Genomic DNA, 72,089 nt, shown 5'->3' on the forward strand with positions numbered 1-72,089 from the left:
TTGGTCTCAGAGCATAACGGTCTTGCAGACTTTAAGGGGATTAGTACCATAGTATAGGTTTGAATTGAGTGGGGGTAGGAATAGGTAGATTAGGATATTGACAGGGGTTTGAGATTGTTTCGTAATTTGGAGTCAGAAATCCCTTGAAGGACTTCTGTGATTTTTTGAATCAGTTGACGGTTTCAGATAACCACGGTAAATCTATTGATGGTGATGTTTCCGAGTTGTGAAACTAAGGTTTGGAAATTAAATTTGAAAGTTTAGATGATTGTGGATAAAGGGATGTTGGATGTTTCAATGAGGATATGGATATTAATTTGGTTTTACGTTTTTTCATTTTGTAAAATATATAAAGATGTGGAGATTTTAAATTGCCTTTGTTGTATATTTATATTCAGGGATGGATCTTAGAGGCAACGGTGTGGATGGAGGAGGAGGAAGCGAAATAGGAGCTTCCAGCGGGGACAAGATTGACACCTCTCGACTGTTACAAGGAATAGCTTATCAGGTTAGGGAAGAAATGAGACAAGATTTCGAGGGAACAAGTTATCCACTAGTGCACCAAGGTTGCACCATTGACCATTTTTCTCGTTTGAAACCCTCGTCTTTTAAGGGTGGCATCGATCTGATCAAGGCTGAGATGTGGATGCAAAAAATTGAGATAATAGTGGTTGTGCTGAATTGTATCGAGGAGCAGAAGGTCATCTTCTCCACTTTCAAACTGGCTTAAGAAGTTGAACGATGGTGGCATGCAATGAATCTATTAGAGGAACAGCGAGCGGTACCTATAGCAATGACCTGGGGTCGCTTAAAGCAGGACTTCTACGGCCGATATTTTCCCGCCACCACTAGAAATGCAAAGGTAGAAGAATTTTTCAGCTTGACTCAGGGGTGCCTCACTGTTTAGCAGTACACTGCTAAATTTCTGGAGTTATCCCGTTTTGCACCTTCAGTGGTTCCAAATGAATATCAGAAGGCGAGGTGGTTTGAGAGGGTCTTGAATAAGAGGATCCATGAGCATATGCGATGTTTGCAGATTCAAGATTTCACGGAGTTGGTGGAGAAAGCTACAGTGGCAGAGTCGAGTTTCTAAAGGGGGACAGAGGCATCAGAACGAAGGAAGAGGCCGACGTCTCCATGATCCCAAACAAATTTCAGACAAGGGTCATGGAGGGGAGACAAAGATGCAGTAGGCCAGCGGTCAGAAAGGGGTGATCGAGGACGGTAGGGCAATTCGTCACGCGCCTATTGCCCTAGATATAATCAGCGGCATGGGGGAGAATGTCGGGGTAGGAGTGTTATATGCTACAGGCGCAGCAAACAGGGTCACATATCTCGGAAATATCGAGAACTGCCGAATAATGCACCAACTCCGAACCAAAATTAGAACCAAAGGAACAATCCGGTGCCTCACAGCAACGGAGGCCCGACGCGCTTCTATATGGTTGGTACACCTAAAGAGGGCAACACTAAAGGCACAGGTAATATGTTTATGTTGGTATGTGTGTTAATGTTGTTTGATTTTGCATGATTTGATGTTGCATATGTTGGAATTGTTTTAAATTCGTGAATATGTGTAGTTAGCTTTTTGGTCTGTAAATGGGTGAATAACGAATTTTGAAGACAAAATTCTTTTAAGAGGGAGAGAATGTAACGACCCGGGAAATTTTAACTATTTAAAATAATAAATAAGATAGAAGGGATGGAAGAATAAGTTTGTAAAGGGGGGGGGGGGCAGCAAGCATTCGTCGACAAACAAACTGGCTTCGTCAACGAGTATTCTATTTTGGCTCGACGACGAGGGTATGTGTCTCGTCGACGAGGAAATACCGAGAGGGGGAATTTTGACAACTGAAATTCATCGATGAGTTCACTGTTTCTTCGCCAAATTGTGTACTAAGACTCGTCGACGATTCCACGTGTCTCGTCGACGAATCCCTATGTATAAATAGTGAGATCTTTCATTTTCAGTTCGAATTTTCTGCATTGTCTCTCTCTCACACTAGAAATTCAGCCCTACTACCTTCTCTCTTCGATTTCAGGTTGGATTTAACTTGGTTCGACGATCGGAAGCTACCACGAGACTTCTGGAAAGATTCTTTGTAATATAGGCAGAGTGGATCTTTGATTTGAGAAGTTTGGGAAACATCCCAAAACCAGGGTAAGTAAAATAATTTAAGGTATTAACATTATTTTGAGGTATTTGGAGCTTAGGAAGTATTATAAGGGTGTTTTATTAAGATTTGTGGAATTTGGAATTTTTGGATTATAAGGTCTCATTTTGTTGATTTTGGGTCAAATAATGAGGAGCAAGTAAAGGGAAATATTTTATAATAGTTTTTTTTAATAATTTTTAATGACTAGTTTTGAGTATAAATTTCTGTATATATACGGGTATAATTTTCTAAACCTCGTTGGTATTGAAAATGTTGTTTTTAGATAAATAAATTATTTTGGGAAAAATCATGTGGTTGCAATCATTTTTGATAATTAAATGATTGTGAATAATGTGGAGTGAAGAATTATTGAGGATATGAATACCGTTTGATTGTGAATTCTAGTCGATTGAATACTGATGTTGTGTATATTTTGGTAGAATTATGGATATGTCGAATGATTGATTATTGTTGATTTGGGTTGCGGTTCATGTAAATTACGATATAGCATTAGCAGCGGTATGAGGAGGTCGTCATATCGTACCTGATATAACTGTCATATAACGTTGGCATTGGTGTAAGGAGGTCGTTATATGGACGTTTATGTTGGGAGGTAAACATTAGCAGTGGTATGAAGAGGTTGTTTACCTATATACCATGAACGAAGTGTTGTTTTGTATTCTGTGTGGACATTTATGATGTGGTTTGATTAGTCCTGTGTGGACCAATCCTAGGTGGACATTTATGTTGTGGTTTGATTAGTCCTGTGTGGACCAGTCGTGTGTGGGCATTTATGTTGTGGTATGATGTGTGTGATAGGGTCCTGTGTGGATGAATTACATGGTATGTGAATGTAGACCCTGTGTGGGTAAAATTGAACACTGTATGAATATCCCATGTGGATTGATTGTGATATGGATGTGTGTGTTACTTTAACTAATTAAGTATTTATGGTAGAGTAGATTACTCCACCCGAGGGCTTGCTGAAAAAGAGGTGTACTCTGGTAATTATATGTGGATACCAGAGTAGAGGGAAGCCACTTGTATGGGCGGGTGATCTTCCCAATTCTCAGTGACTTTACCTGGATACATAACTCGAGGGCTTACTGAGAAAAGTGAGTGCCCTTGTGTTAGCACTAGAGCAGAGGGAACCTACTTGTATGGGCAGGTAGACTTCAATATTCTTGGGAATTTATTTGTAAAATATTGATGATTGTGGGTATGTGATTGTATAGCAAAGACATTGATTTGGCGTGATTATGGACGCGATATCTTGGGCTACTTGTGGATTGTGAATGCATTTTGGATGGATATTTTAATTGTATATTAAACACTTCAGTCACACACTATTATAAACTATTTCTTCCTTATTGAGAGGTGTCTCACCCCGTCAATGTTCTAAACTTTTCAGGTTATCTAGGAGATCGAGGTTAGATAGCTCCAGGGCGGAGTAGTTATGTGTGTGGGGCTTAAATGGTTATGTATTAGTTTTTATGTTTTATTATATTTCATCCAGGTTTTGTAATATAGAGAATGTAGTAGTATGATATGAGTTTGATGGTGTATAAAAAGAGAAGTCTGATATATTATGTTTGAGGTTGCTTTATTATTTTCTGCTATGTAAATGGTATGAGAGACGCGTGTCGGTCTCATAACACTCCGAGCAATACGTGGCGGGACCGGGGCGTTACAAAAATATTCTTCTAATATCATATCTATCCCCACTGTCCACAGGTTGGGTTGATCATATATTTAAATATGTTTATTATTTGATAAGTTAAGCAGGTCATTACAGACCTTCCCTATTCTCGGTGACTTTACCTGGATACATAACCCGAGGGCTTACTGAGAAAGGTGAGTGCCCTAGTGCTAGCACTAGAGCAGAAAGAATCTACTTGTATGGGCGGGTAGATTTCCCTATTCTCGGGAATTATCAGTAAAATATTTATGTTCGTGGGTACATGTTTGGATGACAAAGACGTTGACCATAGTATGATTATAGGCGTGATACTTTGCTATTGGTGGATTGAGAACGTGTTTGCATCGATATTTTAATTATATATTAAAAACACTTCAGCCACACACTATTATACATTATTTCTTCCTTACTGAGAGGTGTCTCACCCCGTCAATGATTTAAACTTTTCAGGTTATGTAAGTGATCGAGCTTAGATAGCTCCTAGGCGGGGTAGTTTTGTGAGTGGTACCCGAACGATTATGTTTTAGTTTTTATGTTTTATATATTTTATTCAGGTTTCTGTAATATGAAGGATGTGGTTGTAATTATTATGGAACTGCATGTGTAAATATAGAACTCTGGTATATTCTATTGAGGTTATTTTATTATTTTCGCTGCGTGAATGGTATTAAAGATGCGTGTTGGTCTCATAACACTTCAGCCCCCACGTGGCAGGTCTAGGGCGTTACAGTTGGTATCAAAGCATAACAGTCTTGCGGACTTTAGGAGGATTAATACCAGAGTATAATTTGAGTTGAATAAGGGTAAGAATCGGTAGATTATGGGGTTTGACAGAAGTTTGAATTTGTTTCTTAGCGTGGAGGCTGAGATCCCTTGACGGACTTCTGTGATTTTATGCATCAGTCGACGGTTTCAGAAAACCACGGTAAACATCGACGGTGATGTTTCCAAGCATAGGAACTGAAATTCAGAATTTAGATTTGAAGGTTAATATGATTGCAAATAATTGGATGTTAGATACTAATGGCGGATATGGATATTGAAATAATTGCTTGTTATACGATTATGTCAGATATATTAAGGTATGGAGTTCTAAATTGCCTCTATTGTATATTTATATGCAGGGATGGATCCTAGAGGCAAAGCGTGGATGAAGGAGGAGGAAGCGAAATGGGAGCTTCTAGTGGGGACAGATTGACACCTCTCAACTGTTACGAGGAATAGCTTGTCAAGTTAAGGAAGAAATGAGACGGGATTTCAAGGGAACAAGTTATCCACCAATGCACCATGGTTGCACCATTGATCAATTTATTTGTCTGAAACCCTTATCTTTTGAGGGTGGCACCGATCCGATTAAGGCTAAGATGTGGATGCAAGAAATGGAGAAAATACTTGCTGTGTTGAACTATACTGAGGAGCAGAGGGTTCTCTTTGCCACCTTCAAACTGGCCGGAGAAGTTGAACAGTGGTGGCATGCAATGAAACTGTTGGAGGAACAGCGAGTGGTACCTATAGCAATGACCTGGGGTCGCTTCAAGCAGGTCTTCTATGACTGATATTTTCCCGCCACTACCAGAAATGCGAAGGCAGAGGAATTTTTCAGCTTGATTCAGGGACGCCTCACTATTTAGTAGTATGTTGCTAAATTTCTTGAGCTATCTCATTTTGCACCTTCTACGGTTCCAGATGAATATCAGAAGGCGAGGTGATTTGAAAAGGGCTTGAATTATAGGATTCACGAGCATATGGCGTGTCTGCAGATTCAGGATTTCATGGAATTGGTGGAGAAAGCTACTATGGTAGAGTCGAGTCTGCAGAGGGGTACAGAGGCATCAGAACGAAGGAAAAGGTTTGCATCTCCACGTTCCCAAACAAATGTCAGACAAGGGTCATGGAGGGGAGACAGAGATACAGCAGGCCAGGGGATAGAAAGAAGTGATCGGGGACAACAAAGCGATTCGTTACACCCCTACTGCCCTAGATGTAATTAGCGGCATTGGAGAGAATGTCGGAGTAGGGGTGTTGTATGCTATAGATGCGGAAAACATGGTTACATAGCTTGGGAATGTCGAGAACCGTCAAATAATGCACCAGCTCTAAATCAGAACCAAAGGAACAACCCGGTGCCTTGGCACGTGTCTATATGTTGGGTATGCCTGAGGAGGGCAACACTAAAGGCCCAAGTATATGTTTATGTTAAGATGTATGTTAATTTTGTTTACCTATGCATGATTCAGTGCTATACATGTTTAGATTAGTTGAAATTTATGAATGTGTGCAGTTAACTTTTGATTGTGAAAATAGTGATTAACGAATATCAAGGATGAAATTATTTTAAGGAGGGGAGAATGTAAGGACCTGAAAAATTTAATTAATACAAATAATAAAAGAAGAGAAAAGGGAAGAAAGAGAAATATTTTAAACAATGTCAGCAAAGAATTGTTGACAAACCAACTGGTTTCATCTACAAGCATTCTGTTTTGGCTCGTCGATGAGGGCACATGTCTGGTCGACAAAGAATTACTGAGAAGGGTTTTCATATTACTGAAATTCATCGACGATTTTTCGATTTCGTCGCCGAGCGATGTACTCGGACTCATCGACGAGTCCACGTGTCTTGTCGACGAATCCCTGCCTATAAATAGGGAATTCTTTCATTTCAGCACGAAATATTTTGCATGTATCCTCTCTCTCACTAGAATTTCAGCCCTACTATGAGACTCCTGCAAAGATTCTCTGCAATATAGGCGAAGCGAATTTTTGATTTAAGAAGTTTGGGAAACATCTCAAAAATAGGGTAAGTGAAATAACTTAAATTATTATTATTATTTTGAGGTAGTTGGAGCCTAGGAAGTATTATAAGGGTGTTTTATTGAGATTTGAGGAATTTGAAATTTTTGGAATACAGGGTCTCGTTTTGTTGATTTTAGGCTGAATTTTGAGGAGCAGGTAAGGGGAAATACTTTATAATAGATTTTTAATAATTTTAAATTGCTTAGATTTGGGCACAAAATTTTATATATATATATATAGGTATAAATATCTGAATGATACAGGAAATGAAAATGTTGATTTGATTATATATTATATTGGGAAAAATCATGTGGCTTGAAACCATTTTTTCTAATTAAATGGTTATGGGTATTATGGAATGATAAATCATGATGGCTACGAATATTGTTGAGTTGTGAACACTGTTTGGTTGAAAATACTGGATGATTGTGTATACTGTGATAATTATGTGGATGTGATTGATTGGTCGGCTTTGTTATTGATTTGTGTTGTGGTTCATGTAAATTACGATATAACTTTGGCAGTGGTATGAGGAAGTCATTATATGGGCGTCTATATTGAGAGGTAAACATTGGCAGTGATATGAGGAGGTTGTTTACCTATTCACCATGAACGGGGTGTTGTGTTGTAACCTGTGTGGTTTGATTAGTCCTGTGTGGACCAGTTGTAAAGCCCCGACCCTTAATATGGCCCTAGAGTGCTACTATACATACATATCCTGTGCAAATCCTAATAACATACATAACCACCCACCCTAAACAGGGACATACGGGCATTCAATAATGATTTGTACTCACATATCTTGCGGAAAACATAAATCATTTATATAGATTCTAATAGACATACCAGAGTATCTAAATATTCCTTACATATATTCAACCGTACGTAAAACATAAACTATATTACATTCCCAAAAAAAAAAGCCAACCAGGCTAACAACCCAATACTCATACAAAAACTTATGCTAACTAATAGAACCCTAAGCTCCACAGCCTCTCTAGACAACTAGGACCGATTTCGTGTAGCTCCTGAAAACAAGGTTGTAAGATTGGGGTGAGACACTTCATAGTAAGGAGGAAGATATTACATCAGTGTGTGACTGTACAGTTATATTCTTATTTGAAAACAATTACATATATATATATATATATATATATATATATTCCTAATAATAGGTAACTCAGCATCATTACAAGTGAGAGTTCCCAGGGTTAGGGTAGGGTACAGGCCCATACACTGTACAATCCCTCCGCTCAGTACTCAGACCTGTGACTCTGCTCAGTAAAGCCTTTAAATCATGTATATGCATATTTAGAACACCGTCTAGTTCGAAACTATCATAACTATGCCAATAACTCCCCGTGGCAAGGGTTGTGCGCTAAGAAAACACTGATCGATCCCTATACGTACAAGCATCGTTAGGCATCCTATCATATTGCAGTCTAACTTGGCCATCACCACCTTAATATCCCTTTTGACCAGTGGCCCTTCTTACCAAGCCTACTACTAGGTACCCACACTGAACAATAACTACGTGTGGTTGCCTTTACCTCTGTTTTGGCAACGATACCGAGCCTACATAATATAAGCTTTTTAAGGCTTCATATACTATTGAGACAAGTTACGATCCCAATATCATATATACAATTTACATTAAAACATAATAACCTGTGCAATTCTAGTATTTTCACAATCTCATTCATGCATACTTTCATTCATGTTGTGGTAAAAACGGCTCATAACCTCTTGGTTTTACCCTTTTCTTATACTTGGCATGATATCTAACCGGCACCTATTTTCTACAATTTCTGATAACCACTTGGAACCTTAGTCCCCATAGTTCATATACATGCATCTCAAATCAATATAAAATCAATTCATATCATACGTCACACTTATTTGCTTATATATATATACATTTTATATAAACTGGTTCGTAAAATATCATTTCTACTGTTATTAAGAGTTTCAAGCATCTCCTACTTTAGTTTTAGTGCAAATAACGTAGTTTAAGAAATTTGGAGATCATATGCCAAAAAACCTCATTTTTGCCAAAACCATAAAATTGTGAAAATCGTAAGAATCGGCATTTATACTAGGTAAAACTTTACAAATAAGCAGTCAATAAGTACATATAAATATAAGCTACATATCCTGTGGTTTCTTTTTCTTAAAAAAAAAAAAATTGATGTAAACAAATCCCCTTACCTTAATCCTAAAAATCGAAACTCGAACGGATCGATCCAAAACAACAACCCAGGATCCCTAAAACCTAAAACCGAAGAACATTACTTCACTATAATCTCGACTACTACATAACTACCAAATCGAAAATGAAATCAGATCTTTACCTTGATTTTAGGGAAAAACCCGAAAATCCTCAAATCGAAAATCTGATCCGCTATAACTGTAGAGATTCTCCTCCTAACCAATGTAGTGATGTCGGATTGTTGATTCCAATAATCGACGACACGAAATCTTAGAGAGAGAGAGAGGGTTGGTGAGAGAGAGAGAGAGAGAGAGAGAAAGGGATAACTTAGCAAGGAAGAAAAGGATATTCTATTTTTAACTAGGTTGACCCGGCCAGCCTCGTCAATGAGTCGAAGTTCTCATTGACGAGCTGAAGAAGGTCGCTTGTGGCCGAGGAGGTGACCTCGTTGACGAGCATGAGATTTCAGAATCTCTAAAAAACCCTTGGTAATTCCTCGTCAATGAGCCCTGACACCTCGTCGCCGAGCCACAGAAGAAACCTCATCAACGAGAAATGGAGCCTCGTCAATGAGCTCTATTGTTTTATCCTTTTTAATTTCCCTTCTCTTTTCTTTATTTATTTTTTGGATTTGGGTCCCTACACCAGTCCTGTGTGGACATATTTGCTGTGTGATTGCTTATCTTGTGTGGACAGGTATGTTGTAATTGACAGTTCTGTGTAGACGTGTATGATGTGTGTGTTAGAGTCCTGTGTGGACATATACTTATTGTGTGGTTGTATACCCTATGTGGGTATGATTGAATACTGTATGATTATCTTGTGTGGATTGATTTGGATATGCTTATATGTGTGGAGTTCTATAAAAGAATGTTGTTGGCTGCATGTGACTTCAATTAATTAAGTATTTATGGTAAAGTAGATTACTCCACCCGAGAGCTTGTTAAAAAAGGCGAGTACTTTGATAATTATCTGTGAATACCAGAGAATAGGGAAGCCACTTGTATGGGTGGATGACCTTCCCTAGTCTCGGTGACTTTACCTAGATACATAACTTGAGGGCTTACTGAGAAAGGTGAGTGCCTTGATGCTAGCACTAGAGCAGAGGAAATCTACTTGTATGGGCTGGCAAACTTCCCTATTCTCGGGAATTATCAATAAAATATTTATATTCATGGGTACATGATTGGATGACAAAGACGTTGACCATAGTATGATTATGGGTGTGATACTTTGTTACTGGTGGATTGTGAATGTGTTTGCATGGATATTTTAATTATATATTAAAAATACTTCAGTCACACACTATTACAACTTATTTCTTCCTTATTGATTCCTTACTGAGAGGTGTCTCACCTCGTTGATGATTTAAATTTTTCATATTATCCAAGTGATCGAACTTAGATAGCTCCTGGGCAGGGTAGTTTTGTGAGTGGTACCCGAACGGTTATGTTTTATTTTTTATATTTTATATAGTTTATTCAAGTTTTTGTAATATGAAGGATGTGGTTGTAATTATTATGGAACTGCATGTATAAATATAGAACTTTGGTATATTCTGTTGAGGTTATTTTATTATTTTCGCTGCGTGAATGGTATTAAAGACGTGTTGGTCTCATACTTCGGGCCCCACGCTGCGGGTCTGGGGCGTTACATTTAGGGTGGTGCCCAGGAACCCCCAAAACAACGATCCACTCTGATAAATTTGCAGAGAATCACCTCACGAACCTCGTGGTAGCTTTTGATTGTCAAAATGGGCTTAAACGAAGCGAGAATCAAAGAGAGAAGGAAAAGAGCTTCGTAGGGTTCCGAGAGAGAGAGAGAGAGAGAGAGAGAGAGAGAGAGAGAGAGATTTGTTTGTTTAATGAAATGAAGTTCGCAGTCCCCCTTTAAAATCAACACTGCAGACAAAATCGTCGATGGTTTTCTGCACCCCTCACAAAACCATCGACGGTTTGGATTTTTAACATGCCTTTTTTACCGTTTTACTTGTAACCGGCCCTTTGTAAATACAAAACTGTCGATAGTCTCCCACCAAACGATTGACGGTTTGGTGTACACCAAACCAAAAATCCTCTTTTCTTTTATTTCCTCTGAATAAAATTGTCATACTTATGCCACACGATTTGAGTGATAATCATAACATAATTAACTGGCTGAGAAACATTTAATTTGCTGAAAACAAGGGTATGATCATATTTAGTGTTTAATTTAACTCAAACTATATGTTTTACTAAAAAAAGAGATGATCAACCCATTCACTTTATTTTTCCCCAAATGCATATGAAATAGATAAATCATCATTTTTATATGCCTAATTCATTCAGAAAATCATATATAACGTTTCTATATACAAATACCGCAATTTAATCAGTTCATATTTCAAAATAATTGACATAATCTATTTCCCTTACCTGTTCCTAAAAAACTACTTACAATTTTGGAAAACGCAACCCTAGCTTCCTAACTGGCTAAGGACGAGGATCGACATGCCGAGAGGAGAGAGAGAGGACCAGAGAGTACTGCGTGTGGAGAGATCTCGGGGCTAGAGAGAGAGTGAGTGTGAAACCCTAATTTTAAAGAGAGAGAGAGAGAGAGAGAGAGAGAGACAGAGAAAGAGAGTAGTATGAAAAATTATAAAATTTTTAAGCTTACTTCTCACTTAAGTAAGCTCAGTTCGGGGGAAACCGTCGATAGTTTTCCTGAAACTGTCGACGGTTTGGCCTTTAACCAAACCAAAATCTTCGTATCTCTTCCTCAGCACCTCTCGGTAGTATGAAACCATCGACGGTTTGGTCATGTGCCAAACCTTTTTCCTTCTTTTTTTTTTCTTTCTCGTTTTCCTTTCTTTCCTTTTTCTTTTCTTGGTTGAGGTTCCTACATAAACAATAATAATAATGTGAGTCCACGGGACAGGTGATTATAATCCTATCTTAAGGATAAGACTCATACTCCCCTGTATATTTGCATGCATACATAGTTGCATTTAGTTTAAGGATGATGTTCATTTAAGAGCATTCGTCATGTATACATCCTTTCACAAGATTTCAGTATGCAGCAAATATTAATCCTTTAGCATGTATGCATGACATATTGCATTTTATGTACTAACCTATTCAATTATTTAGCATCCTAGGAAGTAAATATGAAGACTGTGCATGTTTTCAGTTTAGCACAAAAATTCAACATGCATCAATTAACTATATAACATGCATTATGAAGATATTTATAAGGTTCACCTAGTATGCATTTTATCATAATCGTCTTAGCGCATGGTTTATGGATTTGGGAAAATCAAACGAAATTTCGGCAGCATGCCGTCTATACATAGCGCATTTTCCAAATCTGCATATCACAAAAACATGCACCAGACATCTTAGGAGTTCCTACAACATGCAATTCACAAAGTTCTACAACAACCTTGCAGATGATGTTCCATATAAGAAGCATGCAATCCTAAAATCAACTACCAGCATGCAATTCACATCACTGCATCAACCATGCAGGTGGCATTCCAATTCAAGCATGCAATCCTAGAACCACTATTAGCATGCAATTCATGACACTGCATCAGCTATGCAGTTAGAGTTCCATACAAATAGCATGCAATTCAGTAGCTCAATCAATAGTTTGTACAAAACGTAAACCATCCATAAAAAAAGATTTAAACATTTAACATATTATGGACAATAAGCGTTCAGTTCAGAATACCATACAGTCCATCTTAATTAAATTATTAAACTATCCATCAAATAATTTAGCATTTATCAATCAATGAATAGTAGCATTCAACACAATTGTAGATCATTTCAAAAATATAGTCCATCCATCTAATATGATTCAAACTTTAAACAAAGAATGGATGGTGGCATTCAATGCAGGACATAAAGGCATAAATATAACCATAATAAAATGGTGTTTTAGCATAAGCACATTGCCATAAAAGGTTTATCAGATGAATTTTAATTATTGGTGCTTCCCCTTAATTTTGCAGCCTATGCACCATTATCTTCTTCATCTTTTTATGCCATACAATTTAGCCAAATACTCTAGATTTTCAATTGATTTCATCTTGGCTTTGAAATAAGCTTAATAAGCCTATTTTGCAGCATATGAATGGCATAACTCAGTTTTTCAAGCCACTAGAATTTTAATTTTCAATAAGACACATTTGGCTTTCTTAGGTTAGATCTAAAAATTTATTGTGGGGGGTAAGATTATGGATGTATTTAAAAATGATTAAACATTTGAGCTCTATTATGAGTTTAGGGTTATATGAGTTTTAGTACTATGATGAATTCCCAATGGCTCAAACTAGTATAATGGAAAAAAGATACTATATTTAAAATATTCAACTTTAAACATATATAGCATTAAGAATCTTTTAACAAATAAAGATTCATTTGTCCATTTGAAGGGGGATTTGCAAATATAAGCATGCTGTCACGACGTCCCGGAGCGCGGGTGCCCCGGGGTGGCGAAATAAAAAATTATTTTAAATTTTCAAGAAAAAGTAGGAATATCGGAGTATCGGAGTCGCCACTAACCTTTAGTGTGGTTAGAACACATAATTACTACCCCGTTAAGGGTAGAATGGGTTTACATTACTAGAGTTGGTGTCGGGAGTTCGGTTACGCGAGGGGAAGTTACGAGCACCCCCTACGCGTCTGTTCTTACGAACGGTAACTAATTAATTTGAAATTATCCCTAAGTTAATTTAAAAAGTTTTTAAATCACTCCTTTTATGAATTTAGAAATACACATGAAAAATAAATAAATAAATAAATAAATAAATAAATATAATATATACATATATATTCCCTCAGAGCTTAAGGTACGTGAAGCCCGAAAGCTCATACTCTAACATTAAAATCATAGGGACAAAATCGAAAATAATTTTCAAAATACACTCACAAATTTTGGAAATTTTTAGGGTTTTTCTAAGTATTAAAATACTAGTGGGGAGGTTTTAATATATATTAATAATATAATAAGTTAAGAAATTAAATTATCACAAGGCATATAATAATAATAATAATAATAATAATAATAATAATAATAATAATAAGAAGAAGAAGAAGCATATCTGTTAAAATATTACAAATGTCAAAATAGGTAATAAAATACCATATATATATATATATACACATTAAAACATTCAAGATACTATACAAGGTAATACCATCTATAAAAAATGTCTTAATAAGTGAAACTAAATAATAATTATACCATAATATTTCATACAATATCATACTAAATATAGTAGCAAAACGTATACCAAAACTCTAAACTTGCCATAATGATTGATACCTTTATATGTAAACATGATAAAATATTAGAATACTAATACTAATTATCCTAAAATATTAATATGAGTATACATAACATATATAATAAAGAAAATCCTAAATAATTAAAACTAGACATACATGATGAAAACCCTAAATAGCCCTAAACATATGGATATTAAAGACGCCCTTAAGTAAATAATTAAGATATTCTAACTACGTATGCAATTATAATATTAACAATTCAACGAATAAAACGAAATTAAACTTTAAATATCTAAACAAATTCCAACTATAAAAATTCCACAATAAAGACAATTAACTTATCTAAATAATACAACCAAAACTTACCATAAATACTAAATATTAAACTAACTATAAAAATCATAAAAACCTACATATCTGCATATACAAGGAAGAAAAAAGAAAAAAAAAATTAGATATTAGAACGAATAAAAACCAGCAAAGAAATAGAAAAAGAAAAGAAACAAAAAATAAAAAATAAAAACAAAAAATGGCACGTGAATGTGTGTGCATGTGTATGGGAGCAGGGAGGCTTACCGAAGCTGCTGGGTTCGGTTGGTGGTTGTTCCATGACGGGAGAACAGTGAGAGTGGCGGTTGCAGGTGAGGTGCTCGGGTGCGGACTTGCTGGTGCGTGGCTGGAACAAAGGTTGGACAGCTGCTGTCGGTGTTCGTGGTGGCTGGAGGCGGAGTAGAGCAGGAACTCTGGCTGGAAGTTCAACTGTTGCAGCAGATGGCTCTCGGCTGGTGCTGTTGGTTGCTGGTGTGGGGCGTCTCGATTTCCTGTGGCTGTGCAGAGAAGCAGAGGAGGGCCTGGAGCAGAGATGGTTGCAGCAGGGCTGGGGCTGAGGTTACTGTGCTGGCCGTGGAGCTTGGCTAGAGCTGCGGTGGCCGTGGAGGACTGTGCTGCCGTGGAGGGCCGCTGCTGGTGTGGGGTTGATGGGAAGGAGAAGAGGGAGCAGAGGGTGGTGCACGGGAGGCACCTCTAGCTGTCGCAAAATCAGATTTTTTTTTTTAGGGTTGCCTCTCCCCCGGCTGTGTGTGCCCCCCTCAATGCTGCATATCAAGTCTTTTCAAAGGCTTTTCTAAAACCCTAGGTACTAATAATAATAATAATAATAATAATAATAATAATAATAATAATAATAATAATATAATGATAATAATATGAAAGTACTACTAATAATAGTAATAGTAAACAGAAATAGTAAAAATAGTAACAATAATTATAGTATAATAAAAATAGTAAAATAATAATAATAATAATAATAAAAATAAAAATACTAAAAATAATAATGATAACAAAATAATAATAATAATAACAAAAATAATAATAATAATGGTAATAACAATAATAGTAATAATAGCAAAATAATAATAATAATAATAATAATAATAATAATAATAAAGATAAAAATACTAATAATAATAATAATAATAATAATAATAAAATAATATTAATAATAATGATAATAAAAATGATAAATAATAATAATTGTGGTAAAAATAATAATGATAACAATAAAAATAATAATAATAATAATAATAATAATAATAATAATAATAATAATAAAATAATAGTAATAATAATAAATTACTTATATCAATATAGGAAAATAATTAATAATGATAATAATAGTGAAAATAAAAATAATATAAATAATATAAATAACAACAATAAAAATCATAGTAATAATAATAATAATAATGAAATAATAGTGATAATAAAATAATAATAATAAAAGTAAGGAAATAATAATAATAATAATAATATAATGAGAAAGGACCCCTTGTTTTATTTGGCCAGGGCAAAAATAGGGTGTCTACAGCTGCCCCTCTTTGTAGGCTTCGTTGCTTCAATGTAACGGTAGGAACTCTCCTACGTTTTTTGTAGCAACAAGCCTACAAAGATAAAAGACACCTATTTTAGTCAGACCATTCAACTCCAAATGGCTTTTCAGGTTAATCAAGACTTGTTTATTTCTGCCAACCAGGGATAATCACTCAAGTGTAAGATTCTGAGTATTCAGGTGTAGAATCCTAAGTCTTTGAAAAATGGTTACTATATTGGAGAATGATCAATTGGGTGTATGATCCCGATTATAGTTTATGGAGGGTGACTCACACCGGGTGTAGGAACCCGAGCTATAGTTCACGGAGGGTAACTCGCACCGGGTGTAGGAACCTGTGCTATAGTATGAGGATGATGTGCATCGGGTGTAGGAACCCGAGCGCCGAAATATGAAGATGATGTGCATCAAGTGTAGGATCTCAAGGGCTGCCCAGATGTAGGATTCTGAGATTTTGATGGTTGTAGGATTCTGAGAGTCTGTTGATTGTTCGAGTGTAGGATCTCGAGGACTTCTCAGATGTAGGATTCTGAGAGTCTGTTGATTGCTTGAGTATAGGATCTTGAGGACTTCTCAGATGTAGGATTCCGAGAGTCTCCTGATTGCTCAAGTGTAGGATCTCGAGGACTTTCTCAGATGTAGGATTCTGAGAGTTTTCTGATTGCTCGAGTGTAGGATCTCGAGGACTTCTTAGATGTAGGATTCTGAGAGTTTGCCAATTGCTCGAGTGTAGGATCTCCAGGACTTCTCAGGTATAGGATTCCGAGAGCATAATGATTGCTCAAGTGTGGGATCTCGAGGCCTTCTTAGATGTAGGATTCTAAGAGTCTGTTGATTGCACGAGTGTAGGATCTCGAGGACTTCTCAGATGTAGGATTCTAAGAGTCTGTTGATTGCTCGAGTGTAGGATCTCGCGGACTTCTCAGATGTAGGATTCTGAGAGTTTTCTGATTGCTCGAGTGTAGGATCTCGAGGACTTCTCAGATGTGGGATTTTGAGAGTTTTCTGATTGCTCGAGTGTAGGATCTCGAGGACTTCTTAGTTATAGGATTCTAAGAGTTTGCTAATTGCTCGAGTGTAGGATCTCGAGGACTTCTCAGATGTAGGATTCCGAGAGTTTTCTGATTGCTCGAGTGTAGGATCTCGAGAACTTCTCAGATGTAGGATTCCGAGAGTTTTCTGATTGCTCAAGTGTAGGATCTCAAGGACTTCTCAGATGTAGGATTCTAAGAGTCTGATGACTATTCGATGGGAATTTTGGACCGATGGTTAATGATGACTCGGGTGTAGAATCCCGGTTCGCAAGATGAATTTTCAAATTGATGATGAATACTTGGGTATAGGATACCGAGAGCCAGATGAATTGTCAATTTGATGATGAATGCTCAGGTATAGGATCCCGAGAGCAAGACGAAGTTTTGAATTGATGATGAATGCTTAGGTATAGGATAGCGAAAGCCAGATGAAATTTTGAATTGATGATGAATGCTCAAGTATAGGATACCGAGAGCCAGATGAAATTTTGAATTGATGATGAATGCTCGGGTATAGGATCCCGAAAGCCAGATGAATTTTTGAATTGATGATAAATACTCGGTTATAGGATCCCGAGAGCCAGATGAGTTGTTGAATTGACGATGAATGCTCGGGTATAGGATACCGAGAGCCAGATGAAATTTTGAATTGATGATGAATGCTCGGGTATAGGATCCCAAGAGTCATGTGACCTAATTTGGTCCTGAAGGCAGATGCCCCAACTTCAAAATGAATGCTAAAATTTGGCCTAGGGTCGATTGCCCCAGTTTGGAAGCAAAAGACTTGAATGAGACCTGGGCCAGTTGCCCCAGTCTCAGGGTAGATGGATCGATTGGTACCTGGGCCAGTTGCCCCAACCCCTTTTTCTTCTTCTTCCTTTTCTTTTTTTTTTAGATGAAACATGGATTGCTTAGACAAGGATGACAAGACAGGTGTGAATGAATGATGCTATGTGGGGATGCATGCATGCAAGGTGTTTGATATGACACCAGAACATGGGGATATGCAGGCATGTTGCATGATATAATATGTATGCACTTTTCTGTGTAATGCATGAAATGCATGATGATGCATGAACTTTCTTTTTCCAATGTGCCTATAATCAACCGATCAATCTCTAATCTTGACTATGTTGCCTCTAACCTGGTTCCCTCGAAACTTGCCCCAGCTGAATGGATTCATAACTGATCTTGGCCCAATTTTCTTAATGGAGGTGGTCAACTTGACTCAAATGAAACTCCATCACAGAATCTACCCGGTTGAATGGATTTATAACTGCTCTTGGCCCTGTTTTCCTATTCATCCAATCTGATAAGAAGGTGCTTGAATAAGTCCCACTGAAACTCAAATCGAAACTTACCCCAGATGAGTTTATCTGCCACTGATCTTGGCCTGGTTGTTAGATTCTTCTTGAATAAGCAGATCTCTAAAGCCTGACATGACATTTGCCCCAGTTAAATTGACTAATTCTATGTGCATCGTATTTCCTCAACGGGGACCTCCTCTATAAGAAGCACACTAGTGGTTCTGAAACTCTTTGACTATCCATCCCCCCCTCTTTTTTTTTTTCAAACTTGGAAAAGTAAGAAGGGTTGTTTTTTTTTTTTTTTTTTGGGAAATGAGGAATGATTATGCAATTATGACATCAACTTGTGAAACCAAAAGGTCACCCACCCAAAAATAGATGTTTTACCATGTTCCAATGCTATTACAAGAAAAATTCATACCAGTATTCAAAAGTCATATGATATTGATGTTAATTTACCAAGCTGAATGGCTGATCTTTTCTTCGATTGTCCCAGCTTTATCGATGGCCACCTCTCTTCTTTTGTTTCATTTTGCTGTGAAACCATTAGAAATTTCTCATATTTAAATGTTGCCTTTAGTTTAGTCAAGTTCAACCCATGTTTTGATCTCAAGATGGTCTTTAAGACTTAGGACGAAACGTATGCTGAGGGATACAAGTTTTCAGAATAAAAGGGAAACTAAGGCTCAAAAATCTCATCCCATAATGATGTTTTATGCCCCCAGTTTGAATTGAGGCACTTACAAGATATTGACCGAACTTGTCATTTGGACAAGTTGCTTACGTACCCTTTTAGGATCAGGTCATTACGTAGTTTAGACTCGTCATTGAGTCTGACAAATCATTAGAGACAACAATGTATACCAATCTGGTCAGGACTTCATTTGGACCATAATGTAGGCCGGGGGTTTATAGGTTAAAGAAGAAAAAGGTTAAATGAGGCTCAAAATTGTCAATTTTATCAAGGGTAATTTGGTCAAAGATCACATATGTATTATGTCCCTTATTTCTTTCTTTCTTTTTTTTTTTTCTTTTTTTTTTCTTTTTTTTTTCTCTTTCCTACATATTCTTCTTTTACTACACTTTTGCTCTTTCTTTTATGAAGGACTTTTTTAGCATTTTATTTGGACATCCTTTGGGACTGATTTCTTTTAAACTGCCCCAATGTGGGTTGTGATCCTTTGACGGGTTAATCAATAAATGAATTTTTCAGGCTCAAAAGGGCTTGCAAGAGATTTCTTCTTTGAATTTCTTTTGGGTAGCAGAAAAATGGTCTGCCATCATTTTGATAGCCCATTGTTGTCTCATATGACTTGCCAAACGTTAGGAGACCCAACCCAGGTTAAATTTTTAGTGAACTGGCTTTTAAGAAAAGACTAGTTTAACATTCAGGCTCAACTTGGTTAACAATTGGTAAATCAATATTTGGTTCTTTTGGGGATAACTGGTCAGCCAAAGATGGTCATCTGTCATTTGATCAAAACATGAATAGCGAAAGATTGACTTGAAATTCTTGGCACAACACATATATTTTGCTGAATTCCTTCGAGATTCTTTATTTCTTCACAACATCCGAGTTCATAGGGTGAGGAAAATTGTTTTATCTTCTTCTAATTCCACCTCTCGTGTTTGGTTTTCAAAATTAATATCACTTTCTGGCTTATGAATACTAGTATTTTCCTTATCTTTACACGAAACATCAGAAAACAAATTTTTGGTTAACTAAACTCATGACACAAGTGATATGAGAAAATGCATAATTCAATTTATTGATGAAAGGGAAATTTTCCGAGACAATAGTGTCGACAAACTGCCAGAAGATAAGGAATTAAAAATGACATCATCACATGAAACAAACTAGATAATCAACAACTTGCCCCTTGTGTACTTTTGCATCGTTTAGGCTCCTTACGAGAATTCTAGGATCCATAACTTGACATATTCTTTTGCCTGACCTCGGCTCCCAAACCTTCGTACAACATATTAACCATTTCTTCCCCCGTGATTGGGCAAGGGATCACTCTGAATTCTTGGCTACTTATCATCGAAGACCAACCAACCGGCATCCCTTAACGACTATACCTTGTGTTTAAATGTCCAACAGCGGTCAACGATGTGACCTGGAGAATTGGAGTGATACGCGCACTTAGCATCCGGGTCATACCACTGTGGTAGGGGGTGTCGTACGACTACTCCAGGGATGGTTGAAATGAGCTTTCTTTCGAGCAATTGGGGGAACAATTCCGAATAGGACATGGGAATTGGTTCCACCCTATTAGGACCATATCTCTGTGTCTGAACATTTTTCTGTGCGAGCGTAGGCCCATAGGGAACAAATTGAGACCCTGTACTTGTATGCGCTATTTGGTTAACAAAATTTCTTCTAAACCCTTGGTTATGACCTCTTTGGTATTGTCACCCTTGAATCATATGAGTTTCATCATCCTTCTTCCTATTTGTCCATTTCTTGTCCGAACCGGTTTCTTCGCCACTACTTCTGGCTTTTCTGACTTTGATGGTTGTTTCAATTCTCTCTCCAGTAGAAACAATATCCATGAAGTCATGGGGGGTTGCCCCTAAAAGATGCCCAAAGTAGGGATCTTTCAATGTATTCACGAATAGGGAGATAGCCTCCCTATCTTCCACCGGAGGGCTCACTTGGATGGAAATGTCCCTCCATCTATATGCATATTCTCTGAATGTTTTATTAGGTTTCATTTGCATGCTTTGCAGGGTCATACGATCAGGTACCATTTCTATCACATGGCGGTACTGAGCTATAAATGAATTTGCTAGATCTTTCCAAGTACGGATTCGAGCTCGATCCTGCTGAATGTACCATCTGATAGCCGCTCCAGTCAAGCTATCTTGAAAGCAATGCATCATCAACCTCTCGTTATCAATGTGTGCAGCCATTTTCTGGCAACAAAGGCGTAAATGGGTCCGAGGATAGTGGGTCCCATCGAATTTTTTGAAATCCGGCAACTTGAATTTTGGCGGCAGAGTGACCTTTGGTACTAGGCAAAGGTCATTAGGGTCAACGAAGTCAAATGTATTATACCCTTCAATTGCTTTCAAACGCTCCTCCAATACATCACAACGACGTTCAGACTCAGATGTGTTTATCCCTATATCAGAAGTTACTAACGGGGAAGTTCCTGCTACTGGAAACCCTTGTGCTGACACATTAGGGATGAATGGAGGTATATTTGGCATTGGACCCCCCATGACTCCATATGGTGGAATTGATGTTTGTCCATGATTTGGGGTGAACCCTAGAGGATGAGTAGGGTCCATATCTGTTTCAGAATCATTTTGTACCGCTTTTCCTTTGTTCATCAACAATTCCAGAATTTTGCTCATTTTTTCAATTAATTCTTCTTGTCCTTGTTCTATGCCCAGGACCCTGTTTTCTAGCTGTTTGCTCATTTCTCTTGCCTTTCTTTGGGTATTGTACTGATGTGTAGTGGTCTCAATATTGCTTTCAATTATTCAGGCAGCTTCTTTCCTTAAGAGAGTTGTGGACCAAAACTTTCTTTTTAGAACCGAATGCATAATTATGTAATGCATGAATGTGTGAGTATTTAATGCATGACCATGGGATGCAATAAGTGTTTATGCATGAATGTAACTTAGTGCACAAATATATACAAATAGGGATATGAACATGTATGCAACCTATCGTGTATGGCTATATGTGAAATTACGCATGAATGCATGAACGCATGAATGCAAAGTAACCTAAATAACTACTTTGCCAGAATTCTAGAAAAATTCCACTAACGAAACATTTCAAGATTAAAACGACCATTGATGGGCCATGATTTCAATTCAATTTCTCTCTCAACCATTCATTTCCTTGATGATAGTCCATGTACCTCAGATTCTATGAAGGATTAAATTATGTTTTGAGGTTGGGGTTGACCCTAGGCTAGTCAACCCGTGGGATTTGTTCAATGCGGACTTGTGAACTTTAGTGTGCACTTGAGCCTTGAGCATTTAAAAATATGGGCTTCAATGTATTTCATGACGAGATCAGGCCCTAGTTTTAAAAGGACTTGGGCTTGGATTGCTTAGAAAATGTTGGTCTGGATTTTTAGGTAATAGGGCCAAAGCCCATTTTTGAAATCTGGGTTTGACCCTTTTTGAAAATCAGGCCTAGGCCGAGTCTTTGCTTAGGAAAAGGTCGGGCCTATGTTGGTTTTTCCTCAAAAAAAAAAAATTGGGCCCAAGTTATTTGAAAAGGGTTGGGCCGACCCATATTTTAAAATGCTTGGGCCAAGTGCTTCATTTTTTGAAAGGATGGGCCTTGATCTCATTATTGGACTTTTTCTGAATACTGGCTAAGTAGTATGTATGTCTAAAATGGATGACAAATGCCTGATATAATGCAAAGTATCTTACAACATATATACAATATGCTATACATGGAGAAGGATGTGGTTCCTGTCCTGACCCAGGGTAGGTACTTACATACAGGGTTCTTCATGGTTCTATCCTAATTAGGGAAGATTATAGACAAGTATGTGTGGGTAGGCTCTAACCCTACAGACAATAGGTTCCCAACTTGAACCCTATTTTCACCCAATGGGCTTGGACAGAGTTCAAACTGAGTGGAGTGGTTCGCGCACCCCCAAGGACCTTGTCCCATGAGGGCTAACAGCACTGTGCTCCTTTCTAATCCTAAAGGGTGAAGCCCGGGTAAAGGGCTAGTGAAAGTGTGTGATTCCATATTTAGCCTAATCCCGTTATCCCCACATTTATTCACATGCTATTAAAAATATGGAAACAAGATATCTACAATTCACAATATCTGCAATTAATATCTTTATTTAAAAATTTTGGAAATAAAATATTTTTAGTTAATATGCTTACTAAAAAAAAATATGGAAACAAAATATTTACGATTAGTATACAAAATATCTATAATTAATATGCTTATTCAAAATATCTACAATTAATATGATTATTCAGAATATTTGGAAACAAAATATCTACAATTAATATTACAAAAAATTAGGAAACAAAATATTTTTAATTAGTTAAGGTTGTTTGTAAATTATGGAAATAAAATATTTATAATTAATCAAGGTTATTTACAAATTACGATATTCACAAAATGAGTAATTAAAAGATTTATTAAGTTTGAACTTGGGATAATTTCTAATTAATTAATGGCTCGACTCTCTAGGTCCCCAGCGGAGTTGCCAAGATGTCACGACGTCCCGGAGCGCGGGTGCCCCAGGGTGGCGAAATAAAAAATTATTTTAAATTTTCAAGAAAAAGTAGAAATATCAGAGTATCGGAGTCGCCACTAACCTTTAGGGTGGTTAGAACACATGATTACTACCCCGTTAGGGGTAGAATGGGTCTACATTACCAGAGTTGGGGTCGAGAGTTCGGTTACGCGAGGGGAAGTTACGAGCACCCCCTACGTGCCCGTTCTTACGAACGGTACCTAATTAATTTGAAATTATCCCTAAGTTAATTTAAAAAGTTTTTAAATCACTCCTTTTATGAATTTAGAAATACACATGAAAAATAAATAAATAAATAAATAAATAAATATAATATATACATATATATTCCCTCAGAGCTTAAGGTACGTGAAGCCCGAAAGCTCATACCCTAACATTAAAATCATAGGGACAAAATCGAAAATAATTTTCAAAATACACTCCCAAATTTTGGAAATTTTCTAGGGTTTTTCTAAGTATTAAAATACTAGTGGGGAGGTTTTAATGTATATTAATAATATAATAAGTTAAGAAATTAAATTATCACAAGGCATATAATAATAATAATAATAATAATAATAATAATAATAATAATAATAATAATAATAATAATAAGCATATCTGTTAAAATATTACAAATGTCAAAATAGGCAATAAAATACCATATATATATATACACATTAAAACATTCAAGATACTATACAAGGTAATACCATCTATAAAAAATGTCTTAATAAGTGAAACTAAATAATAATTATACCATAATATTTCATACAATATCATACTAAATATAGTAGCAAAACGTATACCAAAACTCTAAACTTGCCATAATGATTGATACCTTTATATGTAAACATGATAAAATATTAGAATACTAATACTAACTATCCTAAAATATTAATATGAGTATACATAACATATATAATAAAGAAAATCCTAAATAATTAAAACTAGACATACATGATGAAAACCCTAAATAGCCCTAAACATATGGATATTAAAGACGCCCTTAAGTAAATAATTAAGATATTCTAACTACGTATGCAATAATAATATTAACAATTCAACGAATAAAACGAAATTAAACTTTAAATATCTAAATAAATTCCAACTATAAAAATTCCACAATAAAGACAATTAACTTATCTAAATAATACAACCAAAACTTACCATAAATACTAAATATTAAACTAACTATAAAAATCATAAAAACCTACATACCTGCATATACAAGGAAGAAAAAAGAAAAAAAAAATTAGATATTAGAATGAATAAAAACCAGCAAAGAAATAGAAAAAGAAAAGAAACAAAAAATAAAAAATAAAAACAAAAAATGGCACGTGAATGTGTGTGCGTGTGTATGGGAGCAGGGAGGCTTACCGAAGCTGCTGGGTTCGGTTGGTGGCTATTCCACGACAGGAGAACAGTGAGAGTGGCGGTTGCAGGTGAGGTGCTCGGGTGCGGACTTGCTGGTGCGTGGCTGGAACAAAGGTTGGATAGCTGCTGTCGGTGTTCGTGGTGGCTGGAGGCGGAGTAGAGCAGGAACTCTGGCTAGAAGTTCAACTGTTGCAGCAGATGGCTCTCGACTGGTGCTGTTGGTTGCTGGTGTGGGGCGTCTCGATTTCCTGTGGCTGTGCAGCAGAGGAGGGCCTGGAGCAAAGATGGTTGCAGCAGGGCTGGGGCTGAGGTTACTGTGCTGGCCGTGGAGCTTGGCTGGAGCTGTGGTGGCCGTAGAGGACTGTGCTGCCATGGAGGGCCGCTGCTGGTGTGGGGTTGATGGGAAGGAGAAGAGGGAGCAAAGGGTGGTGCGCGGGAGGCACCTCTAGCTGTAGCAAGATCAGATTTTTTTTTTTAGGGTTGCCTCTCCCCCAGCTGTGTGCCCCCCCTCAATGCTGCGTATCAAGTCTTTTTAAAGGCTTTTCTAAAACCCTAGGTACTAATAATAATAATAATAATAATAATAATAATAATAATAGTAATATAATGATAATAATATGAAAATACTACTAATAATAGTAATAGTAAATAGAAATAGTAAAAATAGTAACAATAATTATAGTAAGGTAATACAAATAATAAAAATAGTAAAATAATAATAATAATAATAATAATAATAATAATACTAAAAATAATAATGATAACAAAATAATAATAATAATATAAAAAATAAAAAAATAATAATAATAATAATGGTAATAACAATAATAGTAATAATAGCAAAATAATAATAATAATAATAATAAAGATAAAAATACTAATAATAATATTAATAATAATGATAATAAATATGATAAATAATAATAATAATATTAATAATAATTGCGGTAAAAATAATAATGATAACAATAAAAATAATAATAATAATAATAATAATAATAAATTACTTATATCAATATAGGAAAACAATTAATAATGATAATAATAGTGAAAATAAAAATAATAATAATAATATAAATAACAACAATAAAAATCATAGTAATAATAATAATAATAATGAAATAATAGTGATAATAAAATAATAATAATAAAAATAAGGAAATAATAATAATAATAATAATACAATGAGAAAGGACCCCTTGTTTTATTTGGTTAGGGCAAAAATAGGGTGTCTACACATGCAATAGCCAATATGTTCATATTGTAACCAATCAAAATAATATATTCATATTTAAGCGAACAGATTGGGTATTATCAATTTGGATTTTCATATTGGTTTCCTCTTCCTAAAGTTCTTAGTATAACAATAGTGTACACTAAAGTTTGGAATTTTAAGCACAAGACACAATTTAAGCATTTGAAGCATTATAACCCCCTTTTAAAACTTATTCCTAACATCCTATGAGTATTAATGAATTTTCCTTTTTAAACATCTCATAAGATAACATGCTATAACATATTGATTCAATAAAGGATTTAACACAATATATAACACAAGAATCATGGCATGAAATGTCTAATAGAAGGAGGAATACATATACCGTTTCAATTTACTCCTTCTTAGATGTTTGAGCGCAAAGTAACGTTCTCCTCTCTCTTAGTGTTTATATACCTCTTCTAGTTCCCAAAATCCTTAGCACTTTAAAAAATCATAGCCTTTGTAACAACATTAGTGACAAAGGCACAAAATAAAATGTGCATGGCACTCAAATGATATGCATTAGGAAACATATATTGCACATTCAAATCATTTTCATGAATTTTGGGAAAGTATGCATTTAAGAACATTTTCATTGGGATAAAAATTTTCTTTAACGATCACTTTCCAAATCCTCCGATCATCTGATTTTACAAAAATACTAATTTTCATTATCGACAAGGTAAAATCTGTACAATGATAACCAGTGGAGGATTTGTCCTCAAAACAGGGATGCATTGAAAGTGAGTCGTAGCAATCTTTATGCAAATGCAGTGAAGCTTATTGCAATCGGGCACTAATACCAATTGTCAGTTATGGTACGATCCCAAGAGGAGGGTGAATTGGGTTTTAAAACTTCTTGACTAAATTAAATTTATGTCGATTCAGCACATATCATATCCCATTCAAAATATACGCATGTATGTAAAACAATTAAACAATGAATAAAGATATACATAAGTGGAGCATATATAATTTAACTTAAATTTGTGCATGCAAAATAGTTATAATGATAAAAGAACAAGCATACACATACTAAATTTAAAGTGCATAAATTAAATGTGTGTGTGTGTGTGTGTGTGTGAGAGAGAGAGAGAGAGAGAGAGAGAGAGAGAGAGAGAGAGACACACACACACACACAAATTTGTTATCGAGGTTCAGCCAATACTGCTTACGTCCCCGCCTTGGGCATACCCCCCAAGGATTCCACTAACCTGCTCATTTAACTGGGTGGAGCAGAAGCAATTTACATTCTCCTTACGAGGTGGAGACTCTTCAGCTCAAATTACGGGACTAAACCACAACCAATACTCCTTGTGGGGCGAAGTCTCCCCAACTCAATTATAGGGCTGGGCCACAACCAGTTCTCCTTACGAGGCAGAGACGCCTCGATTCACTTTCTGGGCGGAACCAAGTTATATACACTTTTCAGGATGGTGCACTTCCTAGCTCACCTAAGCGGGTTTGAGCCAAACCGGGACTCCTTTACGGGGCCGAGTCTCCCCATCTCAATTTACAGGCTGAGCCAAACTGGTACATAAAACTATTTTTTGTACATAAAGAATGCTTCTGACAATAAGCAGAGATGTACAATATTAAAGCTCAATGCACTCTCGCATGATATGAGTTAAAGCTCAGTAGAGTTTAGGTGTTTTTCGCAAAATGATTTTACAATCTTTGAAAATGATGTATATGATTAATACTCAAAGATTTAAACCCTATAAAATATTTCTCCAAAAATATTTTCAATCAGAAGTAGGAGAACCTAAGACTTTCTCTCTTAAGAATATTTTTACAAAAACGAATATATAATGATTTTTTATGTTAAGTGAAATATATGATAAAAGCTTCAAAGATCTAATATAAAATAAATATTTTTTCCAAAAAAGATTTGCAATAAGAGTGTTTGGAGAAGTTAGGATTTATGCTCAAAAACGTTTTTACAATAAACACAACATGAGCTTTTGAATCTTAATATAGATGTGCAAAGATTCACAAGTTACAAAAAGTTTTCCCAAAAATATTTACCAAGAAAATAATCAGGAGAAACCTTTAAACTTACTCTCAAAAATGTTTTTCAAAAAAATAAGGAGCGAGTAAGAGTAAATGCATTTGAATAAAATAAATGCTCAAATAAAATGCTCTCTTCCAAAGGATTTTTCAAATGAATAGAAAGGAAAGAGAGTAGGAGAGTGTATAAAAAAATTGTCCCAACAAAAGATTTTTGCAATAAAAAGAGTTTGGGGGAACTTTGATTCAAAGATAGTCCAAATAAATTTGAGAGAAATTTTGGTTAATCAAAGTTGCTAATTAAGCTTATATAGGGGGTATATATAGATTTTTTTGGAAAACCTGACCATTGAGGGACACGCTCATCATTTTATAAATATTTAATTAAAAAATTAATGACGTTTAGCGTAGGAAATCTTGCCTGACCTGTAGCGACCTCAATTTCTTAATATAAAATGTCACATAATAAATAAAATGGTCAACCCGAACCCGTGGGTAATGGGAACACCTGTCAATCATAGCGGAAACCTAAGCAGCAGCAAACATAAAATTGAAATCATCCATTCATCAAGCATAATACCAGAGTTTACTACAACATCATAACACTGTATTTTTATACATCCTCATAAACATCAAAATAACTCCAGGGTCAAACACAAAATAATTCTGACCCTAGTACAAAAATCTTATCCTCCTAATGGCGTAGTATCCCTAACTTAACGGTGGCCACGACCCGCCGGTCACTCAGGGTCTCCTGAAAAATTAATTAATGTTAGGGGTGAGACACATCTCATTAAGGGAAAATAAACTAAATACAACTGTGTGACAACATGAACATTTAATGCAATTATACATATACAGTACATTTCATATTTTCGTAAACGTTCATCATATCATACTAAATAATCACATGTTTTCATATTTTCTAGTAAGTCGTATCATACATAAAACATCTGTTATACTGATAATACTGAAAACATACTCAGGATGAATAGCTAGTTAATGTCATGTATTACTCCCTATGACGGGTTGTGCAGCCTGAAGGCGAGACCCGACTATGGCTGGCCGACCATTATTGAATTAAATATATCTGTCAGTACGATGAGCCCACCACACCTTGGTCCGGACTACCAGGTGAACGTCCACACTCTATTGAAAGTCACATCGACTATCCATCTCCCACCCCTCGTGGGGTGGTTAGCACTAATCTGAACATAGATATCTGATCTATATAGCTACGGTACCGAGCTCCTAAACTGAACTAAACTAACATCCAGGTTCTGATAACATATAGTACATGATTATATAACATCTTTCATAATTATGGCCTCGTGCCGAACATATCATAATTACAGCCTCACGCTGATCGTATCATAATTACAGCCTCGCGCCGATCATATCATAATTATGGCCTCGCGCCAATCATATCATAATTACGGCTTCGCGCCGATATCATACATAAATATGTCATTCTGAAAATAATCATTTTATCATGCATTTATAAGAATCATAATGTACTGAATACCTTCATAACCTCTCAGATCATACTGCATTTACATCATTATCATATCAAAATATTTTTCCACGTAAAATAATATTCATGCCACACATTTGTTGTATTAAAACTATTCATTACATTTGAAAATCATGATTTCTGGCATCTCATACGTATATACTCGTTCCAACATAATAACGGTATTTTTTTCCCAAAAGTGCATTAATTCCATAATATGCTAATATCATACATATTTTTAGGAAATCAATTTACCCATAAAAATAGTAATTTGCGTGAAAAGTAACTGCTTTAGTTTATTCCCTTACTTGACTACTGATAAAACTCCCTGTAAACTCTAATCTCACACCAGTAGGGTTTCCTGATCAATATCCTGAAACTGAAAACTTTTAGTATTAAACTTCAATATTTCTACGTATACATCATTTCCTATAACTGTCGTAAGATCAAATTTGGCTTAAAAAGTCTTACCTTAACTTAGGGATGATTTCCAACTTGCTTTCACCAACGATCCGCTCCAGCAGATTTGGAGAGAACTTCTCCAGGAGCATCATGGTGACTTCGGATTGTCGATCCGGCATAAATCTGGCCTAAAATCGAGGAGAGAGAGAGAGAAAGAGAGGGCCGAAGGGGAGAGAGAGATAAAAAAGTTTACTTAGTTATGAAGTTAAAAATCCAGATTTTTCTATTTATAGAACTGGATTCGTCGACGAGCCACGTCATTCGTCGACGAATCCTTCAATAATTTCGTCGACAAAATTTAGTTCTCTTCGACGAAATTTAGTCGGCTCAAAACTCTCTCAGTATTTCTTCATCGAAGAAATTCAGTCTTTGTCGATGAATTTTCTTAAGCCCTCGTCGATAAATCCCCTGTATTCATCGACGAAACCCTGATGATTCCTTTTTGGTTTTTCCTTCCAAAATGCAATGTCATCGACAAAGTCGACTTCCTTCCTCTATTACCGTTTCCATTTCCCCTCCTCTTATTATTTAAACCCCATTATTATTCGGATTGTTACATGACCTGAGAGGTTTGGTTGATCGGGGGCTTTGCCGATCGGTTGACCTCACACAAAAATTTAAATTTTCAAAGAGGGTCGGTCGGCTGTGGAACATGTCGGTCAGCTAGCCTGGGTGATTTTCCGAACCTTCGTAAGTTTGATCGGCTGAGGCTTAAGCCGGTCCGCTGGTTCTTGAGGACCGGTCGGCTGAGGCTTTCTAAGGCACAAAAAGGTTGATCGACTAGGGCTTCTTGGTTATAAAATTACTAGTCGGCCGAGGTGGTCGGTTGACTAAGGCTTTTACCCTTTTGTATGATTTTAATTTTTATGAAAGAGATTTTTCATGAAAGTTTTGGGTGCCCTAAGGTCAGTCTATGGTCATTCTGAGTTTAGCATCATATCATACATGGTATGCATTATTATAGACCAAATATATGAAAACTAAATGCATTACAAAGAAAACAAATGTCTTCTTTTTCTTTTGCTCTTTTGTCCTCCATGGAATACGCCAAATGATGTATTCTTTAAATCCCTTCTAGCTTCCATCTTCAGTCTCTTTATGTGTATGTTAAATTATAAACCTGCTCACATACTAAATACACACATAAGATATATGTGTTTTGTTAGCATCAAAATAAGGATCAGACTCAAAAAGTCAACACATATCTCTCCATGAATGATGTGATGCATTCTCATACCAAACATGTAGATATTGACTATCATTTTGTATGGGATCAAATTCACGCAAAAGCTCTTCAAGTCTCTTTTCTCTCAAGCAAGGATCAACTTGTTGATATTTTTACAAAGCCCTTATCAATTTCAAGGTTCTCCACACTTAGATTGAGCCTCATTGTACTTCCAGACATGCTTGACCCGTAGGGGCGTATTAGCAATACCAGTACCTCACCTAATCAACCCTCAAAGGATAGCTCATTAGCAACTATTGCAGTTGTGCCAAGCCAAAAACCTTCAGAATAATTTTCTGTTACACACACGATCTATTTTTGTTTGCAAAGCTAAAATCTGTTACAATGCATATTCCTTCTTGATGTATATAAATATCAAGTTTGTATTGAATACATAGAACATATGAGAATAATACAATTCCTCTCAGTGTCAGTTTGGTACCTCTGTTTTTATTAGTCTTAAATCATTAAAGGATAAATATTGATGAGAATTCAAAGTTGAATATTGATGTACACCTATGATAGTTTATTATGAAAAAAAGAATACAATGCGTCAATAATATTTTTTAAAATGTTGATAATATTTTTATTTTCATAATTTATTACACTATTTAAATGAAATTCAATTCAACTAAGAAATGTATTTATCATATATTGGAGCATATAAATATTTGCATATATATATATATATGTATGTATTTATAAAGGTCTTACCTTTCAAAGCAAAAATAAATGATTTGTTGAAAACATGTCAACGTTTTAAATTAAAAGAAAACATTTAAAGAGCATATTTTATTGGTCTGTGTAATGTGATGTACTTTTATTTTAAAATATTAAAACTTGAATTAGCCTTTTGAGAAAGCTATCAATCTCAATCATTCAGCCTTGCACGGAATATGTTAGGAGTAATTAATTAGTATATTTAATTATATAAAAAATAATATTATTATAAATTAAATAATAAAATAAAATATTTTGTAAATACATAATAAGAAAGAGATAAAAAATAACTATTCTCAATGTCACCAAGGAGCAATTATTTCTTTTATTTTTAAGTTTCTCATTGCATTTTATCTTATTCTAAAGAGTAGTTATTCGGTGAACCAAACAAAGCCTAACATGTAATGTTTATCCATTGAAATAAAATATTTGATAGCTTATGCATAAGAAAAAAAAAATTATAACATTATGGAACTTTTTAATCCCTAAAAATAAATAGATAATAATTACTTTTTTTGCCTCAATTCTATAAACCAAAGGAGAGGTAAGAGTTTGTTTGGATCAAAGATTTTTCTTGGAGAAAGAAAAAGAAAGGGAAGTAAGGAAAAAACTTATTTTCTATTATATTTTTCTTTTATATTAAATATTATTAAAAATAAAATTTATTTTAATATGATTAATAATTTTTTTAAAAATCAAATATTAATTATATGTAAAATCAAAATTCAGGTTATGAGTTAGTACTTATTTTCATTACCAATTTTTTTTACTTTTTTTCTATTTTTTTATCAGGTGATATTATATAAAATATTTCCAATATAATTTTTATTGCAATTTTATTGTCTTATATTCTTTTTTAAAAAATAAATATTCTATGAATTAAACACAATTCAAAAAAAGTTTTAAAGTAAAAATTTAAGATCTAGATTCTTTTAGATTCCATGAATAATTTTGTTATTTCGATCAATTTTATCAAATTTGATTTAAACATTGACTTGATGAAAGAATATAAGATGCAATTATCTAATAAGTGATTCAATAAATATTTAATTTAAAATTTTAAAATATAAAAATTTTAAATTTATAAAAAAAATTTCACTTTTACACACATTAATGTTTAGTTTTTATTAATTTTTAGTTATATTAAAATAAAATTTAATTTTTGGATAGTATTTAATAGAAAAAAGTATAAGAGAAAATAAATTTATTTTATTTTATTTTTTCTTATCCAAACGGATCCTAGGAGTAAACAAAAATGACATCAATATAATAATATTCTTAATCATATGAAAACTATAGGTAGAAGGAAGGGTACTTTTGTCATTTCACAATCATAAAGGCTCGCTTTCAAATTGGAAGGTCAAATACAAAACAAATACGCGGACAAGCGTATCGCGTGAGATTAGGAAAAGTCATACAAGCACACTATTCCGCCTGAAATTTTCTAATGTCATTCTAAATTTTAATTTCGTTGGAAAAATCCTCACGAATCCATCATCCCTACTTCCAGAAATTTTTTTTTTTCTTTCATTTTCTATTCCTACAAACAGATTTCTGGAGAAAGAGAGAGAAAAGAGGAGAGAGAGAGAGAGAGATTAAGTGCTTATATTTTTTAATTAATTATTGGAATGAATACTAATCAATAGTAGACGGGGCATCGTTGTAGATCTCTCTGAAAGCGGCGATCTCTTACTCTTCTTCCCTTTCTTCTTCGATGCGTTTCTTTCTCTCTGGAGGACTCCGTACCTGCATTTGACCACAGGTATTTCGCTTTTCATTCTCATAAAAAATCTTTTAACTTTGTGGTGTTTTTTCTTCTGTGGTTAGGCCTGTGATGAAGACCTAAAATCTTGGATGCGTGTTGCGTTGGCATTCTGTTTTTGTTTTCTGTTCTGTCATTTGTCAATTGATTTGGTTTCGGCGATATTTGGTTCTATTCGTCTTTGATTTTATGTGTATATTGGACATATATGGAATGCATCGGCCAATTCTGAGATGCGTTGGGGAGTGTTGGCAGGTTTGATCTGGATTTATGATATGAAACGATTTCTAATTGGAAACTGTGTTTGGAATATTTCACTATTTCTGCACTTGCAACTGGTATCCTGGATACTGAAATGTGTTGGCAGATGTGTGGAATGAGAAAACAGTACATGATGCCCTAAATTCTGTTTATTCAGTGATAATGATAATAAATTAAATATGGTATTCTGTTTCCTCTTAAAGTTTTAAGTGTGAGAAATTTTCATATTTCCAAATATATTCCTCTCCCTCCCTGTTTACATGTGTAGGTGCATGCATGCATGCGTGTGCATTGTCTTGGTGTGTATGCTGGCTTGTGCATTCTCATGAATGGTTGAATGTATGGTGTAAAGAGTTCGTGGAAATTTTATGAGAAGATTTCTGATCCAGGACAGAGAATTTCTTTTCCCTACTATGCACTGCGTTAGGCAGACCCAAGAAGTATTGTCAAATATCTCTGCATATGCTAGTGTCCTTGCATGCACTCACGAATCATGATGTACAAAGGTTTTATAAATTTTATGGGAAGACATCTGATGATGAAGGGGAAATTTTTCTTCCCGTTCAAGTGTTAGAAATGAATAATTTTTTGTGGTTGAACACATACTCAAATCCAACATCCTTAATCATATCAAAATTCAAAGTTTTCCAATAAATTTATTTGTCCAACCCAGGGTACTTTTGTCATTTCATATTTATAAAAGGTCGCAATACTTTCAAAATTCTGAACACTTACCTACAAGTTATGTGCAGTAGTTTGATGGGCTCTTCTACTTAGAGATATATTTCATAACCATTTTATATCTTTATAATATGTAGTTGTAATGTTTTTATTTTCTGTTTAATTGTTTGGTATCACATATTTCAGCAAATATCAGTTCATCTTGCTGGTCTCATTTCATCTTGCTTATTCATTTCCAAGTTAAAATTGAGCTCGTCACTCCTTCCTTGGGTCAATTCTTAATAACTGATATTTCTGTAATCGGGCAGTTGATCAATTGGTTTTTGAGGTTGGTGTTGCTTGTAATTTTGACTATTATTTCTGCTAGGTTTGCAGAAACAAATAGGAGCAAAGGGCTGTTCTACTTGTTATGCCTAGCCCAGTTTTCTTGTAGAAACAGCTTTGATTTTGGTATCAGGTGAGAAAGATTTCCAATTTATTTCATTTTCACAGTTTTATGTTGTTTGTGACTTGTAACTTCAGGAGGATGTTTCATAGATGAATTCAGACCAAAGGCTCGACTTTTGAGCACTAAGATAACAGCTTTTAACAGCTAGACCAGTAGCATTATCTTCAAAATTGCGCTTCATTTTCTTTTTTGCTATGCTTCTGGTTCATGCACTGGAAAGTGGCATCATAATTTAGAACCAGCTGTTTATAATGAATGAAGTTTTAAAGCTTGATGTTTGATGGCCCAACAAAGGATATTTCATTTATCTTATTTAGTTGAGTGAAATTTAGGTTTTTAGGCTTTTATATTATATTATTTTATTTATATCACTCTGGTAAAATAATTATTTTCTTCTGGACAAGTTTCAGTTTCTTTTGCATATTTGCAGTGGAAATTGCTGGTTAGTAACTGGTATTTTTTTTCTCAATATTGATTATTGCAGTGGTTGGAGAATCTGGAGAGTTAGAATGCTGCTCTGAAAGAATGTTGCGATGCCTTTGTTCTAAATGAAGACAGCTCGTGCATGGCAGCTAGGCATAAGAGATATGCTCATCATGTCTGGATCACGCCACCGACCACCTTTAAAGAGGCCAATATGGATTATTGTATTGGTTTCTTTAGTGAGCATTTTTCTGATTTGTGCTTATCTGTCCCAAAGCCATGCCGCCTGCTATTTATATTCTTCTGGTGATTGTAATATGTTCGAGAAGACACCAATTGTTCCTTCTAGGGAATTGACTGATGATGAGATTGCAGCAAAGGTTGTTATTACGGAAATTCTGAAGACACCTCCTCTTCAATCAAAGAACCCTAAAATTGCTTTTATGTTTTTGACTCCGGGCACATTACCTTTTGAAAGGCTGTGGGATAAGTTTCTTCGTGTAAGACATATTCCTTGATCATCAATGCATTGGAACTTTACTTTTGCACTTTTTCTGCATTTCTTCTTAATATCATTTGATTATGTTTCTGCCTGTTCTGCTTGGTTTCCTGCACAATGTTGATTCAAAACGAAATAGTTTATACAGGGTTGGATGGAATTTCCTACAGAGGAGAAGTATGACTTGTGTGTTATATTAGGTTTTTTGATTCTCATACCAATTTCTTACACCCTTCTATTTGCAATTGCAGCCCTAATTATTTTGATATTATGCTGATCTTTGTTGAATAATTTTATGAAATATTTGCATTTAGATGTGAGATTATCATTAATTATGGGTAAAATTCGATCTCCTATGTGCCTTCCTGAATTTGAAATAACATGTGAATTTCCATTTTGGACAAAGCCATTGTACATGATGACAAAGTGAAACTTGTAAAGTTTTTCCTAAGAATTTATTTAGTCAATACTTGATAGTTGATATTGTAGAAGGAATATGATATTATATCACTTAACCTTATTGTATGAATATAGCCTATATTTTCTTCTGTTTATTCTTTTTCTTCTTTCAAGTGTGGAAACTGAGGAGTACCTGAAAATGAGAGACTTGAGACCTTTTGGGTAAAATTTGATTACTTAGGATCTATTAAATTTCTTTTCTTTTTTTTTTCTCTTTCTTCTTCTTTCAATTGTGGAAACTGAAGAGTGCCTCAAAATGAAAGACCTGATACCTTTTGGCTAACATTTGGTTACTCAGGATAGAGACTGTAACAGCGATAGAGACTGAAACAATGAGTGGCGCTGGATACAACATCAAATAGGTTGATGTCTTTGGAGGATAGATGATATTTACATAATGAAAAAAAAAGTGCTAGGGAAGAGTTTTCTGTCCTGCTGAACGTTATCTTAACGGAGTGGATCTTATTCTGCAATTGCTTTTTTCAGGTTGCCAGGACTTCTTGTATAGGATGATCACTCCGAAGTTCTGAGAGGAAAAATTATGGTTGTTTGTTATGAGTAGTCTTTAGGTGTTTCGGATTTATTGGTGTATGAAGTATTTTTAGGGGTTTCGTTGGCAGCACTATGGCTTCTATCTTCATTTTTTAAGCTTTATAGTCCTCTTGACATTTTCTAGTGAAATTGGATCTTAATGTGCTAGACTTCCTTCTTGCTACTTTGTGTACTATGCTACAATCCCCAGATGGAAAAGTCAAGATAAGTTTTAAGCTGTGTTCTTGAGTGGATTTGCGGTAATTCAATGTGAGGACTATCTTTTAGTAATTTCATTAATAGCACTACAATTTCCCTCTTTTATATCATTAAAGGTGGGGTTCTAGATCTTCTGGAAGACATGTAGGTTGCGTTTGCTATGGAATGGAATAGCATCTTTGTTTGGGCATTTGTTTGGTGGTCTACTTTGGAAAAGATTGGTTTTTTGGGTTCTTGGTGTCTTGAGAAGTTAAAATAGGGAAGTTGGGATATCCATGATGCCTCAAGCCTGGACTACACTTTAGTCATCAACGCAAGAGGACTACGTGGTGAGTTATGATGGGCGAAATGTGGTAAAATTTAAAGATAAAATGATCAAAGAGGGTGACTGAACAATTGGGGGTAAGGTAGATGCAAACACTCTGTGGAATAGGATGGCTAGCTCCATTAAAAAGATAGGAAAAGAGATTTTAGGTGAATTTAGGGGAAGATTCTCTGGCATTTAAGAAAGTTGGTGGTGAGATCAAGATACCCAAAAAACCGTAAAGACAAAAAGAATTTGGTATAAAATATAGAAAAATTGTTGAAAGATGGAAAACCTTGAAAAGTATAAAAAGGCAAGAAAAATGTAAAAAAGGTTATTAGTGAAGTTAAAATTTCAGCTTATGATAATTTATATGCTGGACGAGATACAAAAGAAGGGGAAAGAGACATATAAACTTGCTATAGCTAGAGAAAGCTAGTGCAAAAATTTAGGTAATGTGTGTAAAGGACAAGAATGATAATATCTTGGTTAAAGAAGAATACATAAAATAGAAGTGGCAAAGATACTTTGATAAGATGTTTAATGAAAACCAAATTGAAAGCTTAAACTTAGAAGTGAAAAATGAGGACAAGACTAGAAATTTTAGATCTTTTCGTAAAATAAGAGTCCCTGAAGTTAAGATGGCTTTAGAAAAGATGAAAAGTGGGAAATCTAGAGGACCGGATAGCATCCCAATTGAAGTTTGGAAATGTTTAGCGGATGATAGAAGTATATGATTCAACACTATTATAAAAACCAAGAAAACGTCAAAGGAATGGAGGAAAAACACATTATTACCTATATACAAAAACGAAGGTGACATTAAAAATTGTAATTACTATCATGGATTTATACTTATGAGTCATGCGATGAAATTGTAGAAAAAGGGTAAATGAACAAAGAATAAGATTAGAAACAAGAGTCTTAGAGAAACAAATTTGGATTTAGGCCTGGGAGATCGACAACAAGAGTTATTTATCATTTAAGAAGATCGATGGAAATGTTTAAGAAAAAGAAAAGCGACTTGCATATGTTTTTTATTGACCTAGAGAAGGCCTATGATAAAGTACCTAGGGAAGTTCAATGGTGAGTTTTAGAACAGAAGGGAGTATGTAGTAGATATATTGATTTCATTAAGGATTTGTATGATAGAGTAACAACTAGCATTAGAACTACAAGAGGAGAGTTTAGAGAATTTCCAATCACAATATATGTATATCAAGGTTTTACTTTGCCCTTATCTTTTTGTTTTGATGATTGATAAACTCACTAGGAATATTCAAAATGAGATCACATGGTGTATGTTGTTTGCAAATGATATTGTTTTGATTGAAAAGTAGGAGTAGAGTAGAATCTAAGTTAGAACTATGCAAAACAACTTTAGAGTCTAGAGGTTTTAGGATAAGTAGAAATAAGAATGAATATATGAAATGTAATTTCAGTCATATAAGAAGAATTGTTGGAGATAAGATTAAACTTGATAATCAAGAAATTAGTAGCACTAGTGGGATTCGATACATAGGATTGATTATGCAAGCGGAAGGAGAATTGAAGAGAATGTAATACATAGAGTTAAAGTAGGTTGGGTAAAATGAAGGAGTGTTTCAGGCGTGTTATGTGGTCGTAGAATACCCTCAATTAAAAAGGAAAGTTTTATATGATGGTTATAAGACCAGCTATGCTCTATGGATTGGAATGTTGGGCAACTAAGAAAAAACATATCCAAAAGGTAAAAGTTGCCAAAATGCGCATGCTAAGGTGGATGAATGGTATAACATTAAGGGATAAATTAAGGAATGAATATATTCACAATAATTAGGTGTAGCACCAGTAGAAGATAAGATAAGGGAGGAGCAGCTTAGATGGTTTGGGTGTTTGAAAGGCAGGCCAAGCAGTGCACTAGTGAGGAAAGTGAGCTAGTTATTGTTCTTGGTATTAGCAGGGGTAGGGATAGACCTAAAATAACATGGAATGAGATAGTGATGAAGGATTCTATAGCTCATAATCTAGCTGAGTAAAATGCCCTCAATCATGTGAATTGGTAGGAAAGGATTCATTTAGCTGACCCCATCTAGTGGGACTTAAAGCTTCTTGTTGCTCTTGTTCTTTATTCACTTCATAAATTTTATTCCCGTTCCTCATCAAATAGGGAGTTTGTAGAGATGGTAATCATGATAAAGGGTGAATGGCAATTTAAAAGTTGCATTTTTTGGGCAGGCAGACTGCAGACAACATGGTAATTAATCTAGAGTTCATAGGTTTGGTAGCAAGTTGGAGAATCAAAGTAAATGCTTGGTACCTGTATTTAAAGCTATGCAGGAAGCATTCTCTGAATTGAAGGATATTTTTTTCCCTTGTGTATGTGTGTGTGAGAGAGAGAGAGATTCTAAGTGGGGGAGAAAATATGGAGGGAGAGTTGCAAATATATTGATGTAATAGTTTAATCCACGAGGAAACTTAGTCTTCGGTCTGGGGAGGTGTGGAGGAAAAAATGAAACAGCATATGAAAATATAGCTGCCAAGTTTGAAAACTTTTAGTCCCATTCTATTAACTTGCAATTCACGATAATGATATCAAATACCTAAAACTTAAAGGTTTGGTTGCTTGATACTATAACCAGTGCAACCTGAATTGAAATTGGGTTGCTATACTTCGACCAAAGTCCAGGAACACAATTAGTCAAGTTTTGGATAGAGTTTGATTGGCTTTAGTCATCCCACAACCCTAGTAGAGGGTCAATTATTCCACAAAAAGGTGTCAATTACAGTTGTTTGTATATTCATGCCTAAAAGTGGCTGTATGTGTGTGTGTATTTATTTATATATATATATATATATATAGAGAGAGAGAGAGAGAGAGAGAGAGAGAGAAAGTGTCAAAGCATGTTCAACATGATGCTTATGTTCATTAGCGTCTGGCACTAGACTGGATGCTTGAAACAATTGTACCTCAATACCTAGAAAATGGGCAAAATTTTATGATCATTACACCATTTTCTTGAGGAAGCTTAACCATGCTTAACTCTGGTTTTTGGATGGGGATATATGCACATTAAACACAACCACATGTCGAATGTTTCTAAGAAATATATAATGGTGTCTAAGTTTCTTCATTTTGGAGTGTTGCCAGCTCTCAATGTCATCTACAAAAGTCCAAATTTTGTACCTGTATCCTCATATTATAAGGATAGATGGAGTTTATTTTAGATCAAGGATACATGCTTGCTTCTACTCTGTCAAAGGATTCACAGTTGAAAATTGTTTCAAGGATGCACTATTGGATGAAGTTAGGTATTTCTGCAATTTCATTTTCATGGTTATTTAATACCATGATAGTGGATGCATAACTGTTGATTAAGTGAAGTGAAGATTTCTTGCTGGCACTTTGTCTTCTGGTTAAAAAAACATCAAAGGCAAACCATTGTCCATTTTCTTTTTTCTTTTCTTATTTTATTTTATTTTATTTTATGTTTTTGTCATTGATGAGACTGTTTCTTACCTATTTCAGAAAATGATGAAAATGATGTACTTTATCTGTTACAAACAGGGCCATGAGGGCAGATTCTCCATTTATATACATGCATCTAGCGAAAAGCCAGTACACGTGAGTCGTTATTTTCGTGATCGAGAAATTCGCAGTGATAAGGTACATGGAGTTTTCATATTTAAATATATATATTTTTTTCATTAACATGAGCTGCTGTCACTTTCTTTTGTTTATTGAAACATTCACTGTAAGTAAGTGTGTTGTTATTTTACCTAAATACGTTTTGTTAACCCGCTCAAACTGATGTCAGTAATTAGTTTTGTTTATATTTTTTAGTTGTGTGCATGTGTTTCTCTCTTCCTCTTCTTTTTATTCACAATATTTACGGTTTTACTGAAGAATTATTGTTTTGGTCTTAGTTCAATGTTGGCTAATGTAAAGGCTTTTCCTTGACTTGTGTGCCATGTACAGTCTCCTCATGTGCAGCCTGATTGCACATAGAGAGATAAACATGGTAATGAATGATAAAAAACACCCATTACAGGGAAAGGATAAATTTTAACCACCACAAAATAAACATGGGCAACATTACTAGAACCCAGTACCTCTTTGCAGCCATAGCTCTGATATTTCGTTAGATTACCACGTTACTTAAATGCTTAAGCTATTAGGTAGTGGACAAACTATGTATATCAAGCTTTAACAATAGCTTTTCATTCACATTTCTCTATTTGGAATCCTTTCCTTAATTTACCTCTCAATTTTCAATTTCTGAATCTATGTTTAATTCTTGGCCTCTAATTCGTTTTCAATTGGAGAGCAATGTAAAACCAGTGACCAATTGATAAAAAGGTCTATGCAATGAAATGTTCGGTATCAAACTGTGTATGCTAGTTTTTTAGATCGGCTTCTGCCCTTTTAAGAATCTCGAACAATGAGCATGCACATTTGTTTATGAAAGCAACAAGGACACTCATTCCCTCCACCCCCACCGAAAAAATGAGGATCATGTTAATAATTCTATACATTTTTTCTCTATCTCCTATTACACGGGGGCAACTGTGTTTTAATTTCTGAAATTACAAAACTGCCTTCATACTTTCATCCTCTTAATGTACATTGCTCATATACTGTTCTACTGACACGCTGAAAGTCTCCTTGACATATAATATGATGTTAGTTCTTCCTGTCCTCACTTATATCGTTATTCAAGAGATGATTAGTTTTAAGTTTGAAGTTTTTTTTTTTTTTCTCTTTTCACTCCCTTACACTTGATTCTTGTCACCATTTTTTGGGTTTCTAGAGGAAGAAAAATGGGAGAGCTTTTGAAGGGAATTTAATCGTTATTCTTAATTCTCAAAAATGGGTGGTTCATCCATTTGGTTTAGAGAACATCATATTTTGGGCATTCATACTGCCTTGATATGTTGGAATTTCTGACGCATATAGGATACTTCTTTTGGATGTCAACTCCTCTATATGTATTCTTGTTCTCCCTTAATAACATTCATTTAAGAAATACTATGCTTCTTTTGTACTTGCAGGAAAAGCAAGGAGTTGTCGATACATTGATTAGAAGAAAAATAATGTAATCTGCCTCCAAGAGACCAAGTGGGTAGGGTAGAAAGCTAGGGAAATTAAAAAATCAAAATTTATACTTCTGTCCACTGAAAAAGAAAATATAAAAATGGGGAAAGAATCAAGGTAGACAATGACCTAAAAGATAATGCAGTAGATGTAAAAAGAATGGGGGATAGGATCATAAAAATCAAGATAGCTTGAGGCTAAGAGATAATAAATGTCATTAGTGCGTATGGTCCCCAACTAGGCTTAATAGAAAACCTGAAAAGACAATTTTAGGAATATATTATAGTATTATACAAAAGATATCAGGGTCTGAGAAAACATTCATCGGAGCTAACTTGAATGGCAATATTGAAAAGAATAATAAAGACTATGAGAGGATACATGGAGGCCATGGTTATGGGGATAAAAATGAGCCCAATGATATTATTTTAGATTTTGCCTTGTCATACGATCTTGTTATGATGAATACTGGCTTAAAGAAAAGAGAACAGTTAATAACCTTCAAGAGTGGCCAAAATAAAAGTCAAATAGACTTTTTCGTAATTAGGAGGGGAAATCATTTATCTTGTAAAGATTGTAAAGTTATCCTAGTGGACTTGACTATACAACATCGAGTTTTGGTATTAGATATTTGTACAAAGAATTGAAAGAGAGAGAGCAATATTAAACGATGCAAGAGGATTAGATGGTGGAGTCCAATGGGAGAAAATATAATAAAATATGAAGATAAGGTTACCAAAGAGGGTGATTGGACAATAGGGACTAAAGTAGATGTGAACACGATGGAATAGAACAGCTAGCTCTATTTTAAAATAGCAAAGAGGTTTTAGTTGAATCTAAAGAAAGATTCTCAGGTAGCAAAGAAAGTTGGTGGTGGGATCAAGATGTCCAAAAAGCAATAAAGACAAAAATGATTTGGTATAAAACATGACAAAGTTATAGAAACAAAGTTGTAGAAATATAGAGAACTTTGAAAAGTATGGTGAGATGAGAAAAGATGCAAAAAAGGGCATTAGTGAAGCCAAACGTAGAGCCTATGATGATTTATATGCTAGACTAGACATAAAAGAAGGGGAAGGAGACATATATTTACTAGCTAGAGCTAGAGAAAAAAAGTGCAAAAATTTAGGCAATGTAAAATGTATGAAGGATGAGAATGATATTGTCCTGGCAAAAGAAGAAGACAAAACAGAGAAATGGAGAATGTACTATAATAAATTGTTTAATGGAAGCCAAATTGAAAGCTTAAACCTAGAGGTGACAAATGAGGAAAAAAACTAAAAATTTGAGATTTATTGGCAAAATTAAAGTCACTGAAGTTAAGATGGATTTAAAAAAGATGAAAAGTGGAAATATGTTGGATCAGATAACATCCCAATTGAAGTCTGGAAATGTATAGGAGATAAAAGAAGTGTATGGTTAACTAATCTATTCATCACTATTATAAAAACCAAGAAAATATCGGAGAATGAAGGAAGAGCATGTTAATATTTATATACAAAAACAAAGGTAATATTCAAAAATGTAATAACTATTGTTGTAAAGTCATGTGTCATATGGTGAAACTGCGGAAAAGGATCATTGAACAAAGAAATAAGAATAGAAATGAGGGTCTCAAAGGATCAATTTAGTTTTATGCTTGAGAGATCGACAACAAAAGCTATTTATCTTCTAAGAATATTAATGGAAAAGTTCAGGGAAAAGAAAAGGGACTTGCATATGATTTTTTTGGCTTAGAGAAAGCATATGATAAAGTACCTAAGGAAGTTTTACAGTGGGTTTTAGAAAAGAAGAGTATGCAGTATTGATGTCATTAAGGATATGCGTGAAAGAGTAACAACTCTTGTTAGGACTACAGGAGGTTTCCAATTACAATAGGTGTACATCAAGATTCTACTTCGAGCCCCTATCTGTTTGTTTTAGTAATTGATGAACACACGTGGAATATTCAGAGCAAGATCCCATGGTGTGTGCTGTTTGTAGACGATATTGTTTTGATTGATGAAAGCACGAATAGATTAGAAGCTGAGTTAGAACTATAGAGGACAGTTAAGAGTCCAAAGGTTTTAGGATAAGTAGAAATAAGACAAAATATATGTAATGTAATTTCAACCATGTAAGGAGGAATATTGAAGATAAGATTAAACTTGATAATCAAGAAATCAAGTACTAGTGTTGTCTTGGATATATTATGCAAGCGGAAAGAGTAGTTGAAGAGGATGTAGTTCATAGAGTTAAAGCGGATCAAGTAAAATGGAGGAGTGCTTTGGGTGTGTTGTGTGATAGTAGAATACCATTAAAAATTAAAAGAAAATTTCTTGAGGACGACTATAAGACCATCCATACTATATGGATCAAAATACTGGGCAACTAAGAAACAACATCCAAAAAGTAAAGGTAGCTGAAATGCGAATGCTATGGTGGAGGAGTGGTATAACAATAAATGAATAATTAAGGAACGAAAAGATTTGCAATAAATTAGCGATAGCACTGATGGAAGCTGAGATAAGGGAGGGGGTGCCTTGGATGGTTTAGGCATTTGACAGTAGGCCAAGTAGTGCACCAATGAGGAAGAGTGAGTTAGTTATTTTAAATGGTACTAGAAGAGCTAGGGATGGACCTAAAATAATTTAAAATGCGGTAGTGAGGAAAGATTTAACCACTCTAAATTTAGTTGAAAAAAATGTCCTCAATCATGTGGATTGGCAGAAAAGGACTCATATAGCCAACCCCATATAATGGGACTTAAAGATGCTGTTTCTTATTGTTGTTGTACTTGGTTGTTGGATTCACACCCCGCTGGTGCCCTTTAATGAATCTTTTTCTTTGGTTCTATATCAAGATCTAACATGATTAGATCAACTTCAATTCTCAGCTCAGGATTTTTGAACTGGCAGTTTTCTCCTTTTAACATTTTGCTGCCAATTTTTTTTTTATAAGTAATAAGTTTATTGATATAAAAAATGAACACCAAGTACACAAGGAGTGTACATGGGGTAAACAAATCAAAAACAGAAATTACAAGAATCTAGTAAATCAAAAACAGAAGAAAATGATTGGTTTCACATAGCAGCCAACCAATTCATCAAAGTTGTAAAGAAAAATAGCTTCAGGTCCGAAATGGATCTTTCCTTATCTTCAAAACACCTACTATTTCTCTCTCTCCAAGGACACCACAATAAACAATGAGGAACTATCAACCATATAAACCCATTTCGATAACGACCAAATCTGCCTTGCCAACATGCTAGAAGTCCCACTACAGAGTGCGGCATAACCCAGCTTACTCCAAACAAACCCAACACCATAACCCACAAGTCCATTGCAACCGGACAATGAATAAAAAGATGATCAACCGTCTCATTATTACACTTGCACAGGTAGCACCAATCCAATATCCAAACCTTTCTTTTTCGTAAATTGTCAATCGTTAAGCATTTCCCTAAAGCAGCAGTCCAAACGAAAAAAGCTACTCTAGATGGAATTTTCTGTTTCCAAATACTTTTCCAAGGAAAGCCACAATCTTTAGAGCCCATTAAAATACCATAATAACCTTTAACCAAGAAGCCCTTCTCTCTATCAGATTTCCAGCACATCTTATCCTCACCGAACCCCTTCACCGATGCACCATATATGGTATCCATAAAACCAGTCAAGGCCTCTAATTCCTGAAGATGCGTACTCCTAAAGAAACTTACATCCCAAAACAAGACTCCATTATCAAACTTCATAAGCTCAGCCACGCTAGCTTCTTTATCTCAGCAAAATCTATACAAATCAGGATAGCTGACTGCAAGAGACGTCTCACCACACCAATGGTCTTGCCAAAATTTCACCTTAGACACATTTCCAATATCATATAGAAAAGTGACAAGAAAAAGAAGGCCATCCCCAACTAATATTTTTCCACAAGCCAACACCATGTGGACCATTAACAGGCCTAGTACACCAACCACCCCATTTACAGCCGTATTTCACCTCTATCACTTGCCTCCAAAGAGCAGCCTTCTCCATCCCAAATCTCCATAACCACTTCCCAAGCAAAGCTTCATTAAACTGTCTTACCTTCATTATCCCCCAACCACCCAAAGTAATGAGAGAGCAAACAGCATCCCATTTAACCAAATGGAATTTTGGTTCATCACCAATGCCACCCCATAAAAAATTCCTTTGAAGTTTCTCAATACGGTTAGCCACAGCAGCAGGAATAGGAAATAAAGATAGAAAGTAAGTGGAGAATGCAGACTGGTGGAATAGAACACCATCCTTTCCTTAGAAAAAAGAATAATGTATGTCCTTCCCTAATGTCAAAAGTTTCAAGAATAATGAAATAATAGCGATCATCCTTTCTATGGTTGAAATAGAGAAATAAAATTTCATGGAACAATTACTTTTCATGTTCTCCAGGGAATTTTTAGTTTTCTTATTATGAAGGTATACTAAATCAAAATATGATTAATGCCTGTCTGTCCCATAACTCTTTTACTGCAGATTAAATCCATGGGAAAAGATTGATAATGATCTCTAACCTTATAGAGACTAATTATATTTCTTATCTTTCTCCATAAATGAGGGGATAGTGGTTAAAAATTCCTCATATGGAACCTTTTGCATAATATTGTATTCACTGATAGGATAAGTATAATAATGAAATGCAGTGAAGAAAGAAGAGCTCAAGGTATAATAAGATTGATTGAAAATTTGCAATTACTGATGGATGGATTGCATTTTACTGAGACTAGAGGAAGAATTACAAAAGATAAAATAAATAAAGAAATAAATAAATAACACACCTCTTGAAGCAAATGAAATAATGTCTTCTGCTTTTCCTTTTAACCCTCCACCTATACATTGACAGTTGAGAAATCTTGCTCCTGGATCCTCTTTGTCTGTTTATTAATAACTACGTTCTCCAAGTTAATTTGATGATAAAAATACTTGCAGGTTGTTTGGGGAAAAATTTCCATGGTTGATGCAGAGAAGAGACTTCTAGGAAATGCTTTGTCTGACCCTGATAACCAGCATTTTGTCTTGCTCTCTGATAGGTAATCATATTATCAAATTTCTTTCACTACGTACTTTCCATGGTTTTGTGTTTAATTTTGGTAAATGAGTGTTTAACTGATTCAATTCCTTTCGTGCAGCTGTGTACCACTGCATAACTTTGATTATGTGTATAACTATCTGATGTACACAAATGTCAGCTTTATTGATTGGTAAGTGAGTTATACCATGTGAAAAAGCATAAACCCAACCCAACTTTCTTGCGGCATAAATAGATAGTAACATACTTCTAAAAATATTGCCTATTATATGTGCACATTTTGATTACACTTCTCTCTCTCTCTCTCTCTTCTCGCTCTCCCCAGTTTTGAGGATCCTGGTCCACATGGAAGCGGTAGGTATATAGAGCACATGTTGCCTGAAGTTGAAAAGAGGGATTTCCGTAAGGGTGCTCAGGTAGTTATTTATTTATTTATTTTTCAGGCGTAAATCAAACTTTTTATCCTTTTTTATAAATGAAATAATTTGTATAGTAACAGCTGAATTATTTTTTTAAGCGAAGTTCTGGTATACCCAAATGAAACCATTTGCCATTAACTGGCTCTTTTAATTTCTGAGTTGTTCCCTCCTCCATGCCAATGCCTTAGTCGACTCTTGTTACCTTTACCAATGTTTTAAAACTGGATCAGCCAGTGAACTGGTGGTTGGCTGGTTCACAGGTTGACTGCTCCCCAACTGGTCCAATTTGTCTGGTTTTACCAGTGATGTCATCATGGCCTCACATTAATAATTCATATACAATTATATTATTTATTTATGCAAATACAATAAATAATCTTTATTTATTATTGTTAATAAAACATATATACAACATACAAAAGTTGTGTATTTTGAGTGAAAATAGCAATTTTTATTGTGAAAATACTTTTTAGGGAAAAAAATAATTTGCAAATTGATCAAACCAGTCCATTTTTTACTGGTTCTCATAGATTTAACTGGATTTTGAGCAGTTTTTAATCAAGTCCAGTGTTGGAATTCAAACAGTCAGAGGCAGGTCTGGTTCCCAGTTCAAATGATCTAAACAAGGCAGTCTGATTCAGTTTTAAAACCACTGGCCTAATCTGTTTTAATGATGACCTTTGAAATATTTTTTTATCATCTGCAAACATGGGAAATCATATTAGATTTTCTCTATAAAATGGTAATCTATTCACGTAAAAAAACAAGATTATATTGCAAAAACATAAAGGTTTTTTGGGCAGCTTACTTTAATATTTTATGAAGAATCCATGCTGGCTCATCATCTGTCAGCTGGAAAGTGGAGAAGGTACAAAATGTGTACTGTGTTTGCAATTATTTATAACTGGATTATTGCCCTTCAACAGACTCCCTGTAAGATAATAAATGCTAGTACCAAGAAGACTCAAAATAAGGGAATTATGGTATCCTATAGAGAACCAGTGGCAGAACCGAGCAACTAGAAAATCTCTCCAGTGGGACCTGTGCAATATTGGCCCTAGCTTATAAGTGTTTAATTCTATATTTCGTTAGCCTCTAAGTTTGGTCTTTCTTGAGCATCTTCTTCTGTATATTATCCTGTCTTTTACTTTTTTTTACCTATTGATTTGTAGGTCAGTTACATGTCATTTGTACTTACTGATTCGTGGTGCTCTAATGCATTCTCTTCTACATTTTTAGCCAAGTTCAGTTTGAATAGTTTTTGAAAGTATGGATTAAATATGTTGGTTTGACTTATTGTTTAATACTAGAAAGTGGCCAAACATTTGGTCATTGCTAAATTTTGCCCAGAGTGATCTTAAATAAAAAATAAAAAATAAAAAATAAAAAAACTAATGTGGAGACATAACTGATCTTAATTTATTTCTGTTTGCAGTGGTTCTCCATGAAGCGACAGCATGCTTTAATTGTTATGGCAGACAGTCTTTATTACACAAAATTTAAACTTTATTGCAAGGTAGAAGCTTAACATAGTTTTCCTTTTGACTTGTTCTTGGTGCTATTTATGGGCATATAATCTGGCTAATTGGAGCACACCTCTGAATCCCCATCATTGCATAAGTCAGTCCCCCAAAAACTTCTAACTTTGTGGCAATGAAGAATGTGACTTGACTGTCCATGCTTTGGGCAAAAAACATCAATTTGCCTGGATTTTCACCCCAATTCTTAGAATATGGTTGCAGATGGCCTCCCACAGGAAGAAAGCAGCCTCAAGAGAGAGCATTGGTTTTCCAAAATACCATTCTTTGGAAGCTATCACAGCCAACCATACTGTTCCTTTCTAGTAGAGGCCCATTGAAAAATTTCATTGGAAGAACAATTCCAGATCCTACTGACCTTATGAGCATTGAAATAAAAGTGGGTTATGGGTGACAGTATTCTCCACAACATGGATATTATCATCTGCGACAACTTGTTTGTGGCAAATTGAGCAATCTTGGAAACTGGGTGATGCAGGACAGCATAATGGCTTTTCACACCCTATTTATAAGAAAGCACAAATTACAATAATTACACTTAAAACCCTTGGCCCATTGGCCTTACAATTTTGTCCTATAAAAAGGTCCTCACATAGTTGGGGCCTTCCCTAGTAGACATCCAATGTGGGAGTCATGGGACCATGACATGCTTTCTCATCCAAACTGTCACTTCCTCGTCAAAGTGGCCGACACTTTTATGTAGGATTCACCCACATAATAGCACCCTTAGCATGACTCTAATATCAAATGTAACAATTTTGGGCCCAACTCTGATGAGGTATTGCCTGCTTTGCCCCACTAATCTCACGGTTTTATCCTATATAAAAGACCCTTCATGTAGTTGGGTCAAACCATCCTTATAAGCCCAAGATATCCCTGCTACACATCTGATGTGCTGCAATATTGATTTCTTTATTTAGTTCCTTGTTTTGTACATGATACATAATATCTTATCATTTGCACTTTTCCTCAAAGAAAACTACTTTTCTACTGGGTCAGATTTTAAGATGAAAATAGGTTTGTGGACAATTTTTTTTCTTGACAACTTGCAAGTATTTTAATGAGAACCATCTTTGTCATTTTCATTTTTTTAAGTGGATAAATTATGAGATCCATCTTTTCTGCTAGGTACTTTAAATTACATGTCTTTATGAAATGGCTAAATTTATTTTGAAATGTTAGCATTAATTTTCTGGTCCTTTATTGTCCTAAATGTAAATGTACTCCCTCGAGTGTAGCCAAGTTTTCACCCAATGTCCTTGCTAGACGAACTGCTGTGCACATCAATCCATAGGGCTGTTGGGGTATGGATGTCTGGTGATGAGACTAGATGTTCTTATTGGGATGGATAACAAGGCTATAATATTGACAGCCATGTAGATGTATTATTTATTGTTAATAAGGACATGGGGCTTATTTATCATGCTGTAAATTACTGTTGGACCGTTTAAAACAAGCAAATTTTATAACCTGAGGAAAAATATGTTATTTGACAGATAATTTTAGGTTATCTGGCTTCTAGAGGTTCCTAAGCATTTAGAGTTTTATTAGAATGAAAATTATAACTAATTCAGTGATTTATTTATTTTTATTTCTCTTCTGTGTTTAGTTTCTTTTCCCCCTGCCTTGCATGATCCTTTTGTCTCCTTCCAATGGGCAGAAGCATTGAAGATGCAAATTGGGTGGAAAAGTTGAAGATGTAAACTGTGCAGGCCACTATTTAAGCCAATTTTATCTCTCTTTGGATCTCCTTTTTTTCCGTTTTTAGTTGCTAACATCTTTCAACAGATCGTGTTTTTATCTGAACATGCAATGCTTTTTTGTGACAATCATAATGTTATATTTTATGGCTTTAAAATTCTTTCTTGTTTTTCTAACACAATTTTTTTTTCCTTCGGATGTAAGCAAGGGTTGTGGATGTGAAGTTTGCAGTCCACAAATTGATGGACTATACTTTGTTTATATATAACCATTTTGTTTGCTCCATATAATTCTAGAAACAGTTCTTTATTAGCTTGTGCATTTTAGATTAAAGACCTGTGCAGTTGTGACACTGAACCTTCTCTTTTAATGGTTTTTGCAAAACTTATTGGTTCGGCATTAATTCCATGTACTGATGATGATGTTTTGACTTCCACAGCCAGGTATGGAAGGGCGAAATTGTTATGCCGATGAACATTACTTGCCAACCTTTTTCCATGTCAGCACATCAAACTTTGAACTATGGTGTTTTTAGTAAATCACTCTGTAACTCTTCTCATCCCTGTACACCGACTTCTTAACTTCTCATTCTCTTCAGATGATTGATCCTACTGGAATTGCAAACTGGTCAGTAACACATGTTGATTGGTCTGAAGGAAAGTGGCATCCAAAAGCATACAGGGCTCAAGATGTTACCTATGAACTCATGAAGAACATCACAGTATGATTCCATCTTATCTTTTGTTTCAATTTGTTTTACTAGTTGTACCTCTATGTATCATTAATGGAGTCCCTTGACATTGTTCTTTCCCATGGCAGTCTATCGACAAGTCTGTGCACGTTACAAGCAACGAAAAGGTAGGAATTTCTTTTTCTTTTTCCTTCTTTTTAATGCTGCCTTAAAACTTGTCCATTTTCATTTGGTAGCTCTTCTACTATGTGAAACTACCGTTCTTCATTTGTCACTGCAGAAAAAAGTAATGGTGGACCCTTGCTTATGGAACGGAATGAGACGGCCTTGTTATTTATTTGCAAGAAAATTTTTTCCCGAAGCTCTTCCTAACTTGATGCATCTTTTCTCCAATTACACAACAGTTTGAGTCGTATAGTATCGCTATTCTTTCTCTGATTCGCACATTATTTGCCCCTCTCTCACTTCGGCCCTCAGCCTTATTTTACAATGCTGCGAAGTGCCACATTACTGAATAGATGTTGCCCCCTTGGAAGGAGATTACGAAAGGGTAAAATCTTCTGTTAAGCAATCAGATCTCCCAAAGGATGTTCGTCGCTGCCAGGTCCTGTTTAGCTTACTGTTTTGCAGATTTTACTGCTTTTTTTCTTCTGTCCCCCTATTTGTGGGGCTAGTGGTTTTCATTTTCTGAAGCACAGAAATTTTGATGTTTGGTATAAATCCATTTTTAGGTCTTATTTTTTGTCCTCATTTTTTTTGTGTAGAAGCTGGAAGAATGTAGACATTATTTGTCAAGTCTGTTTTAACTTCTTCTGGGTATATTTTAACTAGATCAGAACTCATCCCCTGGATGAACATTCTTCATATATATATATATTTGTAATTTGTAATTTATTTAAAAAAAATCGTGTTAACTTGTAAAAATTTTAGTTACCACAAATATCTCGGCACTGAAAAAAATTGAAAAATAATGTGACATTTTTTATTTTTTGAAATTTTGTTCATTATATTTAAGGCTTATATGGGTGATTTTCAATTATTTACACATGATGCCACAAATAAAAAAAGATTATTATTAATTTAAATTTGTATATGATGATGATGTGAAGGAGAGACATTAATTAATTTTTTTTTTATAAATTTATATTTATAATTAATAAAAATTAAATAATATATATGGAGAGACATTAATTAACTTTTCCTTTTAATTTTTTATAATTAACTTGTGTATCTAACTCAATTGTTTTTTTCTTAAGTTAGAAATTAAACAGAATGTCTTATAAATTTTTATTATATTCCACTCATCTCATTTGATTTTGGTGTATCAAGCAAGGCATTAGCCACTAAATGTTAATTTTGATAAGTAATGTTTATAAATGTTATCGGAGCATGAACAAATTATAAGATCTATATGGTAAAGCTCCTAAATTGACAATATTTTAGAATCTGAATATCTTATTTATCAATTAGGTTTGAAATGTGATTATGTATTTTCTAAATGAGGCATATTATGATCAAAACTTATGCTTTCTTTTGTTCACTTTTATTTTTTTTAATAACAATGGGGCTAAGTATGAGTGTCTAATGTTTAAAAGTTTTTTTGAGGTTAATTACTCGAATGATCCTTTAACTGCTGCCAAATTGTGTGTTGATGCTAAAACTATAATCAGTTAACCTAATAGTCGCAAACTATGTGGTTTGTTACATTAATTGTAATATAATCTTGAGTTATATACACACGTGAAAAATTAGGATTTTTAAAAACTAAATATCACTTCATTTTCTATGTATAATTCGGTTTTCTATTTTCTACTTTTTGTTTTTGATTTTATTTAAAGAAGAAACATATTATGAAGACAAGTTTGTTTACATTACCAACTTTATATTGCTATCATCAATTTCAAACTATCAAGTGGCTCATTAGATCACGTTCACCTCGACCAAATCAAAGTATTCACTAAAATCAGAGCTCTATCAAGTGACTTGAAATTGAATTTTGAGGCCACCATCACGTTCACCTCGTCGAGACAAAGCCAACGGTGCAAACCGGAGCTCAAAAGGAGATTAGACGGAAGCACACGTGCCCCTACGTGCCTTACCGGAGAAAAACGCCTCGCCACGCACCGGTCACGCGTCGGTGACCTGCCACTCACGCACCCCATGCGTGCCACCCATCTTCCTCGCCCGGACCGCCTCAACCCGACCTAGTGACTCACTCAGATCGGACCAACCCAAGACCCGGCCCGCATTCGACTTGGATCTATATTCTACCCGGCTCGCATCTGATCTGGATCTGTATTCGACCTGACTCACTCTAGGCCCGGCCACGGCAGTAGCGCCACGTCATCTACCACGTCAGCAGGTGTGTCCTAATGCAACGTCATCTGCCACGCTAGCAGGGTGGGCCCTAGTGCCATGTCATCTGACACGTTAGTAGGTGGGCTTCAATGCCACGTCAGTGTTGATATGCTCTTTGACCAAACTTTTTGGAGTCATTTTGGGTTCATTTTTCAAACGACTTGAACCATTTCTAAAATTTTTGACCATTATGGATCCAACCGTGCTGTCTATTTGAGTTAATTTCATCTCTAGATCAGCAAATCAAGATGTCAAACAAAAAGAGCTCAAAAATCGAAATGTTCAACGACAACAATTTCGGTTTCTGGAAGATGCAGATTGAAGATTATTTGTTTGGAAAGGAGTTGCACTTACCATTAAAGGGTAAGCTAGCATCTATGAACGAAGACGAGTGGGATTTGCTTGATCGAAAAGCTCTTAAAGCCATCAGAATAACGTTGTCAAAGTCTGTGGCATTCAATATCAAGCATATATCATCAACCAAGTTTTTGATTTATACGCTCTAATATGTACGAGTAGCCTTCAACCGCTAACAAGGTACATTTTATGAAAATATTATTTACTATGACCATGTCTACAGGTGAAAGTTTTAGCAGACATTTAAATAATTTCAACGAGTTGTCGAATCAACTCGTCTCAGCTGGGACAATATTTGATAGTGAGATTCGTGCCCTACTGATTCTCAGTCAGTTGCCCGAAAGTTGGAATGGTGTTGTTACTACAATCAGTAGTTCTGCAGGGAAATCAAAGCTTGTGTACGATAAGGTCGTAAGCATGATTTTAACTGAAGAAATTAGAATGTAGTCAAATCATGGCTCCACTTCGAGTTCAGCCTTGAACATGGAAAGTCAAGGCAAAGAAAACAGGCATGGACGATCAAACAACCGTGGCAGATCTAAGCCCACGCGGTCTAAATCCAGAAATCCTAGAAGTACTTAATACATAGGTTCCCAGGGCACAAAAATTATTGAGTGCTGGAACTGTGGAAAAATTAGTCATTACAAGAACCAGTGTATAAGTCTGAAGAAAGAATACGAGACAAGGGCAAAGACAGAAGCCAATGTTGCTTCAGAAAATGATGATTTGTTGATATGCTCTTTGGAAAGCAAAAAGGAGTCTTGGGTGTTAAACTTTGGAGCTTCATTCCATGCCACTTGTAGCAGAGATTGCCTATAGGAGTATACATCAGGTAATTTCAGCAAAATATATCTTGGAAATGATTAACCTTGCGACATTGCCGGCAAGGGGACAGTGAAGATCAGTATGAATGTGTAACCACCTGCTATTTAACTGGGTTTTTTTTTTTTCCTTTTTTTTATATACTATGAAATTTATAATGCTCTGATACCAAATTAAATTAAACGCAATCATCAACCTAAGCAGCGAGAAGCAGAAACCAAATAAATATAACCATCTGTAATTATATACAATACTAGAGTGCTAAAATGTTTCCCAAAATATACATATAAGACTGTTCCCCAAAATACCCTCAATTGGCTAAAGCTATACAAAAATACTCCCAAAAATACTCACTCTACTGTCAGGGCAATACTGAGGCCCCTCTATTTGCGAGCTTGGTTTGCTCGCCTATCTAGATCACCTGAAAAATGTTAAGGTAATGGAATGAGCCAACACTCAGTAAGACGAAATATGCTATTGCTAGTGTGTGGCAAATGAGTTACAATACTATGAAAATCTATTGCTATATAATCATGTATAATTGAATTTGTAATTACAATACAAGTAATATAAACCACCATCCTTTCCAGGTTGCTTAACATATCTATACTTTAGGTTTCTACTCAAAATACTTCTAATGTACATAAATATATTTTTTGTCTCTGTAAATCTGCATATACATAATAATAACTGAAAACTTCCCTGTGGCTAACTGTATGTCATGATTTGACCCCTCATGACGGGGTTGTGCCGTAGGCAGGATCTACCCTGACTGGCCGACCAGGGTAAACCATTATACTCCCTCAGTCAAATTGGGCACTCCTCAACCCATATCTAATGGGGAGTCTGTCCACGTTTGGGCACGATCGACCTACTACCATGTATTATCTGAATAGGTGATTGCACTCTGAACTAAATATCTGAAGCTACAGTACCGTGCTCTGCTATATGGTCCAACAGGATCTAATACTATATAATATATTTCTATATACAATTATTTGACTTACCATGATTCTGAAATAACTGTTTTAACCATGACACTGAAATAAACTGCAACTGTGTCAACTATATTTCTAAACTGAACTGTAATCTGTAAGTCATGGTACTGAAAACTGTATAATCATGGTATTCTGTAATTACTATAAAACATATCCACTGGCTGTATATTCTGTAAAACATACCTTGAAAATACTGCAAAACATACTTCTGTACTATATTTATATTCTCAAGTCACACAGTAATTTAATACATAATATTCATAATCAATAAATTGTATAAAGTTCTGCTGTGAATAATAACCTGGTAAAAATATACATTTCATACTAGAAATCATTTTAGAACCACCTAACATAGCATATTTCCCTTACCTGATTTCTGCTAAAATCCCCCTACTGAGACGGGTCAAACACCCGCAGGGTTCTCCACTCAACACCCTGAAAACCATATATCTTAGAACAAAACGTCACTATTTCTACGTCTACAACATTTCCTACAACTGCTGGAAAGTTAAATTTCGAATAAAAGACCTTACCCTAGATTTGGGATGAATTCCAACTCCGTCCCACTGATGATCCACTCTAGCAGATTTGCAGAGAACTCCTTTAGGAGCGTCATGGTGGCCTCAGATTGTCGATCCAATGACTGCCAGAGCCGAAATCGAAGAAAGAAGAGGAAGGAACCGTAGGGGAAAGGAGAGAGAGAGAGAGAGACTGCGGCCGAATTTCTGAGATTAAAATCAGATTAGGGCTATTTATACTGCAGGATTCGTTGACGAGCCACGTCACCTTGTTGACGAGTCCTGTTGAAAGTTCGTCGACAAATTTCAGACTTCCAAAAATCCTCTCTCGGCATCTTCGCGTCGATGAAACTTGCCCTCGTCGATGAGACCCTCTTGTACCCTCGTTGACGAATCCTTTGTGTTCGTCGACGAGGCCATGAGAAAATCCCCTGGGTTATTATATTCAAAATGCAATGTCGTCGACAAACACGGAGCGTTCGTCAACGAAGTCGATTGCCTCCTTCTATTATTGTTTCCATTTCTCTCCCTCTTTATTATTTAAATACCATTATTCTTCGGGTCGTTGCAGAATGGGTTAGTATGGAAACTGAGAGATGTTAGATATATTCCAGACTTGAGGAAGAATTTGATCTCAGTCGATCAACTGGCAGATGAAGGATATAACACAACCTTCATTGGTGATGAATGGAAAATTTCAAAGGGTGCATTAACGATTGCACGAGGTAAGAAAAGTGGTACTCTTTATGTAACTCCTAATGCATGTATTTCTATTACAGTTGCTACAAGAAATGATGATAGCAACTTATGGCATCAACAACTTGGACACCTGAGTGAGAAGGGACTTAAGGTGCTGCACTCAAAGGGTAAGTTGAGTGATTTACAGTCGGTGAAGATTGACACATGTGAGGATTGCATATTTGGGAAATAGGAGAGAGTTAGTTTCCAGACAAACGTCAGTACCCCAAAGAAGGAGAGACTTGAACTAGTCCATTCAGATGTATGGGGACCAACAACCATTTCTTCCACAGGTGGGAAGCATTACTTCATCACATTTATCGACGATCATTCACGGAAGGTATAGGTTTACTTCCTGAAATATAAATCTAATGTTTTTTATGCTTTTAAAATTTGGAAAGCAATGGTAGAAAACGAAACTGGTTTGAAAATCAAGAAGCTAAGAACAGATAACGGTGGTGAGTATGTTGACACTGGGTTCAAGCAATTCTACTATGATCATGGTATCAGAATGGAAAGAACTATTCTAGGTACGCCTCAACACAACAGCGTAGCCGAGCAGATGAACAGAATGTTGATAGAAAAAACTAGAAGCATGTGTATGCAGTCAGACTTTCCAAAGATGTTTTGGACAGAAGCAGTCAACACAGTAACTTATTTGATTAACAGGATTCCATCAGTACCATTGGACTATAGTCTACCAGAATAAGTTTGGAGTAACAAAGAGGTAAGACTTTTACATTTGAAAGTTTTTGGTTGTGTTGCATATGTATATATCAATGATCATGTTAGGAATAAGCTAGATCCGAAATCTCAAAAATGCACTTTCATCGGTTATGGTGGAGATGAATATGGATATCGCATTTGGAATGATGAAAACAAAAAGGTGATCAGAAGCAGAGATGTGATTTTTGATAAAAAGGTGATGTACAAAGATAGACACACAACAGAATCTACAGAGTCTGAAACAACATTTGTAGATGTGGATGATGTTTTAGAAGGTGTAAGGACACGTCAGCAGAACACCGAGAATCCTCAGAAGAATACCGAGATTCCTCAGGCAGAGGAACATGTGAAGCAAATTATTGCACCACCACCTCCTACTCCGGCACTAGAGCTTAGGAGATCTTCTCGGCAGCATGTACCAAACAGGAGGTATGCGAACCATTTACTTCTTACAGATGGAGGAGATTCTGAATGCTATGTTGAAGCATGTTAGGTAGGAGATTCGAGCAAGTGGGAGCTTGCAATGAAATACGAGATGAAGTCTCTTAACTCCAATAAAACATGGGAACTAGTTAAGTTGCCCAATGGTAAGAAGGCTCTTCACAACAAATGGGTATACAGGATCAAAGAAGAGCATTGATGGATCCAAAAGGTATAAAGCTCGGCTAGTAGTCAAAGGTTTTGAACAGAAGGAAGGAATTGACTACACTGATATTTTTGCACCAGTTGTCAAGTTAACAACCATCAGATCTATTTTGAGTATTGTTGCCTCAGAGGTTTACATATTGAGCAGTTGGACATGAAGATGACATTTCTTCACGGTGATCTTGATGAGGAAATTTATATGCAACAGCCAGAAGGTTTCTCAGTAAAAGGTAAAGAGAATCTTGTATGTAAGTTGAAGAAGAGTTTGTATGGTCTCAAATAAGCTCCTAGACAGTGGTACAAGAAATTTGACAATTGTATGTAGAGGAACAATTTTCAGAAGTGCAATGCCGACCACTGTTACTACTTCAAAAGGTATCGTACTAGCTATATGATCCTACTATTATATGTTGATGATATGCTAGTTACAAGATCAGAAAATTGAAGCAGCAATTGTCAAAGGAATTTGATATGAAAGATTTGGGTCTTGCAAAGCAAATTCTTAGGATGTGGATCTCTAGAGATAAGCAAAAAGAAACGTTGTAGTTATCTTAGTCAGAGTACATCAGTCATGTTTTACAGAGGTTCAACATAAGCAGCGCCAAGGCTATATATACACCATTGGTAGGTCACTTCCGTCTCTCTAAGGATCAGTCTTCCCAGACAAATGAAGAGAAAGACTTCATGGCTAAGGTACCATACGCCTCAACCGTTGGAAGTCCAATGTACGCTATGGTTGGTACCAGACCAGATATTGGCCAAGCAGTGGGAGCTGTCAGCAGGTATATGTCAAATCTAGGGAAGACACACTGGGAAGCAGTGAAGTAGATTTTGAGCTATCTATGTTACACTATTGATAAGTGCCTATGTTTTAGCAAAAGCGATTTGAAAATCCAAGGATTTGTAGATGCTGATTTTGCAGGTGAAATTGATCATCGCAAAAGCACCACCGAGTATATATTCATTGTTGGCACAACAGCTGTTAGTTGGATGTCACAGATATAGAAGATTGTTGTTTTATCCACTACAAAAGCTGAGTATGTAGTAGTGATAGAAGCCAGTAAAGAGATGATTTGGCTTCAGGGTTTGTTAACGGAGCTTGGATTGAAGCAGGAGAGAAATGTTTTGTACAGTGACAGTCAGAGTGCGATACATCTAGCGAAGAACTCCGCATTTCATTCCAGAACTAAGCATATTGGATTGTGTTATCACTTCATTATATCTCTGATAGAGGACGGCGTGTTGACACTTGAAAAAAATCCAAGGTAGCAGAAATCCGACAAATATGTTAACTAAGGTGATGACTACAGAGAAGCTAAAGTTGTGTTCAACTTTAGTTGGTCTTCATACCTGAAGACATATTTTGAGCACATAATTTATTCATGATACTAATTAAGGAGGCGTCTCCGTTTCCAAGTGGGAGATTGTTGTGCTGGAGCCAGGAGGCGCTGAGCTGGAGACACGTGAGGAGCTAAAGACACGTTGCAAGCTAGAGCTGTTATCCACCATTTAATTTAAATGGATGAAACTTCTTTTTTTGATTTATTGTATTTAATTGTAATTGATTCCAAGCCCTATAAATAGAGGAGCTGTGGAGAGTTGAAATATGCACAGAGAGGATGCAAAGAAGAAAAGAGAGGAAGAAGGGAGTGAGAGGAAGAAGAGAGTTGTATTTCTTTCCGGGAGTTTTTTAGTGGATTTGTGGTGTGCTCCGTGGACGTAGGTCGATCTTGACCGAACCACGTAAATTTCTAGTGTTCCTAATTTTTGTGATTGCTCACAGGGTCCCAACACAGAGATACCCTTACAATCCTTCCTTGTAGGCGGAGATACCTTTTCAAGCAATATCCCCTTACTTGGCACGATTCACACCTGAACCATGAAAATAGAATGAAGATACAAATGATTGTGTACAAAGAATTCTCCTTATTGAGCTGATGAGTACAATGAAAAGCAACTCTAATACACTCTCAATGAATAAGATTAAAGCTCAGTAGAAAAGAATGGTGTTCTCTAGGGTATTTTGAAAAATATGAATAAGAGAACTTGAAAATGTGATGAATGATATTCTCAAGATAAATCAATTTGCTTAAAGGTTCAAATATTGTTCGAAAAAATCCTTCTCAACTCTCCAAGCCTTGTATTTATAGGCAAGCTTGAGATATAATTGTTTTATGACCATTGGAGGATTTAATATGTATTTTATTTTAAAAAATGTGACCGTTTTATAGCCGTTCTTGGCTTTTCCCGAGAGGTTCGGTCAATCGAACTGGGGTTCGATCGCCCAGATTGCAGGTGATTTCCAGAATCGCGATTTTTGGTCGCCTGGATCATAGTTTGCGATGTTTGGTCACTTGGACTTATGATCTGATCGCCCGACTACCTTGCAATCTTGAGTTTTTTGGGCTTTTTCACGTCCAAACTTATTTTAGGCCTTTTAAAATAGTTTAGCACTTTAAGAAAATGATTTTCCATGAAAAGTTCAAGTTCCTAAGGTCCATCTAAGGTCAAGTATGAGTTTCTCATCAAATTCATTCATATATGTACTTATAGAAATCCTAAATGCAATTACATATGAAATTTATTTAAGTCTTCCTTCTTGATCTTCAAATACTCCTTGAAATTTTCCAAGTAATGTGTCATCTTGAATGCTTCATGGCTTCCATTTTGCATCAGTGACTGTGCTTTCTCAAAGTCATTCCTATGAACATACTTAAAGCACAAATGAGATGCTTTGGTTTGTCATTATTAAAACGGGATAAGTCTCAAAAAACCAACAATCTCCCCCTTTTTTATGATGACAAATACATGAGTAAAATGAGGTGGCCTGACAAGGCTCCCCCTCACAATATGCATGAATACAAAAAACAAAAAAACAAAAACAAAAACAAACAAACAAACAATGTATCTTACTTCAAGCATATTCAAATGAAGACTTTAGAATTTTTCAAGTAGAAAACTTTTGAGTTCAGTTCAGATTGCATTTAGTGTTGAATATAATTTTGAAAAAATTATCAGATAATACGAGTCACATGATACACGTATATAGCTATGGTTGTGCAAAAGTATCATCTAGTCTCTTAAGATTATGGTAAGTTTAATAAGTAGGTTTTAAATAACAGTCATACTAAACTCTAAGCAAACTTTTAAGCCAAAATATGGATGAGCACATAAATGATGATAAGATAAGAATTTTGCTCAAAAATCTCCCCCTTTTGACATCATCAAAAGGTGTGAAGGACAATTTAAAAATTGTTTGCTTCAAAAATTCACCCTTTTTGACATAAAGGTAAGCTTAGATGAAATGAATTACTTATATGTGTCATTTGATCAATCAAATTAAGTACGCCAACCAGTACAAGCAACCATTTTAATCCTAATTGAAGTTTAGAACATAATGCTAAATCAAATGGTGTCCATGAACCATATTTTCCTAAAGTCATGGAAGTTTATATATGATTTGCATCATTTTCAGGAAGGGTTCAAAAATCAGGACACGATTGAATGTTTCACATTATGCTCCCCTATATGCCGTTATGCATACATATTTTTTGTAATGCCCTAACCTGGGTCTGCCAGGGAGTACTGCGTGTCTCCTCTTCCACCTGGACTAGACAACAGGGGCCGAGCCTTATCAAACTAATGACTGACCCCACCGACCAACATGTGTCATTTTCAGTGTGTTTTGTCCTCACTCACACACTTCCTGAGAAAACTTCCCAGAAGGTCACCCATCACAAGATTACTCTAAGTCAAGCACGCTTACCCGTGAAGTTCTTATAGGAAGGCTCCCAAAAAGAAAGGTGCACCTTGTTGATATGGGTAGTAACATCAAATCCTTTTTAAGTCTTTCTTCCATAGGGTATCACATTTTCAGTTTTTTTCAATGATGAATTTCATTAATGCATCCAACATTTAGAGTCCAGCATAACAACACTCAACCAACATGCATCAACCTAACATTAACTATTCAGCATGCAATTCTCAACATGACATTTGTTCATTTACTCAACCAGCATGCAACATCCTATTCAACTACTCATCATGCAATTTGTAATTTGTCTGCATCCACCATGCAGAAGCTACAAGCATTTATAAATGTCCAAAAATTTACACAGTTATCTTCATCCAACATACAGAAGCTTTCTGAGATATTCAATAGAGATAACCATCAAGCATGCAGAAGCTTGTATAAATATTCAACAGTTATAATATCCATACCATGGTCTACATCAAGTATGCAGAAGCTTCCATACAACTCAACCAATCAACATGTAGTTCACAATGTTTCATTAGTTAATTATCCAGCATGCACAAATAATACATCTAATATGTTCTTAGTTAGCATAAGAATAAAAAGAACTGAGTGTTTAAAAAGAAATATACAACAATAATATTAATTGTTTTCAAATAAAACAGCCGCACCCCCTCAGAATCTACAGTCCTAGTCATCATCCTCCTCTGATGAGTTGTCATCCTCATCATCGCTCTTTGTTTCCTCTATAGGTGCCTTCCCTTTCGAAGAGGAAGAGCCTTCAAAGCTGTTGAATCGATCGTTGAGGATCTGAAAGTTGGCTTGCATGGTTTCACTTAGCGTATCGATATCCTCACGAATTGTGCATAATTTAGAATCTACGTCCACTCGGAATTCATTGAAAGCTCCAACAAGTTGTGTTATGGAGGCAATGAGCTCAAGAGGAATTTGTGCGGCCTATCTAGGCATTTGGGAGCACTCTTCTAACTATCCACTTCCACCACATCTGAGGGTATCACCTGTTCCTATGGAATGAGGACACCACAAAGTCTCAAGGGATCAAAATTTGAGTTCAATGTCAACCACAATAGGACAATTCCCAAAATGCGACCACGATACCCACTTCAAGGGGCAAGGTATATCCTTCTTAGTTTCCTTTAATCAACCCTCATCTATACTCAAGTGTATAAGGCACCATCAATATCCTAACATTCACAAGATATGCACTAAAAGCCAACACTCATTGCATTTACTATGACAGATCACATGACAAGAGGGGAGCACAAGATAAGAACCTTCTCGAAGATGGCTTGCTCTTTCCCTTTATCAATGCAACAAATCAAATTTCTGTAATCAAATTGATGCCTATAGTATTAATCTCATTTTCTTTCAAGATTAAGATCTGCTCTGATATCAATGTCACGAACATGGAGATCTTAATGGCCAAAAGGAATCACCCTTGCCAAGATATACCCAAAATGTCAAGGAGTCGCGTCCGTGCAGTGGCAAGGCTACACCAAGTTGAACCTAACCGTGCTTGTCCTTATCTAAGGAAACACTCAAATGTATAATCTAGAGATCAAGTATCAAGATTTGGCAACCCTTGGTCCAACTAAGGTTATCACTGAGGAATTTAAACTCAAATGGTAACTGAGATAAACTCACATTCCACCAATGATGAGGGAAACTCTCATCCTTGCAGTACAACTGGGGTTTAGGATGACACCATCCAACCATATAGACAACGACCAAGAAGGGTGAACACCCAAACCTTCGAGCTGAGAGTACTGTGCGATCTCATTTTTGAATGGTTCATCTATGGGGCTCCCGATTCCATACAAAACATAGGACATTTCTCAAGGATGTTAAGAGTCTACTACTAAGTGCTCCTCAAGGTGCTTACTTAGTACCCAATAGAATACAAGGGGAGGTAGGTCACTCCATTAATGTTTTCACAAAAGTCATGTCTCAGAAGTATTTTCATTCAAATACAAGTAGCTACTAGGGATCTAATGACTAATATGCCTTAGGTTTGAGAATACCATCCTTAGTACCATCCGAACCAACTACAATGTTACAATGATATACTAGAACCCCTCCACATAGTCAAATCCAAATTAACCAACCACCCCTCCAAGTCAAAAGCATATGTCAAAACCTAAACCTAGCATCAGGGTTGCAAAATTCTAAGATTCCAACATTCAATGTAGTTCACTATAAATGTTATACAAAAATAAAATATTTATTATGAAGTACAAAATCTCATTTCTTGTATATAATTTAAGTTAATTATTAATTAAGATCCCTTGGACATAAACTAATATATTAATTATGCATATTTAATGATAAATAAAAGAATAAAGAATAAAGAACTAATGAATACATACACAATATTACTTATCATATTTATTTCATATATTTATTACAAACATTTATTAGTTACTCAACTTTAATTACATTGTTTTACATTTGTACCTCACAAGTCACAACAATTGTCAAATAATTCTATTATGCCATAAACATTAGAAGACAGTGGCCTACACCTAAATTTTTTAAATTTATTTTTTAAACTTCTCTATCTACATCTGCCCCATTAAATTTTTCAAATTTATTCTTTAAACTCCTCTCTTCATGTCTGGACTTATTAAATTTTTTATTTTTTTAAAATTCCTCTCTCTCTCTCTCTCTCTCTCCTTCTTTTGAGAGAAAAAATTTTTAAAACCCCTAATATGAATGGGTTCCACTAGAAAAAAAAAATTTGAATGAGTCTCAACCCAACTACTTTCCTTCCCAATATTTTTTATATCATAAAATTAATCTAAATAATTAGTTCTCACTTCTTTATCTTTTGTTTATATTTACATACACTCAAATTATAGAATTAATTTAAAGTTATATTATTAAAAAAATATAGAAATATATATATTATGTTACATTTCTATTTACATACGTTAACAATTATATAATTAATTTAAATTCAAATTATTAAAACTAGTTATGGGCACACACTGTATGCGTTCTTTATAAAATTTTATATTTATTTGAAAAATAATTAGGAGTTGAAAGGTATTTAAATGGTGCCTGCATGCGTTTTTACCTGTCTATAATTTTTCGATGGAAACTAATCCTGAGGTATTGGATAGAAAATTATAGACCTTCCATATTTGTAGGTTTTAATTTTGAATTAATTTTGAATCCTAATATATAGGGGTCCAAGAGATATGAAATGAAAAATGGACTATTTTTTTCTGTAATAAAAATATTTTAATTATTTTATTTGAATTATTTAATTATGTTATGAATTACGATTATGCATTTTCTATGAGATCTTGTATAATGTTTTAATAGTTACTTCAATTTCTACATATATTCTACAACAATATTCCCTTTTCCCCATAAAAACTAAACAAATCTTAATTCTTTGTGGATTTTTTACCACCTTATTTTTCATTGCTTGAAACTAAAGAATAGAAATGGACATAATATATATATTGGTGAGAAATAAAATATAATAAACTTTATTACTTATGATTAAAAATTAGGGCAAAAGACACTAACTTCCCTTGAGATTTGACAAAAAGATAATGATCTTTCCTAAGATTTTAAAATTTTCAAAGACCTCTCTTAAGGTATCAAGAATTTCAAGAACCTCCTTTAAGATTTGTCAAAAATATACAAATCTCCTCTTGTATTTTACAAAAAGACAATTTTTTTTAGGGAAGGTTTCTATCTTTCTAACAAACCTTCAGGATGGTCTCTATCTTTCCGGCAAACCTCAGAGAGGTGAGTGTCTTTTGCCCTAAAAATGATGCATATTAAATATATGAAATAATAAAAAACAGGACCAAAGATATTGACCTCTCCTGAGGTTTGGCAAAAAGATAGGGACCTCTAATGAGGTTTTAAAATTCTCATAAACCTTTCCTGATGTTTCAAAAGTAACATAAACCTCTCTTGACTTTTGATTTTGAACACTTATATCCCTTAAAAGGTTTGTCTTTTTGTAATATATAAAAGTAGGTTTATGTTTTTTTGACAAATCTCAAGAGAAGTCTATGAAACTTTTGAAACCTCGCGAGAATTTCCTGAAAATTTTAAAATCTCAGTAAAGGTCAATGTTTTTTTGTCAAACCTTAAGGAAGGTTAGTATCTTTTTCCCTAAAAATAAAAATTTAATAAATAAATGTATTTCTTATTTTCTATAATTTTTTCATATACTTATTTATTACACACACTTATTGCATACTCAACCTTATATAATATTAGATTTTTCTTTCTCGAAGTCAATTTTATATTAGATTAGCTAAGACACAAATTAAAATGGTGTCAAAGCACCTACAATACATGCACTAGATTAAAAGTTATGTTAGTCCAACACCACATTTGAAAATATGAAATTTAAATATTCAATTTAAATTTGTGTGGGTTTAAATAAAATGTATGTAAAATTAGATTGAGTTTCTTTTAAATCCACACAAACTCAATTCCAAAGTTTAAAATCCAATACTCCCACAAATTACCAACTTAAAATTATAATAAAACAACTTTATCGATTTTTTTTGAATAATTTTTGTTTACTTTACTAGAATTCCAAGAGGGGGGGTGAATTGGTATTTTAAAATTTAATCTCCTAGGTCAATTCAGTAGCAGTAGTATTACACAAGCCTAAGGTCAATCTAATGCATATAAAATAAATCAATATATATATTTTCAACAAAAATTAAACTGCACAAGAGATTTAATTAAGCATGCACATTAAAGTAGTAAATAGAGACAACACTAGAGATGTTATCGAGATTCGGCAAACTGCCTACGTCCCCGCCTTGGCTCACAAGTACAAGAATTATACTATAGGCTCACTTAACGAGTGGAGCGGCACCTAAATACAACTAGATCAATTATCACAAGGCTGACCTCAACCTACACAACCAATCATTTCAGGCTGGATTACCGCCCCCTTAGATCACACCTAGAATACAACAGATTTACAATAAAATTTGTGTACAAACTATATGTTTCTCAATCAAGTTGATTTGCACCAATATAATCAACATACTACCGAACGTTAAGATATGATAAGTTCAGTGTAGTCTTAATATCTACTCTCAAGGATTAATGCAAATATGGTAATCAATACGTAAGAGTGTGTATGTGATAGGATCTTTGTGTCAAGATAATAGTATCAATCACAATGCAGCAACAAAGATCTCAAACACACTTCAAATATCTTCAACAAATATTTTTCTTAAAATAAATCACAAGAGATATTTGAAAATCGGTTTGTAAAAATATTATTTCACAAACAAAATGTAATACGAACTCTTGAGTATTGCAATGGTTATACAAATTCCATAAACTCAAAGAAGTTTTCCTACAGAAGACTTATTTACAAAGTCTCCTAAAAAAAATTAAAGCTTATTCTCAAAAAAAAAATTTCTCAATCAACAAGAACAAATGAGAGTGTAAGCTTAGTGAGAAAATTACAAGAACACTCTTAGTAGATGCTTTCAGCAATAAGAATAAGTAAGAATGAATGTAGGGAGCTTGAATATGAGAAATGGAGCTTTTGGAATTCAGAGAAAAAATCACTAATCATTTTGCTAATCTATTACTAATCTTTGCAAATGAGGGGGTATATATAGACACCCCTGAATTTTTAACCGTTTGGAGACCTATTTGTCATTTTTGAAAAAATTTAAATGAAGTTAATAAAAAATAACAGCATTTTAATCTCGGTAAAATTCGAGCAACCCCAGAGGGTCGGTCGACCATATTGATGGTTCGGTCAACCAAGGAGAATTTGAACTACGAGTTCGGTCAACCATTCATAAGGTGATTTCTGAAATTCTGATGTTTGGTCAACCAGACTGAGTTCGGTTGACCGAACTTGGGTGTTCGGTCGACCAAGTTAATTTCCTTCTATAAGTTTGGTCGAGCAGATAGTTGGAATCTCCCCACGTGTTAGCTTGGTCAAGGGGTGGTAAAACGGGCGGGCGGGCCAGGTTCGAGCAGGTCATCAACGGGTAAGGTCATAAACGGGTTAATATTAAATGGGTCACACACATGCCAACCCTAACCCGTCCGTTTAATAAACAGGCGGGTCACAGGTCAACTGTTTAATAAATAGTTATATATTTTTATTTTTAAAATTTATTTTTTATTTTTAAAAATACTTATTTTATTTATTAAATCTTAAAAAAAAGGTGAAATGGGAAAAGAAAGATGCAGATAGTCGGGGTCTGATTGACTGAGAGAACCGAGAGAGGGAGATTGACCGTTGACGTTGTCACGCCGAACTGAGAGTGAAAAGGAGAGTCGAGATCGTGAGCTCACTGAGCTGAGAGGGACTTAGGAACTAGGAAGACTGACAGTGAGAGGGAGGGGGACGGGCTGGATAGGCAGACAGCGTGCGGCGTGGACGACGGCATGCGGCGTAGGTGACAATGACGACGTGTGGCGTGGGCAACGTCAACGGCGTGCAGTGTAGGTGACAACGATGGCGTGCAGTGTGGGCGACGACGTGCGACTGGGCTGCTAGAACAGAAAGGAGAGGGCTGAAATGAGAGGCTGAGAGAGTGAGAGGGCGAGAGGCTGAGAGCCAAGAAGCTGAGAGCTAGAGGAGGGTGAAGCTGAAGCACCGAAGGGCAAAGGCCCAGAAGAGCTAGAGGAGAGTGAAGCGCTGAAGGCTGAGAAGAGCCAGAGGAGAGTGACGAGTGAAGCCTAAAGGCTCGAAAAGACTAGGTTTTTTTGGTTAAGGACCTTAGGGTGGACAAAGTGAGTGACAGACAGATGTATATAATATAAAGGATCCTCCGGGTGACCCGCCCAAACCCAGCTGAACTCGTTTATAAACGGTTCAACCCGTGACCCGCCCAATTATTAAATGGGTCAATTTCTTTAAACCCGAACCCATTTTAAACAAGTGGGTCCAAGTGACCTGACGGGTTATGACCCGTTTTGCCAGGCCTAGTTTGATCGACCAAAACGTTGTAGCTCATTTTAGGTTTGGCCGACCGAAGGATCAAACTGTTGACCCGGTGGAAGTTCAGTCGACCGAAGGGCCCTGAGTATTAGGGTTCAGTCGACCGAGCATGCCAATTTGGGCATTTCAGTCCTTTTCTTCTTATAAGATTGTCTCTATTCATATGATGATTAATTTTAAGGCAATATGACACATTTTCATGCAGAAATGAGGGTCCTAAGGTCAGTTTAAGTCCTTTGAGCTTATCTACCCTATCATGCGTGTAATGCATTAATTATTACAGACCCTTGCACTTTAATTATTACAGACCTGAATAAAAACTTAATTAAATTACAATGAATAAAAATTCTAGGTCTTTATTTTCCAAGACTTCTCATGCCATCAAGAGATCTTGCTAATATGAATCTGCACACAAACTTTATAGACATTAGACACTTCAGTATTTGTCATTATCAAAACAAGGTATAACCTATACGGTCAACAATTTTCATTCCTCAAAGTTTGTCCAAATTTTAAACATATGCCCACAATTTGTGCAATTTTAGTTTCACTCTTAGTTTTTAGGGGATTCGGTAATAAATTTTCCTTAGTAAATTACTATCATGTTAAAACTTTTAAAATAACTTGCTATTTTTTTAGGCCATAATAATAAGAAAGAAAATAAAATTATGCAAATCGTAGAAAAAAAAAAAGAAATATAATATTATATAAGTTTGAGTATGCAATAAGGCTGCTCTTTTATCCTTTTATCATAAAATATTAGAACGTGCCAATAATGTTGAAAATGGGGGATAAGGTGATATGGGTAAGATTTAATTCAAGCTCCATATAGATTTAATGACTACTTAATAAGGAGATCCTTTGGTTTCATAATATTAAGGGAGAATATGAGAATGTAACCAACGTGATCCCTTCATAATGGTGAAGTAACTCCTTGTTCAAGTGATTTAAACCTAGGGGATCAATACTATATAAAACGATAGCAACACAAATGTAAGACTCACATTGTTGCCACATCTATATTATTGTAACAACCCTGTAAATTCAATTAAAAAAAATACTCTGATACCATAATAATATCAACAAAGTCAACCAGGACCCAAAGTATAGTACCGGGGATACACCTGTCCATAAATACATCCTATCATTGCAGCAGAAAACATAACACACCTGATCCTAATATAAAATATCAGAGTTCTAAAGTCTCCATAAATATACATATAAACCCCCCAAAATCCAAAAAATATCCTCAATTCCAAAAAACACATACCCTAAACTACAGTAACTAGGCTTCCTCTACTTTAGAGCTCGCTCCGCTCAGCTGTCTGGATTTCCTGAAATGTTTAAGATTCTTGGGGTGAGATACCTCTCAGTAAAAAGGAATAAATTATTATCAGTGTGTGGCAATATGAGTTTTAGTGTTCCAAATATACATCCATTATTCAATTAAATTTAACTAACAAAACATGTAACTTGAACTCACACCTATATATATATATATATATATATATATATATATATGAAAACACAAATTTCCTTTTTAAAACACACCGTATCGAACACATAATTCTATACAATAATTAAATCATCACATACACACACACACACACACACACACATAAGGAATTCTCCTCTGAATGGACGTTCATACAACATCATGTAATAACCCCACATGATCAGGTTGTGCGGCCCGAAGGCTGGACTTAACCATGGTTGGCCAACCACCAAGCTAAGTCAAATTGTACGCGTTTGTAGTACGATGGGCCTACCGCAACCTGGTCCGAATACAAGGGCATTCAACATCTCTTTGCAGGCCCAATCGACTTCCAATACCAACACCCTCTTCGAGTAGTGTGGTTGCACTGACAAGCATCATCATAGTTACTATCCATTAGGGCTCTACTACCATATAGTATAATTCATATAATATAGCCGTACAAAATTTGACATGTTTTCAATTTATTCTATATAAAATC

General features: G+C 35.2%; 1 protein-coding gene across 2 annotated transcripts; it reads left to right on the forward strand.

Annotated features, from left to right (window-relative positions):
- The first annotated feature begins 33,538 nt into the window (after positions 1 to 33,538).
- Positions 33,539 to 52,965, forward strand: LOC131152174 (glycosyltransferase BC10). 2 transcript variants are annotated; one of them, XM_058103879.1, is made up of 12 exons: positions 33,539 to 33,923; positions 35,233 to 35,322; positions 35,798 to 36,236; positions 41,296 to 41,394; positions 47,767 to 47,867; positions 47,967 to 48,038; positions 48,192 to 48,282; positions 49,721 to 49,801; positions 51,964 to 52,023; positions 52,123 to 52,245; positions 52,344 to 52,382; positions 52,496 to 52,965. In XM_058103879.1, exons 3-12 carry the CDS (start codon positions 35,862 to 35,864, stop codon positions 52,622 to 52,624), a joined length of 1,170 nt encoding a protein of 389 aa, XP_057959862.1. In that variant the 5' UTR covers positions 33,539 to 33,923; positions 35,233 to 35,322; positions 35,798 to 35,861; the 3' UTR covers positions 52,625 to 52,965. The 2 variants fall into 2 exon arrangements, with proteins under 2 accessions (XP_057959862.1, XP_057959863.1); XM_058103880.1 differs by having other exon boundaries at positions 33,543 to 33,923; positions 35,241 to 35,322.
- Positions 52,966 to 72,089: the final 19,124 nt, after the last annotated feature.

The sequence above is a fragment of the Malania oleifera genome, chromosome 3 (assembly GCF_029873635.1).
Source record: "Malania oleifera isolate guangnan ecotype guangnan chromosome 3, ASM2987363v1, whole genome shotgun sequence".
NCBI lineage: Eukaryota > Viridiplantae > Streptophyta > Magnoliopsida > Santalales > Ximeniaceae > Malania > Malania oleifera.

Excerpts from the sequence above, each read along its gene's own strand:
- LOC131152174 (XM_058103879.1), top strand. The coding sequence starts at position 35,862 with ATGAAGACAGCTCGTGCATGGCAGCTAGGCATAAGAGATATGCTCATC. Across the intron at positions 52,024-52,122 it reads ACTTGCCAACCTTTTTCCAT|ATGATTGATCCTACTGGAAT; the intron begins GTCAGCACATCA and ends CATTCTCTTCAG. Across the intron at positions 52,246-52,343 it reads AACTCATGAAGAACATCACA|TCTATCGACAAGTCTGTGCA; the intron begins GTATGATTCCAT and ends TTCCCATGGCAG.